This window comes from Anopheles coluzzii, chromosome 3 (genome assembly GCF_943734685.1).
Source record: "Anopheles coluzzii chromosome 3, AcolN3, whole genome shotgun sequence".
Classification (NCBI taxonomy): Eukaryota; Metazoa; Arthropoda; class Insecta; order Diptera; family Culicidae; genus Anopheles; species Anopheles coluzzii.
Window position 1 is genome coordinate 23709734 of NC_064671.1, and position 72089 is coordinate 23781822.

Genomic DNA, 72089 nt, shown 5'->3' on the forward strand with positions numbered 1-72089 from the left:
TGTCTTAGCAAGGTCGGTTTAGTTAGTTCTGTTTGATTGATAAAGCCTGTTTAAGGATGCATACGACCGCGGAGTCTGTTACTCCAAACACAAGAATTCTTTCGAAACGTTTCCTCCAATTACATGACATCGTAGCGTAAATCTTTCTACATTTAACAACAACAACAAAAAAGCTACATGTCACAGTTTGTACAGGTATTTGAATCATTTTAGGTACATTCTCGTAGCGATCCAGCGTGGACAGCGCTACACATTCCTGGCCCGACGAGCTTTTGGCATACATCTTTTTTGTTTGTTTTATGTTCAGTTTTCACCAGATTCGTGGTGCCGCATTTTGGGCCCGTTGTCTTTGAGCGGCTGGTTACGATTTACCCTTGCCTGCTGCTGCTTATCGCATGACCGGTTGTCGCAATCGAACAGTTGCTCACCCACCACTCGCCATGCACATACACCCGCAGGGTGAGGAATTTGGCCCGTCGATTTGCCTTTCAAGAAACGAGTGCACGAAGACAAGGGAAGGAAGAAAAAAAGAACGCCAGGAACATACCGACCCGCTCGCATGACGTCCCTGGAGGGGAAAAGAATTTCCTTTCTTTCATCGCACCTTGATGCACCCCTTTTTTGGTGCAGCAGCAGCAGACGAACGAGGGCGTATGTAACCGTATTCAACCGACACGCTAGTGGACGCTCTAGTGGTGTGGATGCACCGAGCATCCGCGTTTGTGTATATATGTGGACACGGATTGTCTGTCTGTCGTATATGCCTGGGATCTCGTGTGTGTGTGTGTATCGGTTGTGTATCGTGTAGTGAAATTTCCTTTGCCTATCCATTTCCACCTCCAGCTCCAGAGAGCAGAAAACGGAACGCTTGACTTGCAACATGAGAGGCACCGTACGCCTGAATGTCGATCGATCGAAACATATGTTAGGAAAAGTTACCCATTCCAACTCGGGGGGGGTTCTCCCATTGCTGCCTTTGTAGTAGTGCTCCCAGCACAAAGTGCCAGCACAACGGGGGCTACTGGGGGCTACACCTTTTGCAACACCTGCGAAAAAATGTGTTCCGAGCCCGGGTTCGAGGCCCCGGAGGCTATGGCTAGTGCCATGGCATGCATGTGTTGGGCCGAACAAGGGGGGGGGGGGGGGGTGGAGGTTCTCTTGCAAGCTTTTCCGTAGCCGTAGGTGATTTGTGGTCACGTCGACCTGGTCCTCATCGACCTCATCGGCCGTGGCGAGCAACATTTCTTGAAGGGAGCGTTGAGGTGCAATTTCGTTCCGTGCCATTGTTGATGATCGTTCGCTCCGCTGGGGACCGGTGCGAGCGGAGGGACAGTTTACGAGTGTGACAGGTGTTTGCTGTTTCAGCGATTGAGGAGTAGATTCGTTTGATTTGTGGTTTGAATCACATTTTTGCTTGCATTTGCAGTTACCCCCTTTGCGGGGTACGTCATTGTTGAAAGGGGTTGAAAATAATAATAAAAGGATTTCGGTTGGAAGTTGATTCACGGGGCTGGATGTTAGGCCCTATACTGCTCGAGATAGAAGCGGTTTAAAAGTGCTCAATTATTTTAAAAAATATGTTGAAACGCCTGTACAAATTCAACCAAAGCAAACAATAGAGCGAAATATCACGAAAATGCATTAGCAAACTGATACGATACACATAAAGCGATTTCACGTGGTTTCTTTTCCAACAGCAGCTACCGCACTTCGAACTCATAGATAACGCTTATTTGCCTATCGGCTGATACCTCGTGATCGAGCGAAAGCTACGCGGACCCTATTTGTGTGAAGAGGGCTAATCTGGTGGATGTGGTGCAAAAATAGAACCCAATTATCCACACCGCAGGTGGAGATTGTGATACATCGAGCCTGGGCAACCAAGCCAACAATCATCCATATACAGGTTTGCTGTATTTGTACTATCAGACAACCCCGTTCGAACCTCACCGTTCCTCACCGGCGAACGGCACATTTAAGTCACTTTCGATGTGCGCTAGCAATGAAAAATGTCAAAACTGCCGCAGATTTATCTTCGAAGCGCAGCGAGCGCCCGGCGGACATGAGCAATAGCCCGCGGCTATCGAGCGCAAGCGTAATCATGGGCAGGTTTTGGATAGTGACTGACCGCGCGTGTGGAGGCGAAGCAGTGGTAGTAGTAGTAGTAGTAGTAGTGAACAGGTTTAAAATGGGAGCAGTCAATAAAAGGGAGTTCTTATGTGTGATTTTTTGCCCCCTCCTACTCCTCCATCTTTACCGAACAGTGTCAGCTAGCCGAACAGAGTGAGCTTAAGTCGTGCAATAGGCCTGAACACTGAGCCCATGAACACGGCGATGTGCAGCATGACGATCAGCCCGGCAACATGGCCGCGCGCAGTGGGACTGGTAATTGATAGCCGGAAAGGTTGAAACCGCGGGCGGACGTGTCAGTTTGCAAGAGACTTCGTCGAAGTCTCTTTAAATGTCGTCGTCGTCGTCGGCAGCACCGGATAAGAGTGCTTGACGGCTGATCGGACACGATCAATTTGATCGAACCGCTCGGCGCACTCAGCTCGCAGACGTCCCGGGGGTCGATGCGCAACCGACACTCGTCGATAGTGTCCGCCCGTGTTGAAATGCAATTTAAGATGCGACGAAGCGATCCGGTTTTGCGCTTCCCCGCTTTTGCGCGAAGCGATGAAGGAATGCGAATAAATTATTGTTTTGCTGCTGATGATAAATTTTCCGGCTCACGATCGCTCGCCCATCGAACCCATTAGCCTTCGCCCGTTTGTTTGCTGTTACGGTGGCAGAACAGCGCGGTCGCCAAATATCGCCCAATATCTGAAGCGCTCGATCTGCAGTCGCGCAAATAATGGTATGCAATCGGTTCAGGCCTCGTTCGGTGATCGATTTCGGTGTGGTGAAATGAGTTAATTTAACCCGGTTGCTGTACCAGCCCGAGACAGACAGACAGACAGCGAGATCGGTGGTGGTGATGGTGCAAAGTTGACCACTGTCAGGCTGAATATTCATTTGAGCGAAACGTGGGGATTGATTAACACCCCAACAGTGGGCTGCACAAACGAGAAACGACACACGCAGCTCAACGACTGTTTTTTTGGGACTTATCAGATGTGGTTTTTCGAAATGTTGCTGCCACCGGTGTTTCGGTCCGGACGTTTCCTGGGAGGATGTTGTTATTTCGCTTGATTCGCTTGAGTCGATGCTTGTTTCGTTTTATTGACAGGCGATTTTGAAAACATAAATCTTTGGAACGACAACTGGTTGTTGGGTGAATGGTTTGATTTTGTAAATGTTTTAAGCATCGTATTAGGTATTGTGGTGAAGTCCAACAAACTACAGCATGCTTTAAAACAAACCTGATCGAATAAACGCATTTTTCAACTAGCTCTGTTTCTTATTTGGAGCAAAACATATAGACGAAGTTGTATTATCTGTGACTAGTAGATTCACACGGATCAGAATAGTTGTTCCTGCGTTCCACTGGCCCAATATAGACCCAATATAGTTCCAATATAGACCCAGGTATAGGGCATGATGTCCTTTAAAATGCAAACAACCGGACGCCAGTTTTGATTTACAGTCGTTGCCGCTAAGTTTTAACTCAATCTCACCTAACTTTTCAACACGTTTACGTAACAAATGGACAAGAATTGTCGATTTTTATGATGTTATCTTAACCCACACTAACGCCTAATTGCATTTCCAATAACAGAATTCCATGAGTCATGCGACAAAATCTGATACTTCTATTAGTCGAACTATAACCGTGATGGCCAAAAAACTAAAGCAACTTCTTGAAGAAGCGTGTCGTATAAGCCTGTTCCGGCATCTATAGCATCTTGGTACAGTTAGGCAACAATCAGAGCATCGAAAGAATGTCCGGTTTCAAACAGCCGACGATTCAGAGCGACTTGTGATTCCAAAGAAAGCTGAAGATGATTTCCGAGAAGATTTCCGAAAATGATTTCCGACACTTGGCTACATTCCTGACTCTCTGATATCCTGCTATATGTAATCTGCTATATGTAATCAGTCATTAAAAGCCAAGCGCACTTAATGATAAAGATAGGCCTTGACCGACAACGGTTGTTGTGCCAAAGAAGAAGAAGAAGAAGAAGAAGAAGAAGAAGAATATGATGAAAAACTCTAATCCAACAATTTTTGACTCGAAAACTGTGGACGAATTGAAAAAAATCGAGGTAGGTCTTAAAAACATGTCTGCACGCATGTCTTCGTCCGTCATGGCAAAAATTCCGGATAACTGACGAAAGGCAGCTTGCAAGATCGTAGATTTATTTTTGCGAACTTAATTTTTTACCTTTCAAAGGATATATCTATATATATGATATAAATAAGCATATATCTATATATATATAAATCTCGTGTCACGATGTTTGTTGCGAGCAAACTCCGAAACGGCTGGATCATTTTCAACGAAACTTTGCACACACCTTATGGTGGTATGAGAATAGGTTTTAAGACTTAAAAATCGTTCAGATGTTACACTAAACTTAATTTAATAATGATTTTCTAACTCCCATACAAAGAGCAGGATTGTTGTTGTTACAGCACTTTGACACTTGGTGTATGGTGCCTGGCGGTTTACACTCGATGATCGGATCCTGAGGGGATACGGGCACGATATAAATATCCCAAGTAAAAAAGCAATAATGGAATATTTTAGTTTTTTTCGTAATAACTCAGTTTCTCGGGCCAGCTAGTAAGGATATAAGAAAATATCTCTCTTAGGTTGTTTTCTTATGGTCAGCCGAAAAAATCCATTGTTTACAGTCAAATTTCACTGTTTTTGGAGTGTTTTTGTAAAGTAAAATTACATTTGTCATAAATTTTCTCAAATATCTTATAAATATATCATGATTCCTTCAAAAGTCATGAATTGATGACCTACAGACAAAATAGACACGATAGAGTTGAAAATTGATGCACACTGTTAAAACTTCATGCCTTAGAGCCTGTCATCGTATCCGGAGTTAATTACTACATGTAAAGATAAGGAATTCATAATATTAAGGGTTAAAAATGCATTTTAGGAAATATAATATGATTTAAATATTTCCAAAATATTGAGTAATCCTTCTTTGAATGTTAAAGCGCACAAAAGTACATGGAATATCCTCGGAAATAATTGCTTCCTTCCCGTTACAGTCATCATACAGTCATACAGTCTATCATCAGTCATCTATCATACATAATTGTGTAAAAAGAAATAAGAAATCCTTTACCAAAGCGTCGAATGTATGTACGCATTAAACTAATAAAAAAATATTGCGTATTTATTGTACTGCTTCATGTCCATGAGTACAATGCCATGCACACGGAACTGCTCGGTGCGCAAAGGATGGCGAGGATCTGATTAAATCGCTCCTTTGTCAACGTCACCACCGATGGATTCCATTTTCTCGCACCCTACTCGTTTCCTCCCCTGCTAGAATCATGGCAGATTTCTGAGACTTATGCTTGATAAATTGCTGTTACATTCCATACCCCCAACCAACCAATACGCACTGCATCATTTGCAGTCGAACGCGATTTAAGACGCGAAGCCTGAACCCGCGCAAAGGCTGTGCGAGTTCAACGGCACCGCGGGCCGAGTGACGTATCTGCACGCAACGCGATTGCGTCGTTCGCGGTTTCGCGGCAACCTTACATGGCGATATCACACGCACAAAGTTCATCACCGCTTCGTTTCCGCAATTAGACGCTGGCAGAGTGTTTCTCGATCGACTGTCGAAGCTGAACCGCGGCACTCGCACGAAAGTAACACAGCGCTTGACAGCGCAGCGCAAATACATGGGGGGCGCGGTGGCTTAAAATGGGAACGGTTTTTTTTGCTCGCTCCACGTGAACGATACTTCTGTACGAATGGGTGTTGCCGATAAAACATTAAAAACACAGCGAGCAAAAGAAGCGAAAAAATCCCAAACACGGGGTTTCTTTGGGCCGATGAGGAATGAGTCTAAAATGTAATCAATTCCTCTCCGACCAATCAACCACTTTTTTTTGCTACAGTGGTCACCCTCCCATCCTGCTCGTGCATTTGAAATATGTCAGATCCTTGATTGTAGCTCCTTTGTGTTGCACGCTGTACAGCCATCGTGGCTGTAGAGCGGTGTGAATCTGTGCGTCTGGCGGGATGGATGTCTGGGCAGATAATTTAAGCGAAGCGCAAAGCAAATGGCGAACACTCGATTCCTCTGCCCATAATAGGTAATTAATCAAACCCCAAGCCCGGACGACGGGCAGAGAGGCAAACGGAAACCAGAGGAGGGTCGAACAGTCGTACAGCAATGGATGATAAATAATTGCCGGTTTTTTTGTTTAGTTCGTTGCTTTCGCTCCGTTGCCGTACCATGGCTGTTCGATGCGTAAAAGCGCGAGAATATACGATTGGCGGTGCAAAACAAAATGCTGCAATGATTTGAATTTGGCGAGGGAGGGTGGTTTTGCACGAGAAAACCAGAGATTATTGCTAACTGGGCTGTTCTTCTCAAAGAGAACGGCACACAGAAGTGTGAATAATAGAAACAGTTTTAAATAATAAAAAATAATTGAATCCTAATTCTTACAACGAAAAATAAAACGTAATATTATCGTTCTATTAGCACAACAGTTGCCGCCAGCTTGCCATGAGTCACTCGTCGTTGTGGCAGTTTGTCGAGCCATAAAAAACAATTGAATCAACCCCATTGCATGGCGCGCAGTACGCCGCTGACGTTGATAAATTGACATTGAGGAACGAGCCGTATGTAAAGCATAAAAATTGATTGGTTTCCTTAGCGTGGCCCAATCAGAAGAGAAGATGCCCTAATGTTTCCCTCCGTTTTCTACCGAGTTATCTTCCTCTCTCTCTTCCTCGCTGGTCGCTTTCATCAACTGTTCCGATGGGTCAATTCGATGCCTTCTGCTTGATTTGTATATAATGTGCTTGCCTGCTTTCTGCTGGCTGGTTGAACCGGGTTTGAAAGGATGTGGAACGAGCGAGTGGAACGGGAACGGCAAGAGAAAAAACCAACCCGTGTACTCACTCAACTGCTAGACCCATCTTTCATCGAGCATGGTTTGACGTTGCGAACGACTGCCGTCCCCGCTAGACCAAGACCAACGGCAAAAGGGCAATGGAAACGCCGGGGCTGGACAAAACCCGGTTATCCCTTTCCCCGTTTAGCGGGACAGCACAATCATCCACCGTGTCCACGGGTGCGAGCGAAAGAACGAATTTGGCCAGGGAAACAGTCTCCTAATACGACGAATCCGGTGTACCGCCTGAACCGGTCCACGAGCTGAAGCGACGCTGCGCAGAGAGGCGCACCCCGAACAAACTCTATTTGTAATGAGAGATGACAATGATTGATTACCAGCGGCGTTCAGCTTCGGTTTGATTATTCACTCCCTGCTTTCCCGGGGTTTTGTGGCTGTGTGTGTGTGTTGGGCCCGAGCTTTGCTGGTGTTTGTAAATGGTTCTTGTGCCAGTCGACTGGGCGTAATTGTGCGATGTTTCTGGGGAGGGCGGTGGTAGGGATGGTTTGGTCGGCCATCGTGATGTGACCATCAGCAGCGCCATTATCGATGGCTGAGCAGTAGTAGCGGGCGAAGACGCTTGTGATGGCTTTCAGGAATGATACTTTCGGTGAGCTAGCGCTTATCCTTTTGGATGGGGGCGGATTTTTGTTACGGGCGCCATTGCTTGAACAAAGGAAGAGTAATGCAGCATTGAATTGGGAATGTTTAAAGTATTTAAAACAATTTTGCATTAACTTTGATGTGGAATGATGCAGCAGTTAATTGAAAGAGCGTTCTTTCCCCTCACAACGCGACTTTCGCATTTTTAAATTAAATCATTTTTTACAATCCATTGCACGCTTCACGGCAGCATAGGCCCGTCAATTAAGCATGTTTATCGTGAAACATCATGGATTAATCCCCTTTGAACCTTCCAGGCTTCTGCTTGCAACTGATCGATCAAATCACGATCTCGGCTGACGCTCAAACGGATAGCGATTAATGCGCTCGCTGTACAATGTTTACCCCTTTCACCTTGAAATTCTTCAAAAACAGCCAATTTTTTGTTGTTGCTTGTTTTGTTGTGCTAAAATATAGTCGATTTAACACGCCGCGGGTAGAAGGGGGGAAAACACGTACACGTGCCTCAGCCCCGCGTGGTTTGGTTGCGTGGAAAAACATCAAAGAAGTCATCATGATGCACCGAAATTTCGTCGTTCACTGTATGCAGGGGGGGGTTTCGAGCGAGCAACCGTGCGGGGAGGGGGGCTTGTATTTCATTCAATTATCTTTATTTCAATAATTATAACATTAATCAATTATTGATGCGTGAAAATGAATTGAAATTCTACAGTAATTTTAACTCGCCCATCCGCCGTTGCCGCCGATGATGATGAGGCCGCACTGCTTTCGGTGCAAATTACTCACCTTTTTGGGTGGGTAGTTTTCCGCGAGAAGGTTCGCGATTTTCCGCTTCCGAAGTGAAATGAAAGCAACGCCGGAGCAGCGAGGAGTACGCTGGTTTGATGCTTTTGTTTATTAAACTGTCCGTATTAATATATTCCTTTATGTATGGCGATTTTTTTGCGGATGATATTGAGCAGTTTGCAAGTAGTGTATTCATCTCGTCTACCGGAATGGACGAAAAAATAATTATGTTTTTGAAAATTAAACTTCTACTTGAGCAATGACGGGTTTGAAAGGTTAAATTCATTAATGCTAGTTATTTAATAATTACTGCATAATCATTTTCAGAGGATTTATTGCGCCTTTCTAAGATAGTTGACTGTTTTCTTACTATTTTGTAGGGATAATTGGTTTGTAAAAACTGTCAATAAGTTATCGAACAAGTTAAATATGTGTTCAGCAAAACCTTGTGTTGTATTAAAAATCTAAAAAAACATTAACAAATATAAAAAATAAAATACTATGAAGCATACTTTAAAACAATACTTAAACACTGCTTAAACAAACCATAAGTTGTGTTAAAGCAGAAAAAATCAATCCCTGCGTTGCTCTCCAAACAAGACAAGGCCGCATAAAATATTCACCAACCAGTAGCTTACCAATTTTCTGCCTCAGTTCACTGCTACGGAAAAAGGGAGCCTGATTTTTTGGGAGGTTGGTTACTCAGTAAAACACCCGCTGACGCAGCGCTGGGCAAGAGTGGCAAAAAAGTAGCTTAAATAATTAATATAAAAAAAACTGGCAAAAAATGATACCAAAAAAACCAACAAAAAACCTTCGAATTGTTGCACATTTTGAGCTACTGAATATGAAAGTGTTGCTGGTGTTGTTGTTGCTCCATTTCCTCTTGCGCTCCCTTGTGTGTGCACACACCGCCGCCCCCGGCAATGATTTCCTCAATTAGCAAACGGAGTAGGCTGGCTCGGGGGTGCCCGCGTGGCTTTGCGCGACAAGGCAAACGCGCAAAACAAGCAAAGCAAAGGAGCAATGTACGCAACAAAAGCATGGGGAAGGAACTGTACCGTGGCGCTGCTGGTGGTTAAAATTGACTATCAGAGAAGCAGCATAGTTTACACTCACGCAGAAAGTGGGAAGGCAAAAAAAACCAACCCCCTCCACCCGCCATCCCGCCCTGCATTGTTGTGGTTGGTTTTGTTTTATTGTATTGAGCTCTATTTTTTTTCTTTCGTTATTTTGGTTTGTCGGTGCGAATCCCCGTTTTTTACTTCCATCAGCAACAGTGTGGCGCTAGTTTTCGCGACTCAAGTGTTTGTCAGCGTATGTATGTGTGTGTGTGCCTCTGTATGTGGGACAGATTGATATCGTTTAGGGTGTTGTGTGTGTGTGGTTGTGGGCGATGCGCCGGGTGTATCTCGTGTATGTGTTATATTAAATTGAAATCGGCAATTTGACAAAATCGTTTCATGCTGCCGTTGCCTGCTTGCAGCAAAAGGGGCATTTTTTGTCGTTCGGCAAAGCTTCCGCTTTGTGCTCTATGCTTCCCATTTATCTAGCAAAGGTTGCACTCATTTTTGTTTTGCCTCTTTTTTGTTTGTTTGTTTGTTTGTTTGGTGTTGTTCCGTTTGAAGCGAAAGTGCGAACCACTTCCGAGGGTTGACAGCAATAACAAAATCAAAAAGGGCTCTCTCACACGTACATATTGTGTTGCCAACCCCCCATAAGAGCGGGGGGAGGGGGGTGTGATGGCATGAGAGTGTATGTGTGTGTGTGGTTAGCAGCGGTTAAAACGGAAGCCTCTTCAAATCCTTTTTTATCCGCTCATCGAAAAGCGGCCGGCATAAAGCACAACAGCACTAAACGTTTGCCATCCTCATGGGAGGCTCGGCGGCCGTTCCTGACCCTCCCCTTCCGTGATGTGCCGCATGGACTGCAGCGTATGTTGTTTTTCCAGCCCGCAAATCGTTAACGGCAACGTGTGAACGGGAATTGTGTTTTTGTTTTGTTTTTCCGGGGTGGGTGTGCACACTGCTTTTTTGGTACAGTCGAAGCGTTTTTTGGAGTTTTTTGTGTGCGGTGAGCCGGCATCCATCAGCTGACACCTGTTGTGTTGTGGGAAAGGATAAATGAATGTATTCTAACATCTACATCGATCAAATGTAGCGCTCCAGCGATGGTTGGAGCATGTGTTTATTAAAGTAATACTTTTTTGAGAGAAAAAATGACGATTAAATTATTTAATTAATGATTTTAAAGGGTATTTAAAGAAAGAAAAACCCTAATGACCTGCAATCTAGCAATACCAATAAGCTACGCGTCTAACGTCAACATAAATCTTCTTCGGTGTGCCAGTTCGATGCCAATCCTCTCCGGCAAGCAAAAAGAATCCTATTTGCTTCCCGTTTGGGGGCAGGTCGGGTGGATGTCGTTAATTTTAAAACTGGTAGCCTGTTAATTTATGCTTCGGCTTTGCCATTTTCTGCATCCGTCCCCCCCCCCCCCCCCCGGGGCGATGCCTTGCCCGCACGAACGAAGGGATCATGCGACAGTGTTCCTGCGGGACAGCGGGAAACAGGTTCCCTCTTCCTTCCCCACTTGGAGCAGGGCTGCGTGGCTGGGTCCGGTTTCCATGCCGGGATGGAAACGACGAGATTTGCCTAACGCCCCGCAAAGCGTGCAACAGCGACTACAATACGGTGGTGTAGAGATGAAGCTGATGATGTCCGTTGATTGGTGGCGCGCGGGCGCTCACTGTTTACTCGCCGTGTGTGCGCGCTAGATCCACGCCATGCACGCCCAAAGTACAGCTGCCCGATCTGAGGCGTCGCAGTGCAGTGCCGAGATGATGATGGTGGCAGCTGCTTGATTGTTATTAATTGTTTTGCAGGATGCATCTCTCTCGCCCGAATGCCTTGTGCCTTTTGACACACGGAGCGTTTTCGAGCGTGGATTCGCTCGTCACCTCGCGGGGCTGGTGCATTCCATCGTGGCGTTCCCTTTTCGCGGGGACAGTGTGCAGATGGATGGCGTTCGTGCATCGCGTGCTGTGGCGAGCGAGCAGCGCTGACGATTGGCCGAGATTAAAACAGGATTTTGGCGAACCACAGGGGAGTGTTGGGCGAGCGTGTGTGTGTGTGAAGCGACTGCTTCGGACTGCTGCCGGCTACCGGTCCGGTGATGGGGTGCCGTTGGGGAGAGCGGTGCGCTTCATCACGCAAAGGGCAAATCCCAAAAACGGGAGCACAGCGAGACAGGGGTAGTTTGCTCACGTTTGCTGCAGTGTTGGCAGTGTCTTTTTGCCACCGAACACTAGATGGCGCTGCAGGTATCAATTGAAGAATTTGTTTTCGTTTATTAACGGTTGAATATTGAATGAGGGACTGATGAATGAATGGAAAGATGAGAACAGTTGTGTCTTTTAACGAATAATTGTTTAATATCTTAGTATACCTAAAGGGATCTTCATGTTGGGTTGAGAAGAAAGAAACGCTCAGAAATAAGTAAAAATTCGTCTCGAATGTGAATACAAAAGGAAACGGATACTGTGGCTTCTTGTGAAGAATCAAACCACTCAGTTAATTATGCCGATAACGCAAGTCAATAAAAAGCACCACTTCAGGAAATGTAAAACCCCCCTGCCCGTTCATATCAATAAATCAATGAACAAAATATCGACGAAATAAAGAATATTTCAACAGGAAAACACATAAAAATGCTCTCCACTCTCGGGGCCAGTCCGCTGGAAAGACAGGAAAGGGCAAAAAATAATAAAAAACACATAAATCTTTGCTTGCGTAGCTCCCCGCGGCAAAACGCATCCCTCATCCTCCCTCTCTCGGTCGCAAACATCTCGATTGCTTTAAATGGGCCAGTTTCGCGCCGGCCGCTTGTCCATCAGTGGACGATCAGAGGCGCTCAAAAAAGGCCTTCCTCCCTTTTCGCTGTGGTAAGCAACCGGTAACGATCAGCAACCGGTGTCAACGCGTGCGTGTACAGCGATCAAGTTGAATGTAGGAAGGAGCGGAATAAACCACCGTCACAAGAAAGCGGACGCATACAGCGGACCTGTCGCGATGTTAATCAACGCTCCATCATACCATGAGCGACACGAGCGGTGCCCCCCCCCCCCACCCCCGGCGGGGAGTGACGGTACGGTAGATGGTAGAAGATACATGCATATAATTTAATGTGCGCACATAAAACTCAAAAACAAGACAATAAATCAATAATAAACGCGTTTGACGTGTTAATTTATTTTATTTACATTCCTTCAATCGCTTCGTACGAGTCCCGGTGGAACCGGGTGGAAATGAATGTACTGCTTGCGCTTGGGGTGATCGTACAGTCACTGATTGAGGTTAGCGGAGTGTGGGAAGGATTATGGAAGAGGTTTTTTCCACCCCTCCCTCCAAAAGATTGTTAGCATGCCCGCAAAAGGAACCGAGACAATTAGACAACCTCGCCCTCGCGATAATATACATTTCAAAAGCAGCGCGTTTATTGGTTTTTCGTCTCGAAGACGAAGGTAGTCGATCATCGGACTAAGCGAGTCTCTCCCAATATATGAAATGTTTTCCGTGCATGAAATGACATCATTCAGAGTAGTAAAAACGGAGCAAACCAGCAATCGGCACACCAGTTTCTTCGATCGCGTCAGGTTCACTCTCAAGCGATGCAGTTCCCCCCCGACAAGCCGACTTGCTTCGTGCAAGGGGCGGAAGGGGGGAGTGGGGGGGGGGGGAGGGAACTCATGTTATGATTTTTTCTCTTATTTATTGCCTGCAAGAAAAATTTATGACCGTGCGCTGATGCGACGGCCGCAATACACGCCATACACACTTCTTCAAGCAATCGCCATCAAAAGGAATGGGCGCGGGATGCAGGCAACCACCGCGAATGTCAGTCATTGGAAAATTCTCGAAACGATGGCACTGATGTACGAGAGCGTCACAGCACCTTCAGCCGACGCGTTTTGGGGGAAAAGATGCTTTGCTAATAATGATATTTGCAGCGATTCACTCGTTTACAGCTTTCCGAAGAGTGTCTGGGTGCTCAAGATCTTGAGTGGAGCAGTGGAGCAGGGCGCCCGGAGGTGGTGATAAACGAAAATGGACAAGACAAGAAGAGACATTCATTTCGGCCCACACTCAACGGCATACTGCCTCTCTCTCTTTCTCGCTTACTAGCCGACTGGTGGTTGTGTTAAGAATCAGGTCGTGCTGGATGTGGATTTCACCCAATCTCCGAGACACTGTCGCACTGTCAGTGTCCCATCAGCAACGAACCACTCTCACAAACACACACACGCAGTCAGTCACATTCCCAGGGCAAAAACGGCCCTGGACTGGCCGGCCGGGTGCATTCCCGCAGCGGACCCCGAGGTGACATTAACGTTCTGATATAAGATTGAATGATTTACAGCTGTCAGGCACCGAATGGGGGATATGTGGCTTGGCTCCTCCGGCTCGGGTTCATGTGCGTTGTGGCGCTTGTGTATCTTTTTTCCCTCTCCCCGTGTCTCTCTCTCTCTCTTGGCTCTTGGGGCTCGCTCGGATGTCTCTGTTAGAGAGCGAAGTGGAGCGGACAGTGGGCAGGACAAGGCGGTTGAAGATGCGAATTGTATTTATGTGTTTATGTAATTTGCCTATAAAGCATGGTGCGAGATGAATGACATACGATGTCTCGACGCGCGCGTCGCCCTATCCCGTCCACTCGATCACTCGATCACATGTGTCTCTGTGTCTGGTTGTGTGTGTGGGACTGGCATGCAAAACCCTCCAGAGGGTCCCCTTCAGGGTTCGAGCTCGTGATTTGTTCACAGTGGCGCGTTCGGCGTTCGCCCTTCACTTGACGACTGGTGATGAAGTGAACGCTGCTGCTGCTGCTGCTCTGCTGCAGCATGTGAGACGTCGTAAATTAAAGACCACGTCATTTTCGTGATGCCCAACCTCGTCAGGCACAATTGTGTGAACACGGGGCACAGAGAGAGGGGTCATGGTGACACGGTTGGGGGAGAGGCAGGAGGAAATCGAATGGAAGGGAAGAAGGGTGCAATCGGTGCCGGACCTTTCCGCAACGGTCTTATTGCCAATGTAGAGTAGGCGACGCTGGGAAATGGGGCTTTTGTTTGGATCAAACCCCACGCCGAGCGAAAGGAGGGTAATGTTTTGAGGATCACTTTATAAACAATTTGTCAACATTGTAACGGTTGGTGGATTGGTTGACTGTAAGTTTGCGCTCGTTAGGCAATGTGTGCGATGTGCGTTTTAGTGCAACTAAAGTGAACATTTTATGTGCCTTCAAACGAGTTTCTGGTTTCATTGGCCACTTTAGTACCTGCAGGAGACACTTTTCCACATCTCTCTGGGTCACACGGTGCATTCCGTTGTGGTGTCCCAGGGACTTAAAACTATCACTTTTATCCTCCTCAACCATAACAACAACAAAAAAACCCTTCCATGCAGCTAAATCAATCTCCGGATGCCCGTGCTCCGGGTCCCAAAAGAATGGAACCTTTTCTCGCGCCACAGCACTAGCAGAAATAGTTTTAATATTCATCTGCTTCGTCCTTCGCCGTAAGCTGTCGCTGTTACGGGCCGACACCGAACTCCACGGCCAGAAACCATAACTTTCCGCGTCCTTGCCTCCCCGTGGCCCCCCCGCTCTCCCTCCAAAACAAAAGGCCTTAGTTTGGCGCGCATCGTTTGCCAGATCCGGCATACCCGCCATAAATCATCGCACGCTTCTGGATACTTTTTTGAGCAGTGATCATTCGTCACGGTGAAATATGGATCCGCAGGCAAACAACCGCAAAAATATAGCTTCCCGAGGTTCGGCTTTCGGCCGACCACCAGGAACGAGAAGCAGGCCAAAACTAACGATCCTTCATCTCATCTGTGTTCGTGCAGTGTGTGGACCAGTTGGGAGGGGTGGCGAGCTGCGGGAAGGTGTGTATGTCTTTTTTGCGTTGCGTCGGGAGCATGCCATCGAGAGCATGTCTTCGATGTACCGAGTGACCGAGAGTAACAGAGAAGCAAAGAATTGGCCTCTCACGGTCAAAAAAGAAATGAAAAATGAAACAAAAACACTCCACAAATGGCCAGTTACATCCATCCATCCTCGTGCGAAATGGCTAGTTTGGCGGTTGGCTTGCAGGCGAACGCGCCAAATTCGGTCATTCATAACCCTCAGCTCGGGCACACCGTGCTGGATGGATGGCGGAAAAGAGCGAACCAACAAGAGGGACATACTCACACAAAAAAACACAATTGCATCGCGTCCTACCGGCACTGGCCATCTTTCGATCGCTCCCGCCGTTCGGGACCACCGCGAGATGACTGCGGGCATGCGGGAAGTGAACCGACCGGCGCAAAAAAAGAAGCGTACCCAACCTTGACATGATAATTGTAAATTATTTATTACTCACGTGGCAATTCAAATATCCTGAGCAGCATTTTGCATCGTGGTACCGTTGGGCTAGGCCGCGCGGATGCACCATTTCGCGATGGATTGGTTTGATTCATGCGCGCGCGCGCGCCCTTACTCCTGTGCCCGAACCTGTGACCACAGACGAGTGTTCGAGCGAGAGTATGAAGCGTAACCCAAATAAAATAAAACAGGATGGAACTTTTCGGCAGGCAAACCTGGGCGGGGGTTGCAAAAAATAGAAAACAGAGAAGTGAAGTCGAATGATTTGTGTGATATGAACACATACTTCAAATGTAAACGAGTACCGAGATGGGGCCCCACATTGTGAAATTGCATACCACCGTGCGGAGAGGGGAGGCTGGCGGTACCCGGCTTGCCCACGCGTTGCATTCGATTTATTGATGCACCGGAAAGACAACCATTCCCCCGGTAGAGGAGCAGCAGCAGCAGCAGTAGTGGAGAGTGACAATTGGCATAGAAAATTGTTCCCAGCAGCAGCTCTGGCCGACGGTGTGCCTTGCGGCCTCGATGCAGGCCCACTTCGATCCAGACATCCGGTCGCGCGTGCACGGAGATGAAATGCGCACGTCCAGCCTCGCCATCGAACGACATCCAGATGACAATGCATCGAAGATATGATATATGGCGACAGTGAATGCATTTTTATGCGCTTTCATAGTATTGTTTTAACAATTATTTTTACGACTCGCGCTTAAATCATGCCCTGGCTCGTCGTTTTTAATGGGACACGCGTTCCAGTTGTGCTGTGTGCAGAGGGGGGGTCATGTCATACAGAAACGTTTCCACGTGTGACAAGTGCGTAAGCCCGGTCGGTCGCATCGCCGAATCGATGGCAGTTTGGTGTTGTTTTGCTTGTTGTTGTTTGCAGTTCTTGGCAGTGAGGTGGGGATGAGTCTCACGATAGGATGTTTGTTGCGAATGCAGTTCGCTAGCAGTGGACTGCATCGTTAAAAGGGGGAAAAAATGATAGGATTTATGACGATAACGTGAAAATTGTAAGCGTTTTCAGTCGTTTGTCAATCACTTTACTCAATCAATATTTATTATGCAATTTTCATTTAAATATAGTTTTTTTTAGTTTTGTTAATTTATCATATCAAATGAGTGAAACATGTATTTTGCATTTATTATTCGTAAGTATGACATATCTTTTATAATTTCTTGAAATAGTAAAAAATAAAATTTCCATAAAACAGTGTGCAACGGTTCACATTTAAACATTGCAACGACGAGACGTCTAGCCGGGTCTGGCCTTTAAAATTATACCATTCCATAAAATATTGCCTCCAGAAGATCGGTTATTTATGTACTTTAATGGCACCTCACTGTCTCGCAGTGGAACAGAACAGAATCGGGCCGATGCACACAGAACGCTCAGACAGAGTGGGTTTAGCCGGCATGTTGTTTTTTTTTCCTTTCATTTCTACCGACACTGCAGAACGGAGCATCCGAAACGCTGATTGAAGAGAGAATAGAAATAATGTGCAAAAAGTGACACACCGATCATAAAGAACCGATCGGAAACGTTTGGAGAAAGCCGGCACAGCCGCGTCTGCCCTTCTCTTGCTTGTCGGTGCTGCACCCGGCACGATGGCAGGAAGATGGAATGCATTCTGCATTGCACCGGCACCGGAAACCAGGACGAGATGACACATCCTCCGTGAGAAGCATGACCGAACAGGCGAGCCATCAGACCGGCCGTCTGGAATGTGTATGTGTGTGTGTGCTGCTGTTGGGCCACTTCCGACAAAAGGAGCGTTCGTGCGCCTCGTGATTCAGATTCGTAGCCGGGTCTCTCTCTCTCTCTCTCGCTCGTCAACGATTGCTTTTTTGGAAAGTGGCCGGGAAAATCCGACAGAAATCTTAATTTATAGCCTCTATTTCGATGCAAAATTTGTGGGATTCGGTTAGTTTTATTATTATTATTATTTCTTTTTTTTTTTAGTTTACCCAAACTTAGGATGACTTGCTCACGGTTGTGTTTGATTGTGTGTGTGTGTGTGTTTTTTTGTTGATGTTATGAAACCCCCATTTTATTTCTTCCCAAGAGTGTCTCTACACCCATTGATCGATTGCGGTGGTCGTTGTGTGTGCACATCCCGGCCAGCTGTAGTTCGCTCTATTTCATTTTTCCCGAGATGATGGATTTATGCTGCGCTGGGATTCGTTTCAGAAAGTATGTGTATGCGCTATGGGATGTTGTCGTATATTTTTATGTTGCGTTCGATTATCCTATTTCATTCCCCGGCTTCCAACTATGCTCCGGTTCGGGACCTTGCCCGTGTCCTTGTGTGTGTGTGTGTGCTGCTGGACCATGGGTTTATGATTTATATTAGAAGAAACATTGCAACCGGAACGGCTGTGTGACACAATGATATTTGGAACGAATTTTATGCTCTGGCGTCCATAATTCCTACTACGGGACGGTTATGATTTGTGGCAAACGAAGAAAGCAATATTTGTTTACGAGTGCAGCGGATGTGTGTGTGTGTCTTGTTTCGTGTCGTGAGCGAATGCCAAGGAATAATCCGGTAAGCCGGTATCAAGCTGTCGGAAGCGTGATAGAGCTGTGGTGAAGATGAGGAGTAATAAAAATGGCAGATGTAGCTGATTTTTTTTGTATTCGTATAATATTCTTGGGAAAGTAAGCTGTCCATTGCATATGGCGGCCAAAGTTAATGTTTTTTTTTCATTTAAATTCAAAACATTGAATCAATGTATATATTAATAATGATACTCATGCTTTTCGCTTAGAAAGTTATCCTTATTCCTTTGTTTTGTATCTCTATCTTAAGCAAATCACAAAATAGAAGAGAAGTTGAGCACCAATTCCTAGAATTTTGACACTTGAGATTACATTTGACTACTAAGGAAGATAGTCTGGTGCATGCGTATCATCAAAGATAGTTCTAGAAAAAGAAAAAAAGTGAGGATTGTATACTAAGGGAAAAACTGATCTCACTGGTTCTTCAAATTGATTATTCAAGTTCATAAAAAGGAGCCACTCAAGCATAAGCTCCAAAAATATCAAATTAATCCAATGGTAAACTGAGGCCTACCATTAGCTGATACAAGAAGCACTCAAAGAAGAAAAAAAAAGAAATTTATTCTAAATTAACATGGTCTGAGTAACGTGGACAAAATTGGGTTTTGAATGTTTAAAGGTGAAACAGTTTTTTAAATACAATATTGGATAATCCATCAGGAGGATTGTTATACACGGAGTGTCGTAATACACGCTTAAGTTTCACGTATTTAAATACGGTACTTTCAGTTCATCAACAATTGTAAATATTTTTCATTATTTCCATCATTTCAATGTTTTTAAATTAATGAAAATGTGTTCTTTATTTTTGAGGTGTAGACTGTAGATGCTTGCACATGTTAAATTGTATATCTAATTTTAAAATAACTAAAATATACTAGAAAACTGTATGATTTTGACCTGACAACAATAAATATAATTTATTGCCATCATAATCACCAGCTAGAACTTATAAACAATGTACATTAGAGCACAATGAGTATAGAAGAACTTCAGCCTCATACAATGACCCTCTATTGACAATGTTTAGACAAATCAATCCTCTTTTTGAATCATTGGACATTCATGTGACTACCCAGAGCTTCAAAACTAGGATTTTAGATTCATACGCACTCAAAAATAGGCAAGATTAGTTTTAACCCATAGAATTTAGTGGCAAGGGTAATACCATAGTCTAAATAATACAAGTCCCTTAAATTCCCAAAAATGAATAAAAAAATAAATAATTGAATAAATAAATTTTAATATTGAAGGATATGATACTTCTAGCTTAAACGAGATGATATTTCAAGTTAAGTAAAAACGAGAACTCTGGAAAAGTTCAGATAATAAATAAATAACAAAGAATAGGTAACTGTAAAGATCTATAATTAACAATCTACAGTGAAAACACACACAACCAGGATAAGAAAAACGATCAAATTAGAGTATGTAACAGAAGAATATTAAATAGAACTAAAGATACATAACATGTCAACGAAATTATTTGTTAAATGTAAAGAAGTAAACGAAAAAATAAACACATAAAACTAAGAAGAAAAAATAAAACAATTAAAGGAGGAATCAATTTTGGTTGTTTACCTTTTTCGTACAATTCGAGCACGCCAAACGGCAATCCCGTTAACAGCTGTCCAGGAATTATCACATATTCTCCTTAAGCCAAACGAAAACAAAACAAAAAACGGCAAAACCTGCGCCCTAAATTGAATGTAAATAAAGTACTGCGTGAACAGAAGCCACCATTGTTTGTCATTTGCCTGCACTGACGCCAGGCCCGCATCCATCAAGACGGGTCCGTCCGGTCCGGATCGTCGGTTTGATGAACTAATGCGTCGGCTGGTTTATGGTTTACGCTTACAGGAAAGATTTACAGTCCACACTTTATGTGGTGGGGAAAAAAGGCACAAAAAGCACCCCCAAAAAAGAATCGCCAACGGATTCCAGCAGTTGTTTACAATCCATTTAGAAAGATGAATTGCTTAGACATTTTCGGATGTCCTGTTCCTGTTATGCCGGTGCGCGTTCGCCTCGCCAATGATCAACCGACACCGGGCAGCATTCAAAATGTGGTTGCAGTTTTGTTTCACCTTTTCTTTCCCCCCGTCGGTTACAATGGTACACGGGGATCCCACGAGGATCCCAGTTCCGAGTGAAGGGTGCTGTTTCCTCACATTTCGTCAACGTTGTCATGTGGAGCAACGCCTGTTCTTTTTTGCCTGCCGCTGCACTTGATGGCGTTTAGCAGCATGGCAAGTGGTTGGTTTTGTTTTTTTTGTTTTTTTTTGGTCATCACTGGGCACGCGTCTCCCGTCGAAGAAACAAGTGCACGAGGAATGAGTAGAAATGTAAAGCGCGCTTCGGACCTTTTTTGCGCCGCTTTTGCGGTGCAGGTTGGAAGGGATGATTGTGTTTTTTTGTCGCTTCTTCATACATTCCGATACAGTCATGCCTTTTAGGTGGACAAGCATGGTAGGCGCTGCCATCAGTTAAGCGCACATTTCGCTAGCAGCGCAACGTATTGGCACAGATCGGAGGCTTCCGGCCACTGCACGGAAGCCGCAGGAAGTGGCGTTTTTGATATGGCGAGCAGCGTGGTGGGCAAAGGAACAGGAACAGAGCAAAAGGTGATAGCAGGGAAGCACGGGAAAACACAAAGACCCAACACACTCTAGTTACAATGTCCCAGGCTGAAGGAGGGCCCCGTCGTACGGTACAGGGCGGCGTGTCGCGTTGAGTTGTGACATGGACAACCTGCCAAGCGACAGTTATAGGCCCCGTCAAGGATCTATGTGTGTCATTCGACCGTGTGTGTGTGCGTGTGTGTGGCGTTCACAGCAGTTCACTTGTGCTTTCCTCACACTGCCGCGACACAATTTTTACAATGCAGCCTCAGGTTCGGTGGCGGGGTGACGTTAGGGGTGGCGATACGGGTTCCCTTTTCCCTTGCACGTTCTCGACTGCACGTAATGTTTCACACCGTGTCAGCTGTTAGTTTCATTTGCTCGATTCCCAGGCCCCCATTCCGCCCTACCGAATCGAGTAAATAATGAAAGCCGCGCGCGGTTGAGCGCTTTTTTTTCGTCGTCGTCGTCGTCGTCGTCGTCTCTGTGTTCTGTGTGTTTTTCATTTTTGATTACGCTTCGCGTCTACGCCTCCGAGTGACACGTTGGTGTCGTTTGTTGAGCCCTCGCGGGCCTCCTGAACGATCTGTTTGTTTATGGCGTCAGACAGCGGCGACTACGGCATTATTGGGGTTGGAAGTAATGGGGCTGCCGGTGGCTCGCTGCGGTCATAAACAGGACGCTTTTTGCGCGCGGTTCGTGGCTTATGCTGTGACAGGTAGCTTACCTTCCTATTAACCTCCCCGGTGCTTTACCTTTGCCGGCGCGATCGGTGGGAACCACGCGTTCACCTACGTCCACGTGGTTGCTGTTTACGATTTATGTCTATGCTGCTGCTGCTGTTGTTGTGAGGCATGGCAATAGGCATCGTTGCACATGATTTACATCTTGACCGGATGACATTAGCGCAGTGCAAAATGGCACGCTGTTAAAAAGTATTGGTAAGATCGGAGTTGTAAGTTACGCGGTTCGTAGCGGTATCTAAATCAACAGTTGTCCAGTTTTGATTTAATTTATTTTTTTGTAAGCGACTATTGAAGGTTCTTTTTAATCACAAAAATAAAATAAAGCCAATTTACAAAATTATCGCAGCATTTAGTTGAAAGAGAAGCCTGTAATGTCGTTTAAAAATCATTATGTCTTCCTCAAAACCATGTGAAAGCATCTTTTCCCCAAGTGGACAACTGAATACATTTTGATTTACAATCCTTTTCCCATGCACACCTTCCTGTCGATTTTATGCATGGAAAAAGAGATGGAGGGAAAACGTTATCGAATAAAAACAAGCTTATCGTGTCGAGTGTCCATAAAACGCAGTCCAGTCGCAGCCGCGCGGCAATACAGGCCGTTACGAGCCGTGCCACTCTATAAATCTTTCACCCGTTAATGCCCATTTCGCTTTTTGAAGCGCAGTCAAAATAGAATGAAAAAATCGCACCATCAAATAGCACCAAAGCCTCGGCTCGGATCGAACCGGCAGGAGATGAACACATTCGAATAGGCCAATTCGTCATTCGCAAGATCGGACGGAGAGCAAAAAAAAGGGGAAAAAGACACAAAATGCGCCTCCTTCCAACGGCTAAAAACGGATCATTTTATGATCCGATTTTTTTATGTGCCTTCGATTCCTCTTGACATACATTCCATCGTTTCCCCCCTTCAGGTTTCGCTATCATGCACTTTCCCCCACGCTTATGCCGTGGATAGGTCAAACAGCTATCACTTTCCTTGAGCACTGCTTGCTAAAATGGTTCTGGAATGCATCGATTGCGCCATGCGCCTTCGTCTTCGTCGTCCTTCCCAAGGAACGGGTTTGCCGGGTAGAGTGTCCCGCAGGGTGGAATGCAGGAGGGCAATGATTTACGGCACCGGCACAGATGCGCGCACTATTCGTTATCGATCAAATTCTACGCGCGTGTCACCCCGCGTGTGTGTGTGCGGGGCGAAGTTTTATTATCACATAATTAGTTTGTTTAGTGTGAGGGAAATGATTTGCCGTAGCAAGCCGGCGGTACCGAAATGCGCCCTGTGATCATTCCGTGACAGCTCAGGCGCAAGGTAACGGGCCGGTTGCAGGGGTGGTGCGAAAGATTGACTTGATTTTCGTAGATATTGAAGCGAGAGTGAGCTCATCGAGAGGGGGGAGGGGGGGGGGAAAGAAGGGATATATCGGACAGATTTATGGCGCTCGATCATAAATCAGCGGGGCCGGCTAATATTAAACTCCGTCAAGTAGATTGCCCTTGGCATTTTCCAGCGAGTTCGACAGCCCGCTCCCCTTTTGTGCCGCCGTTCCCGAACGTGTGTGTGTCAGGTTGGTGCTGGTGAGTGGGAAGGCGGCCGAGCTGACGAAGACCGAATCGATTACGACGAATAAAGAGTGATTTGTGTCTTCTTTACCGCACCCCGCCGCATTACGCAGTAGATTGGGGCGACATTTGCGGATATACGGACAGCACTTGGACAGTTGTTTTTGTCCGGTGGTGCTTGTGTGTGTGTGTGCGTCCTACGCATTTTTTCGGACGTTTGCTGGTGGCATAAATTAGGCAACAGACATGTCCGCAACACTGGATTTGCTCCCGCCGAGGCGGCATAGGGACCGAGTCTGGGATTGGGAAGAAACGCGCGTTTGTTGACGCTCTGTGTCATCAATAAAAGAAACTGTTTGAAAAAAAAAACCGTTCCGATTTCTGTGGAGTTGTAAATCATTTGCTAATGCTTTGAAATTTGACCTTGCGAAGGTGATGATTTATCCTACAAATTATTGGTTTAATAATAAAACGCCATAAAGAAATGAGCTGTCATTCGTACGATCAAGCGCAAACGACAAGACACGATCAATACAGCAGTGACACTTCCTTATTAGGTCAGCTTTGCCAAAACAAATAAAAAAACAACCGGATATAAGAATGCATTTCATCCTAAATGTCGTACGTGATATGCAAACGACCGTACGGTCACTGCGCCCGATGCCTAATGGGCACCAATTAGTACCCTATTAGGTGATGATATCGAGCATTATTGAGCTTCGGGCACTGGCTGCAAGATACGCCTGCTACGGCTGCTCTTAATTATCACCGGAGCGTAATCACCGGAGCAGCAGAGACAACTTGCCTTTTCGCTTGCCAAACGGTGTCCGCGCGCGTAACGCTGACCTTCCGGTGTCCGGGGGAGCGCTTGGGAAAGCGATATATTATTGGGTCACACTCGTGGCCGGTCTCGCAATGGTTTCGATGGCGCTGGTGCGCTGGCGTCCTACTCGCGCGTGTTGCCAAACGAGTTCTGCCACTTCTGGCGGCCGCACAGATTCGCTCACTGCGCGCCCGCTTTTGCATGTTCCTGCGCCGAGTGCCGGGTTCGAATCGTCATATTTTACCGTTTGTTTTCACCCACTTCTGGGTGCGCTTCCACACCGTGCGCTAGATTTTTGTGGCGCTCGTCGAGATCCAGGATCACCACGCGACCACGCGCAGATGGGCAAGCTGCTTAAGTACCGTAAGTACGCGTCAGTCTATCAATCATTTTAATTGACAATTTTATAAGATCCGTTCGGCTGCTGCTGGGCCATCTTGTCCGCCACGTGACTCATTGCAGTTCCGGTTTCCTGGGGCGCAACGGCCGGCACGGTTTGACCATCCCGTCGAAAATGCGATGGGTACGGAGTACGGCAATCCCCGGCGAGTGGGCTCGTAAATTAAAAGCCACCCCTATCCTATCCCCGCACCCGTGTGCCCGCGCTGCGAGGGTTGCAAAACATAAACGTCACAGCCACAAACTAATTACTGACAATCGATGATTTATACTGACCGTAAATTTAACCCTTCTAATCACTCCCGGGCTCTCCCGGGGTGCCCGGGCCCAATGGGAAGGCAAGGTGCAGCGCCTTTTCACGCTCGCCAGAGCCGGCGCCGGCACAAAGAAAGCAAAGAAAGTGACCCCCGACGCATAGGGAAAGCTCCCGCGAGCGCGCTGCGCTAGAACGACGCCTTGCAGGACAGGTTTCAAAGTATTGGCGATTAAAAATTTACTTGCCACCGTATGGCCAGCTCGTGGCAGTGTGTATGTGTGAACTATTCTTATTACGCGATTGCACCCCCTCGGTTCGCTTAAATGGCTGACCACCCGGGTGCACTAATGGTGCCTCAATGGGGAAGAGGGGTGCTTTACGCCTGATGCTACTACACCGAACGCCCGGGCTTCATAGTTTTTGTGCAAGCGAATGTGAATTATTCTATCCATCGGCACAATAAATAACGCGGTTGCAGCACACAAACACACACACACACACACATTGTATGAGGTGAACGCACCAAAGTCAAGCAAACGCTCACGGCCTTTGCCTTCTACGGAAGTGACAAGCTTTTAGCACCCTGCTAGTGTCGATAAATCAACGGGGCCACGGGGTGTGATTCATTCGCAGTGGACCTGGTGTGGCCACCGCGTTACAAGGATGCAACCGTGGGGCCCTTCTGTAGCGAGCGATGCGAGGCCGTTAGGGCCCCTGGTTGCTGCTTGGCCATGATTGATGGCATGCACCGATGGAGGGCAGCTTTTGAGCCACCGAGGTGCGTGGTGCGAAGGATTATTTTTAATCCATCAAGGACGAAATGGTTATGAAGGATTTATGTGGGCGATTAAAAGTAGCTTGATTGGCGATGTTGCCTGGAGTTGTGATTTATGGAACAGGGGTAGGTAATTATAGGGAAAAAGAGTTGGAAAACTGTGGTAGGTTAATCATAATTTCTCTCGAGAATATGGATAAAGTGTAGTTATTTCTATGGAAAAACTAGATCACACCACGCCATCTTAAATTCCGGGTTGTAATATTGACTGAACACTAAGCAGAGCAAACGCAAACAAAACAAACACGATACTCTTTCCACGGCACAACAAAGACCATTCCATTAGGCTAATATTTATGATGATGGGTTACTGTCCACTGGCCCCTTTCTCGGACCTTCCATTCTGCCTCAAATGGGTTCAATTAGTGCAATGCTAGTATGGCACACCGATTCGACAAAGGGAACACAGGCAGTATCGTTACCATCGTTACGAGCCATCCCCGGCTAATGGTAGCTTCGGCAAACGATTTTCCAAAACTGCAAACCACCCATCGCCAGAAGAGCTTCTGCCACACTCCGGTACCCATAACGATCCCCACAAGGAGCCTGACCGAGGCCGAAAAGCACGCGCGGGCACCCACAAGCACGCCGACTCGAACAAATTGCCGTGAGCGGTGTACATTATCACGGCACATGCATGACTATATTATAAGCATCCAAAGGCAAAGGCATCCAGTAAATTATTATGATGCATGTGTGCACCGCTACGTACACACACGGCACTGCTGCTGCTGCTATGGCTTCTTGCAACGATGCCGTGAACGCATTCTTCAAACCTTCTGCCGCAGAAATGTTGCACCACATTGTACCAAGGGAGACGGGGGACGGCCGCCATACGCTTCGGAAAAGGCGTTACTTTCCGAATGATTTTCGCATCAGAAAGCACTCACAGGGTGTTAGGGAGCGGGAGGGGGGGAGGGACTTCCGCAGCTTGGTTTGGGCTTTCTCATTTCGAGAAAATCTTTCCCGTCCAGTGCTTGACGGTGCGACGGTGTAAGAAAACGGTTGTGGTATAAATCGTTTGGCTTGTGATGTATCAATGGTCATAAATTTCAATGCCATCAAATGACCCTCTTTTCGATCCGGTGACTTGAGTGAAGGGCAAGAGAGGGTTGGGTAGTTGTAGTGCATTCCCTAAGCAATGTGTTACGAACCTGAGCAATGAAAGATTGCTGCAGTTCGATGCAGTTCGATGCAAGGCGTTTGGCCGCTGTGCAGTGTTGGCTGACTGCGTTGGTGCAAATTTGACACAAATTGATCGTTTCGATGAAAGGTATTATTTAGCCTTTTCCACCAGGCTGCTCGTGCTGCTGCTGCTGCTGGTCCACCCGGGGTATGTCCATCGTAGGGAGAACAACCACCCATCTCCGCTTGGTGAGGTGTGGTATGGTTTTGCATTTGCGTGCACCGTGTACGGCCCCGAGCGGGGCTATTAATAATAGAATGATTGTTGAACGGTGCCATTTACAGTGCCTGGAAGGGGTGGTGGGAGAGGTGCTCAAACGTCGATAAAACGAACAAATAATAAATCTCCATGTTTGAAAAGGAAGTTGTGTCGGTGTTAATGATTTTTTGTTTGATATATAAGGGTGGCGGAAAGGTTTTCGAGCTGATTGTTGCCTAATGAGCTCGGCCTAATGCTGACACAATGGAGCTCATATTTTAATGTCGGTCTGTTCTTTTAGCTAAAATATGAATAACAGTTTTTGGAATTTGTCATGACACCTTAAATACTGAAATTTATTTATCCTTAATTTATTAAAGTGTAGAAAATTTAAGTTGAATTTCCTTAACCTATGTGAAAACATTCTGAAACCATTGAGATCAACTCAATACTTTGTAATTGTTTCCAGAACTGTTGTGAGTCAAAGAAAGCTTCTGAAACAGATTTCAGGATCAGTTACATTACCAATTGATCTGCAATAAATCTCAGGACTAGTATGAGATTGTAACTTGTAAGGGTTAAGAATCATTTCATATGGCCAGCGACGGATCTAACGGTAGGCGAATTAGGCGGTCGCTTGGGACCTCGTCGATTTAGGGGCCCCGTAGGTCGATAGTCGATAGTATGCGGCGTGTATAAAAGTTGACAGAGTAGTAGATACAAGGATTTCTATCCCATTTTGAGGACAGATATGGGTTCAGCATTGGTTCCAGAATCTGTATTGATTTGCGATTAGTTGAAGGATCGGTACGGGCTTAGGATCTGTTCCATTTTTTTTAAATGTTAAGAATAAGTTCCAGCATTGGCATAAGTTCGAGATCTATTGAGATCGGAATGGATTCAGAATCAGATCTAAGTCCTGTCTGTATCAAAATTCAATTCCTCGATAGTTAAGGAGACTGGTTTTTTTCATATGGGTATAATTCAATATTCATAATTCAAGTTGCATATGGGTTCAGGATCAATTCCTCCAGATAGGATCAAAAGATCGGTTTAGGTTCCAGACTTGGTGTAGATGTCAGACACAAATTGCAATACCAGAGGATCAGGATCAGGATCAAATTCAGAATCGGTATCCCTTCAGCTTCTGCTTCCGAATCAGTTTAGATGTCGGTACAATTCTAGATCCAGAAAGTGGTTCATGATCAATTCCATGAGTTGCATGAGTTAATGAGAAGTTTCATGATCGGTATGGGCTCGGGACTGCATGCAATATCGTTATGGAATCAGTGACAATTCCTGGATTGGTGTAACTTGATGTTCTGTTCCAGAATTGGTATGACTGCAGTATCAGCTCCAAGACCGGTGTAGGTTCAGGATCAGTTCGAAGTCTGATGTGGGCTTAAGATCAGTATCAAGTGTTCCTGGATTTGTATGGGTTCGGACTCAATTCCTGGACCGAAATAGTCATAGGAATTTTTCCAGGATCACCATGGGTTTGAGTGCTCTTTTTGTAATGATTCTCTGCCTTTATATGTGCATAGGAACTGTTTTGCTTAGTCCAGTAATCCAGCTAATTGTAAAAATTATCGTCAGAATCATTAAAATCTAAACAACAATGTAACTCCCATAAACGCATTGGTCACTGGAAAATCAATATAAAAAAATGCTTTGCCCTACTAATTTCCCCCCAAATATCGCCCAACTCCACACGAAAAACTGCCCCACCGGCCGTTAGTTTAGACCCCGGTGGTAAATACCGGCACATTGCTGCGCTGCAAACGAAAACTTATTACTATTACACTACAATAAAGAATACATTTGCACCCCATAATCACCTGCAATTAGATTCGTCCATTAGGTTTTTGCTTGCGTCCGCATGTGTTTTGCATAAATAATTTACGGCTTCCGATAGCTTGTCCGTTGCTGAAGCGACCGATCCACCAACCCGATTCCATTTCGAGTGGTTGGGAGGGGGGGGGGGGGCAAGTCGTGGGAACCGGTGGGCCGGAAACCGGAGACCGCGGCTACGTGTCAATCGAATGCAAATGCAAGCGAATGAACATCAACAACACCACCCACCACGGTACACGTGCACGCCTTCGAATGCAGGTTCCTATTTGCGACGAAATGAAATGCATCATATCCTTCCGACGGCTTGTTCGACCGTTTCGTGGGGCTTGCCCGTGTGTGGCACGAGTACACCAACAAGCCAGCCGGGGCCAGCAGCCCGAGAGAGCCTTTTTCCAGGCTCTCGTCCACCGCGATTGTGTGCCGCATGTTTCACATCCTTTCCGAGCAAGTGCGGGCGTACTCATGTGTGTGTGTGGGTGTGTCTGTGTGGATGAGAGATGTTTACCCGTAACCGATGCTACCGCAGCACAAAAACCACCCGCCTGCTTGGCCCTCTTGGTCGTAGTAGAGCCAAAGTCCGGCATGCTCACAACTCCGGAGAACCCGATAAGTTTTATTTATATGCGTTTATATGTGACAATGACAGTTAATTATTATTAAAACGACATCTATATGGACATGACATACAATCAGGACGCGATTCAATCGTGGTAGGAGCAGGGGCACGGAGGGGTGTAGAGGCTACGCGCAGGAGATATGGGGACCGGATGGGTCAGTTTGGGTCACGGAAAAACGGCTATCCTTTTCAGCGAGACAGTGGGAATAAAATTAGATACGCCTAGATTTTCACACCCCGTACAGCGGGGGTTTCGGAACATATCCCACAGTTCTTTACCGTCCCTCACATCCTGCTCCTCCTCCTCTTCCTGCACTAACTAGGTGCGGGTGGGTAGGAAATCCACCGAATAATACCCGAAAAAGGGATAATTCGCGTCCCGCTAAAACCCTGCAACCCAGCCCGGCGCTACCCTCCGGGGCCGAGATACATTTCCTCCTGGCTGGATGCCGGCCATCCTGCTGCCATCTTTCATCGCTACCGAAACAGCTATCTGTTTATGCTGATTTGGCAAACACACGTACACAAGTACACTAACACATCGCGATTGCAGTGTGGTAAAGGAGGCTAGTTGTATCCGCTTGGGCATCACAATCCGGGGTGAGGTCGTTGTGAGGGGAGGCGAGTTGTGTGGGGCTAAATGTTCACGTTTCGGAAGCCACCCGGGTCAGCTAAACAGGCGCCTAGGGGATCAAGGGCGCCTGACCGGTGGCCGGAGCGGGGTGATATGCTATTATAATGTTTTTCGGTCGACCAACCGCGGTGTTATTTTATAATGGACGACCGAATGAATGAATGAATGAATCAATGGTTGTGGGTGTGTGATGTCCCGGGGGGCGCGTGCAGCAAGGGGTAAGGGAGACAGGACATTATAAAATTGCTCGTTGGCAGCATTATTTTGATGGTGGTGCAGCCCACGGATACAACGGCTTTCGCTGCTGCTGCTGCTGCTGCTCGAGAGCGCCGCATTATATTTCATATCAAAAGCTGCTTCAGCTGTCCGAATTGTGATTTAAAAGATCAGTTGTGGTGTGTGCGAGTGTGTGTGTGAGTGAGTTTGCTACCCATTCCGTGGTGGCACGTGTGGAGACTGCGTTCAAGCTGGACACGGTTACGCGCGAGCGAGGAGTTGGTCCGTATGTCACTGGCATAACCATGATGATGAGTGGGATTGCATTCTGCATGTCCGTGTTTAGGAGGAGAAGAAGGAGGAGGATGGGGTCGGGGATGCGTTGAAGTGGCGCTTATATTTTTGGCACAATTCGGCCCTTCCTAGAGCGTTCCCCCGGCGGGGCAAATGAGCTTTCGGGCTGTCACCATCAACTGTTAAATAAATGAATGTACGAGCCTTGCGCGGGACTGACACGTCGTTGTTTTTGGCGGGATATCTTGACACTTTCGCGTGGCGGTGGACAGCTATTGCATGGAGTGCAAGTACGGCTATGCAGCTGTGCATTGGACAAACCTCTTGCCAGTTGTTCCATCTGGTATCTGATGGAGATCTGATGGGGGAAAGAATAGGAAATAGTTACGTAGTATTGCTATTAAATTAACGAACAATGGTTTTGAAGAAACATAAGTGTTCTAGACACAATTTACAGTTTTTGCGAACATTGGTTATTGAACAATTTAATTCTTATCTGAGCAATACAGTTTTTGTTCATTTAGCCATCATCTTCTCTCTTGTAAGCTCTTATTTACTTGTCAACTTATTTTATTCACTTCCCAATAAAGGCAACCAATGATACAAAGCATTAAATAATTTAGTACTCTGCAGTCATCAATCTGCACTCTGCTCATTAGTGTTAATTTTCTGACGTCGTTGTCAGGCCGTCTTAGTCTTCCTCACCTACCGGTTCTTTTCTTCAAAATCTTTCCCGCACCGAATGTAAAAAAAACACCATCGCAACTCGGTATTATTTGGTCGAGGAAGGCAGGCAGACAATGAAATATTTGATGTGCTCGCACCAAAACAACAATAATATTTTACAATAAATTAGACGCCATATCGGAAATGGCGACCGGTTGATCTACAGCGAGAGCAGCGTGGCAGCGAAGCCAAAGCGGTTTCAGCCAACTTCCAGACATTGGCCGATGTCAATTAGCAGTGCGGAATGAAACGGGCATCGAAAAATTGTCCCGTGGTTTGACAAATAACCCATAATTCACCCATTACGATCCCACTGGTGATGATTTAGTGATGGACCTGTTTTTGGGGGAGGGATCCGTGAGCCGGAGTGTGTGTCCGTGTGGCACAATTAAGAGAGTGAATGTGAATGATAGCAAATTGGGGATGTTTTGGGTTGATTCATCTCCTACAGAGAGATAATTTTAGTAAATTATTTCATTAATTTACAGGTAAAATAGTTAAGAATATTTAATTGAAGATTTAATTTAATACTTTGAATACAAAACGGGTATGATCAGTAATCAAGATTAAAAAATAAAACATTAATCTACAAATAATGACATAGTGAAGGGAAAATTGTGTCTAAGGCTTGCAATTATTAATAAAAATGCATAACTAAATGCACAAACAAATAAATAACACTATCAACTTTCAGTAAACATCAGTAATATTAAAATCATCGGCCAGCTCGATCATGTTGGTTATTATTTCAGCTCAAACATTGTAAACTTCCCCGCAACTTGGGTCAACCAGCTTAATGCAGAGGTTGCATTAGCTAAATGGCCAACAAAGTTCACTGGACACAGCCACAAACGCGAGCGCACGCGCGTACGAAGTCCGATTGATGGTTGCACCATAAAGCCTTCAAGCTTGATTGAGCATAAATATAAAGCTTTTCATGTATGCAACGGCTGCCGGTTGGAGCTGGAGTCGCCAAGCTCTTCCTACGGTGCCGGTGCTTAGATCATTTTCGATTAACACACATAAAGGTATTGATTTATAGCAACAGGCCGATTGCGGTGTGGCTTTAATCACGGTCAGGCGCAAGGTGTCGCACCGCACACACCGCACCACCACCGGCACTCTGTCAAGGCTGGCCGCCGATGCGAGTGAGCTTTAGCCGTAGCGAGCCTTAAGAAACGTTGCTCGGCACCAAGCACACCGGCACTCGTCCCACAAGTTCAAAGACCTCACAATTGGCACAAGCTGGAACAAGGCGGGGGGTTATGGGACGATCAAAACACGCGGCTTTTCACGCGGCACAAACTATCGGTTTGTCACTTTGTCCCCGCCAATGCAATTCGGTCGCCAAAACGGGATGGGATGCGGATACCATTGGATCGCATCGACGTCGAAAGTTGAAGACTTGACGGCTTTGCTTTTATCGAATCGTGCGGGTCGTAAAGTACGACAAATGATGACCGCTTTCAGGTTCTGGAGATGCACCCTTTGGGTGCTGTTCCGCGATCTGGTCGCATTGGGTTTCGCACTCGCTTAGGCGGCGGTTATTAAGAAGTTATCCCGGGATGCATTCTGCGTCTTTGAAGAAATGGATTTTTTTTTTCAAATCAAAAGTAGTTCGATGACATTCAAGGGGTATTTTAGCTAATGAAGTAATTATCTAGACTCATGGTAAAATTTACAATTTTATCTGTTAATATTGTGCGTGTTGATAAATGGCTATGTTTAGTGCAAAAGTGGTGCGAATGATAAGATGTGGAATTACAAAAACTGCCAATGATTGCTCACTCTTTCCTTGTGTTCCTGTGTATCTCGTGCCCAGTTGTTACTTACTGCTTTGATACAACAAACAAAAAAACACAAGTTTAATCTGAAATTTAATTTCAAGAATTTGATTTCAATGATGAAAAATCATAATCACCTTTCATCATATAAATTCTTAATTATGTCCCAGAATCGGAACCAGAATTCTGTGCATTAAGGGAGAACTACTTTCCAAAAACAGGCACACCATTCAGCACAGTGCTATGGTATTCCAGGACCTGTATAAAATAAAACCATAACAACCACTGTGCTGCAATCAGCTTTTGGCGGTGTCAAAATTAAGACAAAGTCGGGCACTCTCACTCAAGTCCAACGCCCGAAATGCAGCTGTATGTATATCTTTATGCTGTTTTTTTTTCTTGCCGTATTGTATCTGGCCGTATTTTGTGGACGTTTATTGGTGCATTCGCGTTTTGCGTCCGACCAGGGCACGCCGGGTGTCATAAAATTAGCTGAAAAATTGCATCAATAACTTTAATCAATGTGTCAACGGGGATCCTTTTTGCATACGGGCTGAAAGGCTTTATTTCAAACAAGAGACGACCCCCGAAAAGCTGGTCCATCGCAGAGGTTGCGACGCAGTGATCGTTTCTGGTGCACGCATTCCATTCCAGGCCCCACGGACCGTGGGCTGGCGACCGTGCGTGAATCAAAGGTAAATGAGTTGAAAAATAACTCTGACAGATAATGGGCTGCCATCGTGTACTGTTATTCTATGGCTGCGGTAATGCCGCAAATAGGAATATTATTATGAGCAAAACACAGTGCCACAGTCTTTATCGTTGGAGATGTAGTCCTTGCGCACTTGGAAATATGACACTTGGGTTCACAATTTTTGCTGCTGATTTAAATTGTACAAAAACCACAGCGCTGCGCTATTTAACACCTCACCAAACACAAGGTTGCAGCAATTGTCTTCACACGGCAAATAAAGCAATGGCCGCATCCAGATCCTGCCGAGGTCGCGTATGTGTCAACACAGCTAAGTGGGGAAAAGGGCTTTTGGGGAGGAAAGTGAGGCCTTGGCGCTTGGCGCAACTGGACATAAATTATTTCTCGACTAATCGCAAGACTACCCCCGAGCTCTCGGGTTGCAATTGCGAATGCAACGAACCGTGACGATTTCAGAACCGACCCAGCAGCAGCAGCACCGCTTTCGATGTTACAATAGAAAACTGTCCACATAAATGATGATTAAAATCGTACATTCAATAATTTATCAATATTATAATAATATTATTTAGTTTGCAATAAATACCGAAATTGCGTGAATAGAAATGAAATTTTGATGATTTATGGTGTGCTTCGCGATTTCGACCGGCTAGTGCCGGTGTCCGTGATTTTCCGTGGCCCGTCCGCGGTTCGGTTGGGTGGCAGGTGGGTGGGAAAGGTGGGCCACATTTGTACTGCAACATTTGAAATACGATGCACGCGGGCACTGCACTAATCATTCCCGTGTGCTAATGCCGCATGCGACACGAAGGGAAGGTGGAATGCAGAGCCGGAGCAGATAGCGCTGTCGATGTGCATTTGGAAGTAAATCCTCCATCGATGTCCGGCGACACGGAGGACACGATTTTTAACCCCCACTGTTGGGGAGGGTTTGGGTTGGGTTTGGGTTTTTGTGTGACTAAACCGCTGCCGCTCATAAATATCAATAGCGGTGAAAACGGATGTGTTCGAGAGGTTGTTGTGCTGCGGGAAAACAGCGGTTGTGGCGCGGAACCTGGGAGGGATTGCGTAAAAGTGCAATCAATTCCAAAACTAGCGCTGGTTGGCATCGCAAGCACAAGCAAAAAAAAAAAAAAAACACACACACACACACAGAGTATTGAAATTTTAGTGCCGGTGTGGGTCAGTGCCAGGCGAAGGGCGCAGGTGCTTACGATTTGCAATTTTCCAACGATTGTAACTCAACCGTAACCAGAACAATCGTCATCGAAATGTTTTGATAATTCGTTTAGTTTTTGATTTCAGCTCGAACAGTTTCGCAGGTATCCGCGCACACACAGTCATGGGTCTACACATACACACCTGTATAGCGGATATGATGATATGCGTTTGTTTTGGGGGGCCAATGCGATCAGGATAGGTTTCAGGATTTTTATGTTCGGCGAGTTTGTGCTAATAAAATTTCCCCATCCGCCGCGCTATACACCGTCCTGCACCTGAAAGTAGTTCAGGAAAAGCGATTATAATCTCCTGAGGGAGTTGATTTACATCAGTGCCGGGGCGATGTAACTAACTGCGCCGAACTGCAAGCGCTATTAATATATTATTACGGCGTCAAGTGTGCTTCCGCCGACTGTAGCCTGTCGGTGCGAATTGGGGGGTTGGGATTGTTGTTGTGGCCGCGTTGTGTTGTGGAACTGCCGTAGTTTATATGTCATGCGAATGTCACGTTTTATTGTTTAGTAATTTAGGACTGAAGCGAGACAAAACTAGTCACCGAAGTTGGTTTTATTTTGGATCGCTTGTGCATTACGTTTGAATTCGTTTATTGATTGTTGATTGTCTAATCGTAGATCGTGTGCATCATTGCTCTGAGGCTGTACAGTGTAAATCTGAATTTAGGATCTAAAACGCTGAAAATCCCCTTATTGTCCCTAGTTTGAATTTAATGCGCCGATTTTGATGAATGATGCTCCATCAGAGTTGACACATTTTATACAAACTCAGCATATAATGTGTTATGTGATCTTTCGTTATGCTGAACCGTAGGCGAAGAGTGCTACGGCATTCTATAGGGCACAGTTATTGTCAAAGGAAATGATCGACTGGTTGACTTCCTCTGGTTAAACACGATATGCAAGATTTGCGTGTGTCGTAAGTAGGAAGTTGAATATGCGTGTCAACTTTATGTTTCATCCATGACATCCAAACAAGTATAAATAAGAAATTTAAGTGCTGCAGTCGTCAACTTGTACGACTTAACAACACGCCCATCTTGGGTTGAATCCTCGAATATACCGTGTCCCCATACTCAGGGCTGACTATCCTGCTATGGGTAATCTATAAGCCACTGAAAGCCTAGTTCACTAGTGGTATAGGTAGGTTTTGACCGACAACGATTGTTGTGCCAAAGAAGAAGAAGAGGAAGAAGAAGAAGAAGAAGAAGAAAAAGAAGAAAAAGAAGAAGAAAGAAAATAAAAAGAAGAAGAAGCAGAAGAAGAAGAAGAAGAAGAAGAAGAAGAAGAAGAAGAAGAAGAAGAAGAAAAAGAAGAAGAGGAAGAAAAAGAAGAAGAATAAGAAGAAGAAGAAGAAGAAGAAGAAGAAGAAGAAGTTTAAAACGTCAATCAATTTTGCAGGATAATTGTTGACAAATATTTAAAAGAAAAAAGAATACGAAATGGGAGAAAGGACTGCTATGAGCAATTTGTTAAGAGAGATATGGAAAGCATATCACTTATCAAAAATGTGTAATGTCGACGACTAGCTTAAGCTTGATCAGTCCTAACAATATCATTTGTATGGCTAGGGATTCTTGAAAAGGCATAATCATGTTCTAAATTCAGTATCATGTTCTAATCATGCGTCAAGGTCACAGTACGCGCCTATAGTTCCTGACAAAACACTGATCTATCTTATTATGGTTAAAGAACACATAATGAGATAAAACAAGGCATTTTGGTAAAGCAAAGTCTTTATTGTAAATTCTGAAGCTACGGAAAATGCACCCATATCTGAAAGAAATGATCTGGAAGGGTACACTAGATTCATGTGGAAGCAGTTTAGACTCCATACCTCTTAATTTCAATTCACGTAGTAATTTAATAGAAACTAGAAAAATAAACTTCGATAGCAAAATTGGTGGACCTTTAAACATATATTCACGTGGTCTACACTATTACCCTAAGGACTTACCATGTCTTTAGAAATGGAGTACATAAGTGTATCTCTATGTCTCTCCAGCAAAAAGGATTTTAAAGTCGTTCTACTGCAGTGGTTTGATTCCATGCAAGTATGAGCAATGCTTAGATGTGTTGTTTATTTGAAGATTGTACATTGAAGGATATATGGAGCACCTACTCGCATGAATCGATTTCAATGCCTGATAAGTAAGTAAACTATACTGTTTAATGTTGTCTTTCAAATGACATGTTGTTTTCTGCAAAGTGTATTTCATTAGCCAACTTTAAACCAAAAGAACTCGAATGAATTGTTTCAATTTCCAAAACTATTAAAGAGGTACAGATTACGACATGATGCAATGTATGAATTCTTCGAATTTTGCACTCTCATCGTAAAATTCCAACGGGTGGGTCAATCATAAATAATCCCGTAAAACAAAATTGTTTTCTTTCTTTCTTCAGAATCAAACACCGACAGAAAGGCATCATGGCAAACAAATGATTCACCGTTGCAGTAAACAACTACAAAAAAAAACTCTTCCGCATGAGAATGTCTTTCGCTATCTCCGGCGTGACACAGCTGACCCATTCGCGATGTGACAACGTTCAATCATTCGGCATTTTCGCGATCCGTCCGATTGCAAGCGGGCGAGCGCTAACACCGTTCACAATGATTTATACTGTCCATCATAAATCAATCAAAACCGCACCCCAGCCAACCGAACCCCGGGCCGTGTACTGTGCCTGCACCGTGTGCCATCCGAATGCAGTTTCTGTTTACTTTCTCGAGCCTCGAACCCGTTGGCTCGAACACACCGTTCTGCATCACCGGCGAAATGTTTGCCTCATTATTTGATAAAAAAATAAAATTACATTAATTTATCATGAATCTTAATGCAGCAATAAATCGCATCACTAGCAACGGTTGACACATTCGCTCGCCTGTCCGGTTCGCCTTCCATCTGGGTGATGGTGGTGAATGATTGAAAGGATTGTACGGATAGCGTGAACAAAGAAACAGGAAACTGTGCGACAAACAAACCGTGGCTGCGGAAGGAAGCAAGAAATGCTGGCGAATGTTGGTTTTGACATATTTTTTCTTTTTCTTCCTTCTTTAACCCCCCCGTTTCGGTGACGGTAATTCATCAATCAGCGTTCGCACCTTTCGCGCTGCAAATGCATCGGGGAGAACACTGGCGGAGAACGATAAACCCGCAGCGGACACGCACAGGGCCAGGGAAAAATAGTGCCACAGATAATGACTGCGGTTGTACCAGCCCGTCAATCACTTCGATCGCACCACCGGATCAGGGGGGGGACAACAACCGTGCCAAAGTGTCCATCCACAATTGCTGACACGTTGCACATCTTCTTCGATGCAGTTTTCACTGCGCTGACACAAAGGCGTGTGCTGACTGTGACGTCCAGCAGATCCACCCCGACCGTGTGCTGTGGTCGTTGCCTTTGATGGGGTCTCAATTTGTTTTGCGCTCCATTTCAATGTCCTCAAAACTGCAGCAATCCAGTGAGCGGGGTTTGCTTTTTTTCCTGTCGCTAGTTCCCGAGCGTTCCGGTACAACTCACAGGCCGTTTTTTGTTGCACTGTTGTACGGATGAGATCAATTGTTTTTTGGTTAGCTTTGCATCGTTTCTGTCTCGTCCGTTCGAATCGATGAGGTTGATATGATGTTTAACTGCTCGTCGTCGTCGTCGTCGTCGTTGTGTGTAGCGCTGGACAGCGCTGGACGATTTGGGTCGTTAAACGACGTGTGCCGAATGTCCTGCAGGAAGAGTTATTTTGTTCCACTTTGACGGTGACGCAAGTGAGCAGCATAATGATTCAATCACTCGCTGGCAGGCTGGCTGCTTTTTGCTTATCGATGGTCAACGATTCAACGATTGGTTTTGAGTTGACAGAATGCAATTTGTCGGCATTTGTTGAAACTGAGGTTAAGCGAGTCTTGAAGTCATGAATAAATGCCTGTGATGTGACATTTTTCTTGACATTATTGCAATCGACCGTTGCTATTGTATGATGAAATGTTGTGCCGATGCAATCCGCATATGGTTATCTAAGCAAAACTCCCAAAATTTGACCTTTATTTTCGCCCCTATTTCCTGCTGCGAAAAGAATGCAAATGAGTTGATAGATTTGCCATAAACCTGATTTGGGTTCATTGGCAGGCTTTTTTTGCCTGTCGTTGTTTGTTACTTTTGTTGCTCGACATTCACAGCACAGACCCACCATAAAACAGTCCCCTAACATCACTCAACATGGTGGCACCTTTACAACTTTCTCTTTCAATTTCCTTTACGCTTCTCAGGATCACCCAATCACTTTCTGCACACATCGCTTTCCGACCTGCTCATAAATCAATGTGCAAAACTAGTCCAATCCATACCCACCGCGGCGGGATGATTCACTTCAGTGGCAGGCTGTGTGCCGTGAGGAGCAGTAAATCGTGCACAAACGGCAGAACTGACAGGTCTAAGACAACATACGTTGACAAAACTTTCTACCGTGATCGCTTTGACTGATGCCCAAAAACGGCACGACAGGCTGCCTCTTGCGTGCGAGTGTGTGTTTCGTGCTCGGCGGGACATTCCGTTTTCGGTAGTGTAGGCATTGCCAAATGAAAAAAAAGGACAGTCAAATGAGCTTGTTTTGCTTTGGGTAAATAATCACAAATGGCAAAACATGGATTCGATATGCATTTCGTTTCGGGGACAACGGTGTGACGTGCTGCTATCCGGTGGCAACTACGCACCGCAGCCAAAGTATTAACTCCGTTTTTGCACAACCCTTGTAGCAGTGTCGGTTTGGTGGGCCAGGAAAAGAATTTAAATTTATGGTGCACCCGTTTTGTTACCACACTTTGGCTCGGTGTGGTCCCGGGGACGATTCAGGGAACCCGGCAGAGCAGTATCTTCGGTATCGGTGTCCCGTGTGTCCAGAAGGCTAACCAGTGGTTTTGGGGTGCTGAATGCGATGCGTAGGAATTGATACAATTCAAGTAAAGTCAGCTCGAGGAGTTAAAATTGTAACAACACACACATGTTGATTTTTTTTTTGCGCTTCATTCCATTCTTTACCACCCTTGTCTGGGGGAGTTCGAAAACGTATCGACAAACCTTCACTCGAATCAATTTAAACCATTGGGTAAGTGTGTGTCTGTGTTGTCTGCCGTCGAGTTACGTTGCATTTGGGCTTCGCTTCTGTTTTTTCTTTCTTCTAGTGAAATCCATTCGGTTCTAATACTCTCAAATCAAGAAAGCATGTACGCATTGCATGTACATTACCTCGGTGGGTCCTTGCCAAACGGCACCAGCAAGCGACGAACCGGGCGTGCGTTCGAAGAGCGACCGAGCGGTTGTTGCGGTGTTGTTGCGGCGTGCCAGTTTTCGGTGCGGTAGTCCCCGGGAGTGGTATCGGAAAAGCGTTTGTGGTTACACAGACACACACTCACACACATACACAAACGATTCCCCAGTCGGGTGGGTGATACTACAAATTGATAGCGTTTAACAAGATTTGTGTTTAACATATTTAATTAATTTAAAAGTACACGATTGTCTTCCGCCCGGGACAACGTACACGAACCCACGGCCCCATGTTTCGCACGGTGGCCGGTGGAAAGGTGCAATATATGGTGCAACGCATTGGACACAAGGAAGTGAAAAGCAAAACAAAGAAACAAAACAAAAAAAAAATAAAAGGGAGCAATGGTACCTTTGTACTCACGTTTCACATTGCTTCATTCCGTGAAGGTTTTGCCGGGAATGAAGGGAAAATTGGGTTCGGGTAACAACAACCGATTCGACGGGCGGTGGGAGTTGCGATTTGGCGCGGGAAATAAAAATAATCAGACCACGAGGAATTTGCACTTGTGGATTCGGAGTGTGCAGAAAAAAATGTACATGGTTGTATGTTGAAGTTGTCACAAAAGGGGGGGGAAGTGTTTAATTAGTACCTCTTCGGACCAAAATGCTTATCAAAACGTAAAAAGTCTTAAAAAAGTTTTTTTTATGACGTGAAAGAAATACTTGAGATTTATTATCTATGTTTATTATCATATATTGTTCAGTGCTCTGTTTTTGATGTGTTGCTCGAGAAATTTACAGCATTTCGATATTAAAAATCCGATTAAATTTTGATTTTTTTTCAGTCCTCATTTTTCTGTCAAATTACTAATATAAGTTAAATAAATGATATGAATAATACAAATAGTGAGGCCTTTCACGATACTTGCCAGCTCTTTTGTATATGGAGTTTGACGGTTGGCGGCTGAAATCATGTCAACATTCCATACAAATTAAACACAAAACTAACCTACGATTTTCAGCCTAGATTATTTGAGCATCAATGATAGAATTAGATTCGAGTACTTGCTCGAAAACACGTCCAAACAAGGTCGTGTTTTCATTCCTCCTAAGATGCATTAAAGAGATTTGGTGATGGAATCCAGCATCAAAGTGTCAAAGCCTTTTTTTATAACCAAATTTGAACGTCACTTTTTGACAAGACGGACGAGAACTTTTGCTCAAATAAGCTTTCTGGCGACTTGTCGAAAACACAAGACACTCTTAAAAACGTCATTCGGAAGCAATTTGCTTCGATAAAAATCAACCTTCTAAACACGTACACCATGGGATCTTCATCTTCTATTTGGCGTAACGTCTTACGCGGACATGCCGGCCTTTACATGTTTTAATTCATTACCACGCATCCGGAGAGTCAACCCTTGCTACGGGGGACGGTCCATTCTAGGCTTGAACCCATTAATCCATGACGGGTATGTTATTGAGTCGTTCGAGTTGACGACTGTACAATGGGACCGCCCCGTGGGATAAACCCACCTGTATATTATACCCATTTAGATAGCTGCTCGAAAACGATTATTAAAAGCAAGCAGCTGATACGATTTTAAAAGGGACAAGGACCCAGCACCAGTTTTTTAGTTTACAATAGTGTACAAAGCACACAACCATCTCCTTACATGTCTCTTTTACTTTAAAATTACGGTAAACATTACCAACGATCCCGATTAACCTTATCGCACTCATGATTTACTTTGTTCTACACACAACAGCAACAACAGGAAAAAAACCCAGATACTTAAAACAATTATGTTCGTCCAATAAATCACCGTAAATTATTACCAGCTCTATCAAATGGCATCATAAATATTGATCCCTTTAACTATTTAGTGCCATTAGTGCCCGGTGTCCACTCTTTGCCCGACACTTGAGCATGCAGACATGCAGACGCATCATCATCATCATCGTCGTCGTCGTCGTGCGTTCTCCAACCGAGAGCCGGCATGATGCGTTCGTTTCACATTCACAGCATGCCAAACGTAAAACGCACGTCTCTCCACCTCATGTGCTAGGGCATGGAGCCTCTGGGTGGAGGGGGCTTTGGAGTCATAAAATCTTACCTTACCAACACGTCTCCAACAGTCCAGACCGGTAAGCAACGCCGGTACCTAATCTGCCCTAAAATTCATCAGTCTTGTTTAGTGGCTCGTCCGTCTCCGGCCATTCCCGGCACGGGTTCGGTTTCGTCCGTCTCCATCCCCCGAACCTAAAACAATTCAATCTTTCGGACCTTAAAACCACAATGATTATTTCATTGTTTCTGTTTCAGTATGATTGTTTTACGATTGGCTTGCAGTGCGAAGGCGGCCTCGGACACTCTTGATATGGTTGCCACCGTTAGGATACGGTCGGTTCCTCTATGCGTGCGTTTTTTTTTCGGCTGCTGCTGCTACTACCGTTCCTATCCTTCTTCTTTCGATCTTGTTCCTGCTGTTTCGGAAACACATTTCCGAATCATGTCGTACATTGCGTTTGCGTTTGCTGCAGTTGTGCTGCATTCCAAGTGGTCCCCAATCGTTGTCATGTATGCGATCCATCTAACCAGCAGGTTAGTGCGGTATCAAAACAAGCACTGAGCTAGGCAAAAGGAAGGCATTCAAATGTACGAGTTGACATCTTCGTCGTATACCGGGGACCACCCTTTCCTCCCATTCGGAATGAAGACAAACCCTTGGAGAAAAGCAAAGCGTTCGGACCGTTCAGGCTCAACCGTTTCCCAGGCCCAGGATGCCTTACTCCCTACTGGCACGGGGTTTGGCATCCATCGAGACACGATGGATGGCATTTAAACTGCATCAACGGGAAATATGTATTTGCATAAACGCACAATACGCCCTGTCCTGTCTGCTTTGCTTTGCTGCGCGTGCACACAGGGGAACAACACAGTCATTCAATTTGAAGCGTGTACGACCAGATGCATCGCGGTACGCCGGACCGGCCGTTGTCGGTGCGGTCATCTATCTTTAGCCAGCCAACGTGTGGTCAACGTATCCTTCACGATGCACCCGAAAGAACTCCTAGTACGCGGCTACAGCCGTACAGTGTTGCTCGCTAGCGCTCCCTTTTTCGGTGGAGTGTCTCTCGCTGTCGTACGCCTTGCGGAACGATAACGATGATGCTAAAGATTTACCCGCCTAACGGTGAGGACGTAGTTTCGCAGGATGCAATAATGCTTTCCGAGGCCAGCTGTCAGTCAGTAGTTTTGGTTTGTCGCGCGTGCCCCATGCCTCATGTAGAGCATGCGGGAAGGCAAACGTTTGGCTGCAAATTGGCAGAGATTTGAAGTCATTGAGCGCCTGAAAGAATGAGCCGTCAAGTGACGGAGTGCACTCGGACACTACCGAAAATTGAGAACACGTGGGTGGGAGAAAGATGCAGCCGGCGGCTTCACTTTTGTCGGAACAAAACCCCTCCGGGTGGGATTTTACCCATCCAGTGGGGACGGTTGTTGGGAAATAAATCGCAAGAATGATTCGTTTCTCACCGTTCGTAGTGCAGGATGCATTAGGACGTGTTGGGACCGAATGCCTGACCATCGTCACTGGATGTTGATGCAATTGAGCGTTTGAACGCAGTTGCCCGGTGTGCGTGGATCAAACTGTAATAGATTCATGGGCATACTGGGGCCCCGAAATGAATCGCTTCCGAAACGATGTACCAAAGGGACAACGGACGGTCGTCTGCATGTGGTTTTTTGTTGTTTAACAGACGAATTGGACACAGACGAGCGCCTCCGCCGGAGGGGGGCCGAGATGTACTACAGTTTGTTTAGCATGCAGCAGTCGAATCGGTTGCGCAACGGGAACAAGAGGATGGTATAAAATAATAAACCTTAATAGGACGTCTATTACTGGCCGGCCTGTTATTGGTTTCTATTATTGAAAGTGAAGTCGTTTATTCTCCCGAGCATGCAGAGTGTGTGTGTGTGTGTGCTGGAGTGTTGGATGCAGTTCTTGCAGTTCTGATGCCCTTTTGTGATGGTGAACGTGTGACAGGAAGTAGAAGACTAGTACTGAAGGAAGCATCAGGAAAAGCCGTAGGAGACACCAGAGCAGGATGTTTACTTGTTTTGCCACAAATGTGATGACTCTCTGGACCGATGCACTTCGGCAGGAGCGTTTTTTTGGTGGATGGTGTTGAAGAAGAGCCTCTTGTCCCAGCCCTTTGGAAGGTTAGTTGCGCTTGCAGTTTTTTATGTGACTTTGGGATATAAAAAAAGAAGACAAACAAACCAAACCCCAGCCAGTCGAGCCAGTTGGGTTGGGACTACATGTGAACAAGCTACATCGGCACATCGGTTTGGGGAGGTGGGGGCGGTTTGGATTTAACGTTGAAAGGGAAAAATTGTACCGTATGCCGTTTGGGAAAGGAAGGCATTTAAAATGAAAGACACTTGTTGCGCGTGTACCGAGTTTCCCTTCCGAAACCCCCCTCCCCCGATGCGATCGGTACAATTCATTGCATTCGTTTTCTATTTCTACAATATCTCTCTCTGTCTCTCATGGCTTCGTTCCCCGGGAAGCAAAAACCTCACAGTGCAACCTCACTGTTGGAGGTTTGGCCATGTTTATCGTAAATGAATGTTGCATGGTGTTTTACATTCCATGGAGCCTGCATGGCCAAACGGTAGCATTTTTGGGAAGGAAAAAGCTGCAACATTGAACAAGGGGAGGCCAGAGCAAGCTTTCAAGCAGTCCATTAAACGGGTGGACTGGTATTTATAACGTTGTTAGTGTATGTTTATTAAATTAAACAGTATGTTTTGCTTGAAGTACAAGCGGGAACATCAATTGCTTGCTTGTAAAGCGGTCATCTTGGGTAGAAATTAGTAACTGTTACAATGTGATCTCAGATCCTTCAAATCTCTTAAGGAACTATGTTTTTGTTTAGCATTCAAATGGCTTTGAATTCAATGTTATTGCACAAAAGTTCTGGAAAACATTAAAGAAAAGGGATGTTTTGTTTAAATACTTGTTTGTTTACATTTTGTTTGTTAAATAAAGATTGAAATGAATTTAAGAACCAATACAATTCACCCCCGAAAATACTTCAAATACTAAAAAAAACGATCCAAACTAACCGACCGATTGAAAGTTTCACACGCGTGACGTCAGAAATTCTTGATGCTATCGCGGGTCCACGAATTCGGCAAGATTTATGCGCTGCCTTTATTGTTTTAAACCGGTGGTGCATTTTCGATCGTCCTTCTGCCGTCCCTTAGCCGTGTTTGCCGATTACCGAGGCAGTCGGGTGTCGGGGGCAGGCGAAATCCAGCCTGATTGGATTCTCGGTCCGGGCTCACGGCTCACCCGATTGCATGTGACTTTTCTCACAGGCACACATACCCACACTCCGAGAAGACCCGTGGTGCCCGTTTTTCGGCATTCCTTGGCATTTCGGGCAAAAACGTCCAAGCAAATTCAGTTCGTGACGGTATCGGTAAATAGTATTAATCGCGAACGGTTGGCACAACGCTGCCAACGCTCACGATAAACAAAACTCGTCCAGCAGCAGCAGGAGCAGCAGCAGAAACAAAAGGATGAAGGCGATCCCGCGAGCGCGCGCGCGATCTACCGGGATGCATGATCTGCTTAAAGCGAAGGCCGAAGCCGGGGCAGGATTTATGGTGAAGAGCCACGACAGGTGAGCTTGCGCGACAAGCAGCCGTATGCAAGAACGATGCCGGTGGACACGCCAGCAGCAGCAGCAGCATTTCTTCAGCATCAAACGAATCGAAGGCATAATGGGAGAAGGCGGCAATGCACCGTGCACACGAAGCCGGCGGCGGCGGGCGGTGAACGTCTTTCTCAGCATTTTGGGACATAGATTTACCATTATGTGCGATCAGGAGTGGCTCCGGCCCGGACTGGAACAATCGATAATTTATTGAAAATGAAACAATACCGAAAAAAGCCAAGTATCGGTAAAGTTAAAAAGGGCTTCGGGAGGGTTTGCTTTTCTTGTTACTGCAAAATACGGATGAATCGCGAATGCTTATCAGCCGGTGGTGCATTGTGCGATCGAGTGATGGGTTCGCCTCCGTACGGGTGAGGATGTATCGTATTTTTCCCGCCCTCCCCTATCCCGGGTAGTTTAAGTCACTTTGAAAGAATTAAATCTTGCCAAACTGCTTTTGCCGGCACGAAAAAAGGGAGGCTTCAAATTCTGCGAAAAACGATGCACGATGCACTCGATATGGGATGAACAAGATGCACTTCAATGCCGGCTTCGGTGGTTCAGGCATTGTGCGCTCAACTTTGTAGTTTCTTTAAACCGGTTGACTGTGTAAACATTCATCCTGTACAGTGCGCTTGAAGTTTAGTTTTATTAACTCGAATAACTCATCGCTTGTAAGTCACTTGCAGTCTGCAAACGGCATCGCCATCATCCCTCCCGGTCGAGTTAAATGATGACGTTTTTCGGATTGCGTGCCCATAAACACTTCATCTTGGTGGCACAAGCTCGCCACATCGGTAGTGACTCATGTGTCCGGGGCTCTAGTTGCAGCAAACGCGCGCGCATACACTTTCACACATTTCCGCCGAGCATGGTTTTGCATGCTGCATCCCGTGACGGTCCCGTGCAGTTGCACTGGGCCAAACGATGCATTTAATAAAGAAATTAATTTTCGATCGCGATTGATTTACGAGGGCGCGTACAGGGATCGTTAGCGCGCTTCGCTCCGATCCGACGCTTCGCAGACACGATAATTGCTGCTTGTTTTTTAGAACAAAGTGCGAGAACCTAGCGTGGGAGATGTACAGACACACACAGGTTCACACGCATACACCACCGGGAAGGCAAATGCAAGACAGATTTAGCCCACTGACAGGTGCCGGTTTCATTATTTCTTTTTTTTCTGTACGGAAATGAATTGCTTTCACTGTTTCACGGAACGGAATGAAAAAAAAAAAGCAATGACACAAAACGACGATGGTTTTTCGACGCATTTTTTTTAAAGCTTTAGCGATTGGAATACGCTCAAGCCGTATGCATGAGCGGGATTTGTTGAAAAATATTGATCGTTAGTTTTAATTATTATTGTCCGCCTAATGATGGGCAGCGCGATGGACGGCAGCATAGCTTCCCGTTTGGCTTCATGCGATGCTGCTGCTGTTGCTAATCAAACGATCAACCCGTTTCTTTGACGATCATTCCGAGTGCTGGTGCTGCAAGCCTGACAAATGGACAAACGGCGAACGACGATCGACGAAATGTGAATGATAAATTTAATCTCATGATATACGCTGATGAGAACAGATTCTTCGAGGTTGGTGAGGTGAAGATAATTTCGGTATTAAGATGGTCCACTCTGGCCCCAAAGGAAATGAGCCGAAATGCTGAGCAACATTGGGGTGGCATGATCGGAGGGAAAGATGTTAATGATTGTTAATAGGTTATGATGAGGTATGTCATCGCTTCGAACGGAATGTGATGGGAGAAATATACGGAGGAATTAAAATGTGTGGTAGAGTTATGATAGTTTCACTGTATTATGTGAACTCTATCAAAAAGCTAATGCTGCAATGGTTTTTTACTTATTTATAACCTTACTACATCTGTTGTACGTATAGTTTTATTGCTTTGACTACGTTTTAATTGAGTTTCTTTTTTTACCATTTCTCACAACTTAAATTACAGCTGGTTTCCTCTCCTCCCGAGAGCCGGCCTGGCAAGCCGCACCAACAACACAGCCCCCGAAAGCAAACGAAACATCAAAAACAATGGCCAAACATGCAATACATCTCGGCACAAAGTTGGCTACTGCATTAATGATCATTAAGATGCAAACTTGGCGTTGGTGAAAATTTACAGCTCCCCCAAAGTTTATCGCTATATTTTAATCTACAGGCAACATTTTCCGATTGTTACTTCCGCTCGATAAATTCCGAACAATACCGGCAGTGTTTGTGGGACAGAGAGAGAAAGAGAGTTTGAGTGTGCATCGTTGTGTTGTTTTTTTGCTTTACTTTTTCTCACCCATTCACACGACATGGTACGACCCATTACCATTCCTGTGCCCAACACACACTCTCCCGAGCAATGTCAGACATCCTTCCGAGGGCGAGGAGCGTTCGAGGATAATTGCAAGTGTGTATTGCATAAATTTATGCAATCCATGTCCTGGTACTGTGTGCTGCCTTAGCATAAGGTCACAATTACCAGACGACCCCGGTGCAGCCATGGAGGGGCTCTGCAACTGCTAGCAGCAATCTGCATTTGCAATCACATACACACACACACACATGTACTGTAACACGTCAAATACAAAACTTCCTAGCAGCTCGTTTCTCTCCCAGTACAGCACGGACTGAATCATCAGTACTTTTGGTGGATTTGGTGGATGAAAACAAAACCCATTCGACGCGCTCCGATCCACCGCCAACGTCCGCAGTCGGCCATAAAGCTTCAAATATTTTAATTAAAAAATTCTACAGAAAATTAACCACTTAATGCAACTGATGATTTCTTCCCCCCTCCCCCTTGAATGAAGTAATCTGCATGTCAACCCGTTGCAAACAGCGAGAGCGAAGAGCTTCGGACCACAAACGAACCGTACGATCGTACAGGGAGAAGAGAGCAAACAGGGACGCTCTTGTTACGCTTTTTTGCTCCCCCTCCGGTACCACGGTTTCATTCCATTACGCTGAATGCCATCACGTCACAACCGCTGTCACTCAATCCATCACGTGTTGGGGTAGGATTATCCTTTAGTTTTTGCATGTTTTCTGTAGCCTGCCACCAGAACGGAAAGAACAAAACATGCTGCGAAAGAAAGGAACGCAAGAAAAAAACAAGATCATGTTTGACGATCACGTTGCATCGTTCGGCGCAAAGTGATGTAAGTCAGATTTGATTTTGATATGATGGCAAAACAGTCAAGCTAATCCAGTTATGCGCTGCTTCTTCCATTGGAACATATTTCTCTGCAGCTATTTTTAAGTCCAAGCAAAAGAGGAAGAATTACATTGACTCACCTCGGTCACTTCTCTTCAGAGCAATAAGTGGTCCAAGAAAAGGGAAGCTGATAAGATGCACCCTCCAAGGGATACCTTCCCCCGGTGAGCAGCCCGGGAACGGCAAACCACCCCGATGGCACCGTGAACTAGTTATCCAGTTTTTATGTTTCGTTTTCATTTACTACGTCCACAGAGGCGCAGAGGCGTGTACGGTGTGCGTGTGTGTGTGTGTGGATCAGATTCTTTTATTTTATTTTTGTATTCCTGCGCTGGGTCTTGGGACGGATGTTCGGGTGTACGGTTTCTAGCAACGTGTTCTATTTCACACACTGCGAAACAGGAAACATAACTTGACCGTAGCCGTGTGTGAGGAGCAAGGGTTTTTGCATTGAAACATAACCGCCCATAAAGTGTTGTTGCGCGATGCGGGCCTCATGGGCAGGCATCATCAACCCATCACCCGTCACGACGAAGGGTTCGAGCCTGTCCAGTTTCGTGTGATTTTGCACAACAATTCTAATGTGCAGCAGAAGTAACAAAAAAACATAGGAACAGGAAGGAATGTTTTGGTTGAAAAAATACAGCGCAGTAGAAAAGAAAAGCAATAATGAACGCAACTGTACGGGCGCGCATCAGGCAGGGTGCAAGAAAACATATCAAACGAGCGCCCGATTTCTTAATAAATATTTTCAAACAGCTTTAACTCTTGTCACTCACCCGTCCTGAAGGCGCACAGTTTTCAGTTCCGTCAAAAACTGAAACAGAAACCGGCTTATTGCCTTGGCCCTCTTGTGCATCTTGGGTGCTGTTGCAGAGCGAAGATGAGCTGAATGTGTGCTGGAAAGGCGAGCGGTTTGATAGACAAGTTAAGCTGGCCGCGCTGGCACTGCCAAAGGGACTCCAATCCAGCCGTGCGGTAATCGGAGAGCGGGTACGAGGGAGAACTGCAATCCCGTCCCGTTGACGGTTTTAAAAGTGATCCGTGACGTGGATGTGATTTGCAAGCGTTGAACACGCACACACACACACACACACATTCCCTTTCGGATGAAGAAACATCAGGTTTTTTTTTAAATGTTTTGCCACCGCAAACGGTTCCATCAACGATTCTGCAAACGGACAGATATTTGCTGACCTTGTTTCATGTGGCGCGCGTTTCCGCCCCTATTCCCACCCGGTTTGCGTCCGGCGGTGTGGAAGGAATCTAATTAAAAATGCATGCACTGGAAGCATGTGTGGGGGCGGCGGGGGTAGCGGATGCAAATTTGCATGTGTTTTTCCGCCTCAGCGTACCCCGTTGATGTCGAAAGACGACGGTTTGACGGTGGGTTTTATAGCTGCCCTCAACTGCAATCACTCAATCAAAGCGGGGCGGGTTTTGATGAGCAGGCGGGCTGGCGGCGGGTTGCATGAAGCTGATCGATCTTTGGGAGAAACGTAAGGAAACAAGCTGTGTGTCAGGATGCACCGGTGATGCAGATATTTGTTTCTTATTTTTAGTTTTTATGAGCGTTTACTAAGCATCCACTTTATTGGACATTTGCTTGAATAAACGAAGGCTGTTTCCCGAAAACACTTTCTTCACACCATCTTGTAAAATTATCCCTCAAAAAACAAGCTCAATTAAACGAACAATTTACCTCAAAAGCGAACCATAAATTGACGAATAAATTACTTACACTAATTAGTCGTCGGGGTGTGTGTGAGTGTGTATACATCGCGCATTACTCGCTGGCCCTGGCTGGCGTAAGTATGGCGCCTCAGTTCCGGTTGTCTAGCGGGAGCAAATTTGGCTTTGAAGATTTATATCTTCATTCCAATGGTCGACTGGAGACCTTGGAAAAAGTTCACCTCACCTTCCATTCACCCGAGCGCCACACATTCCATCTGTCCGAGATTCTTTTGGCGAGAGAAAAAAAGGGCTGTCACATACCAGCGTAGAACGCATCTCGTGCACCACCGTTTGCCGTTTGGCATTTTAAACTAATCACTGTAAAGGGGCTAATTTTATAGACCTACCCTTCCCTTCCCCCACTTTTCCAGCCTCTAGTCGTCGCACCATCCGGTTGGAAAGGCGGAAAGAAGTATAAAATCTTAAAGTATGTGTTTTTTTTTCGTTTGTTCGCTGTTCTTTACCATATTTTATGTTTTCTTCCCTATTCCGCGGGGGATACTTAATTCGCAACGATTACAAACGCAGCGAACAGGTGAGTATGGTGAGTAGCGTATGGGAAATGGGGGCTGAGGAGGTGCTGGGATGCATAAATAAACTTTCCGACACGATTCGGGGAATGGGTGTGCATGCCCATAATGCTTGCGGAAGCAATTGGTTCTAGCAATTGAACAATGTAATCAGCGCATCGTAGTGGTAAGTTATTTTGGACGATTCAATCGTAGAAGAATGAAAGCATTTAAAACAAATGCATTTTTTTTACAAAATTAAATATTTGTAAGGCTTGATATGTATAAAAAATTGAAAAAAAAAATAATTAAACTCTCATTACAATCAATTTTTAACATATTAATAAAAATAGATAAAGTTTAATCGTGTGAACTTGTTATGCATTTTTAAACATAATTACGGCGGAAGAGGAAAAAAAACTTTTTTTTAATTCAATTATTTAATTCGATATTGATGCAGCGTCATACAATTACAATTAATAATATTTTTTTAAATAGTTGTACGTTTCTAAAGATTTCTAAAGGAATGGAATTGTTTAAAATAAATGTACCAATGTCTAAAGTGAATAAAACAAAATCATCCATCCAAGAAAAGAAATCACTTTCTGAAATACAATTTCGCAAAGTTGGGTGGAGTCACGAACACACTCAAACACCATCCTGTCCATCCATCCCGGCCGGCAGATTGTATTGATGATCGTTTTTCTTTCCGCCAACGACTGGAAATGCTCAGCAAGGCTTGAGAAAATGTACATCAAACGCGAGGCTGCTCCACACCGGGGAGCACGAAACGCGGGAGGGGGTTTCGTGCATTTCCTTTCTCCCTCCCTGACACACAAACGACTGGTAGCAAACTGGTAGAAACGTGTACAATTTCAGCAAAACTATCTCATACCGTCCCACTTCCCCGCACCGGACGCCCGGTGGCCAATGCAGATGCAACGCGAAACCAAATAATAAAAAAAAACCCCTGGAACCAACGAACAGCGCACACCGTAGTGAGCAGAGCAGGATCGACGGGTCAGGACATTTTCCGGACATGCTGGGAAAGGAAAATTCTTATATACACAATATATTTGGATTTTCTGACAGTTACTGGTATCACTCGTAGCGAAGAAGTGTGCCTGTGTGTGTGTGTGTGTGTGTGTGTGTGTGTGTGTGTGTGTGTGTGTGTGTGTGTGTGTGTGTGTGTGTGTGTGTGTGTGTGTGTAAGTGTTGGTAACAAAACAAAACCCAGCCGAATGGGAGCTGTGAATAGAAAATTTACCCAGCCGCGAAACACACAGCACATTGGACGGGCCCGGAGAGAAAGACAATGATTAAAACTAGAAAGAGAAGGATTGGATGCGGCGGTCCACGATTTATTGACATTGCTGAAAGTGGTGTGGTGCATTTTTTGTTGTGTGTGTGTGAGTGTGTGCTGTCTGTCGCCGCTCGCCACTCTATGACATTGGTCCCGCTCCTCAGTTTCGAGCTGCTGTTAGTCAGCGCAATTGTAGCAAATGGATTTTACGGGCGAAATAGTGTTGGTGTGGACTTTCTTCTTTTCGGATGGAAGCTCGGAATAGGGCGGAAGAACGCCACCATTGCAGCAAGCAACACGGGTCAGAGGAGCTGCTGCTTCTTGCACGGGAGTGCAGGAATGATGCGCTTGAAGGATGGCCTTGGCAATTGGTCGTTGAAGAATGCCATTCCGCAAACTGGGAGGGGATGTTGTTTATTTAAGAAAAAGCATGATCAGCTTTTGCCTGGTGTGTCACAATGGTCACACCAGTTTTCCTAGCCAGCGTGCCCGGTGGCAATATTTCTGTTCTCTTCGCTTGCCACCGCTTGTCCTCCGAGCCACCGTGAGCAACGGGTGACGGTGCTTTTGGGCGAATGGATTTGTGTTTGTGTGGTGGTAATATATTTATGCATACAGCTTACTATTTAGTGGCCATCTGGTAACATCAATCATTAGGGATGGAAAACAATAGACGGGAAGAGTAAAAGCATTAAGAAATGTTGCTAGTTCACGACAAAAAGGTTGGGTGGAAGTTGTGAGCTTGCTTATCAATTATGTGATGAAGAATATTTATAGATACATTGAAGTCTTTCTTGTCTGCATTATCCTGAAGAAAAAGAGTCTAATATGAACATTTTGACAGTTTTATGATTTCGTTTGAATTTTATTTTTTCTTCTTCTTCTTCTTCTTCTTTGGCTCGACAACCGTTGTCGGTCAAGGCTTGCCTTTACCTCTTGTGGGCTTGGCTTTCAGTGACTTTTAGATTACCCCCCATACCAGGATAGTCAGTCCTACGTATGGCAGCACGGTCTATTTGGGTATTGAACCCATGACGGGCATGTTGTTAAGTCGTACGAGTTGACGACTGTACTACGAGACCGGCCTTAATGCTTTAATGAATTTTATTTCTACTTAAGATTAATTCCTCTTGTTAGTTTCACTAAGTGGGAGGTTCATCCTCGAAAGATTTCAATGTAAAATCATTTCATTTTTGAATATGATAACACAAAAATATGTGCTTGAATTTGTCTGTTGTTATTAGGGCAACCAAAGAGCAATGTTTTAGTATCTTGAAATAGATTTATATTTTTTCCAAGCTACTTTTACCGCCGAGAATGTCAATATGCAAGCTATACAATGTCAAACACATTCGCTTCTTTTATCTTTCTGCCTAATTAGTTTATCTCGCACGTGTACTGTGTTGCGTCTGTCGTACGCAACCTCAAGTTCCACCTATCCCGGTGCTGTAACATCAAACGCTGGAGCGCTGGAAAGATTTTTCTCCACAAAACAATCGCTGCTGCGGCTGACGGTACCACAAGCTGGAAAGAAGTTATGATTTCATTGGAATGTTTCACATTTTCTCACTGCGTCATCGCACTTACAGTTAAAAGTTGGTTTTTCGTTGTACGACTCCAGGTGAGCTGGAATGTTTCTGATCAAACGCAAAATGGAAACCATTTTGGGCCAAACCAAAAACTTTCCCGCCAGCGCCTTTCAAGACGTTCAGCGCTTCTGTCTGCGAAATAACCTTTTAAGATCACACGGACGGTATCTCTGTGCAGATTGTGAGGTGGGAGGGACAAACAGTGACAGAATAAAAACCCCCAAAAAGAAAACATCAGTCGTCGGTGTGTGTGTGTGGCTTTGGCCTTCATGTTTGATGCGAGGGAATGCGAGTGTACCTGCCACTGTGGTAGAGAGCAGGTATGATTGCTGTAGGATTTTTACGACGAGGATAAGAACGCTGCAGGGCAATGTTCTGTCAAAATCCTCTTAATACACTTGCTAGCAATGGACATTGCCGGTGGCTGTCAGTGTTTAAGAAGATTTCCATTTGATTGTCGCTACAAGAGGGTGGAGGAATTGTCATTCGTCTATTCGGGGTTGTTTTTATCCAAAACATTAATTTTACCGCAGGAAAACTTATTTGTTTTTATGTTGTTGAAATATTGTTGAAATTCATGTTAAATTAATATCTGCGTTACTTAACGTACATTTGTCTCTAAAACTGTCTAATAACTGTAAGAGACCATTCCATTGCTGCTGCTTTTTTAGATTTCACAGAACCTATATCTTATACCAAAAACCAAGTTTGGCGTTTTGTTCAGTACAGCCAACATGTTTTACGATGGGCTGTGTCGTCAAGATGGATTGTCGTCAACGGGTGGCATTGAGACTTTCAATCGCTGCGCTGCAACCAGTACTCAGTTAAATCAATGCTTAATCTTGCCCCACCGATTGCACTTGATTAATAATCGTACACGCATTAGTTTGATTGATTTATTGGAATTCATTCTGTTCTTCCAAGATTGGATAACGATGCGGATGTCGCACCCAAGCCACAGTGCATTCTATAGTCGCATTGGCAACCGATGCATTCTGCTGACGACCAACTGGCAGCGCTCATTCATCTTGGCACGGTGTGCGCTGGTCGACACTGTGACACCATTCCCCTATGTGCTCGTGGCGTATCACACAGGGAACCGTTTTACCCTTCAACGCTACGCCGCAGTGCCAGCACAATGTGGGACGCTGTAATGTGCCGGTAATGTCCCGTCGTAGGTCGGACGCCTGTTTGTCATCTTTATCGTGCATTAATAACTTTAATGATTAAGAATATGCACGTTGAGTGAGACTAATTCAATCAATTTATTACGCCCGCAGTCGTAAATCGGGTGACGGGTTGCATATTGTGAATTCCTTCACAATCGATTGGGGCGGTTGTTCCAGTACGCACGCACGGTTCCGAAATGGGGTAGTTCCGGGCTGGTTCGACCCGAGCGATGAATTACGGGTAGCCGTTATTCGCCAGCACAAAACAGGCTCCTTCAGAAGTCCCAAACAGTTCGAACAAGGGGCTAACAATTAGAGGGCTGAAGACGTCACTGAAGCTCGAAACGCCGGACCGTGTGGCCGCACGGAATTAGATGTTTATGCATAAAATTCAAATTAGACGCTACGAACGAGGTGGCGCCGGTAGAGCTGGGGCTGAGCCGGGTACGCGTGCTGGTACATGGTTGGGCCGTTGAAAGGTGATTTCCGGTGGAAGCTGGACAGTGAAAAATGACCGAGAGAGAGCGAGTGGAGGCACGCACGTAGGTTCAACAATCGGCGGTTTGTCAAGATGGATGTCCCGGTGGATACCCCTGGGTGGACGATGTATCAACCCGGTACCACCCGGTGAACGGTTGATGAATTTGTGTTGTGTTGGAGCGTTGTTTTTTCGTTCGCTTGCCATTTAAACTGTTGTTTAGACGTTTGGCTGTACGGTTTAAGAACTAGTTTATCTTTCGACCCGTCGAATTCCATTCGGTTGGTATGGTTTTGCTCGAAGGTAATTAATTGACTTCAATTACAAGCTGTACAACTGATCATACAATGTTTTGGGAATAGATGAGTACTTTTTTGCGTTGAATTAAGCACTTCTTTCTTTCTTTAGGATCAATATTGTGTACATTGACGATTCAACTAAAGATTATGATGGACATAGCAGCTTATTTGTGACTATCCGTGGTATGAAGATCATCCCCAAACCATCAACAGAGAACGCCAGAGGAAGCATCAACAACTTCACCAAAAAGCAGATGGCGAATGGCAATTGATTAAAATATTATTTACACGTTCCTGGCTGTGTTCAAATGTCGGCAACCTAGTACGAAAAACTTGTGCCAATTTCTTGCCCCAAAACCGAAGTTCACGCCGTGAAGCTGCTGCCCATAGTCACGCTGGTGCTCACCTGCATTTGCCCCGTGTCCCCCAAGCCTGAAGCCTGACGAACGCAATGAACGCTGCGCACGCCGCCCTGTCCATGTGTGAACGATACGCCGTCAAAGTTTATGAAAAGGCATCGCGTCGAGCGGGAGAAACGGCGAGTGCCGGCATGTGTTAATGAGTGCAATTCACAAAGTGTGTTTAATCAAGCAAGAGTGGTAGAACATTTCTATTTCACCCGTGCAGGGATGATGATGACGCTGGCCGAAAGGTGCCAAGTGAAGAGAACCACCCCGATGGTGCCTTGCGCTAATCTCAATCCATGTTGGTGGGTGGTGGTGGCAATGTGTGTGTGTGTGTGTGAACAGTGAATGCTGTGTGAGAATGAGTTTGATTTATGGGTTAGAAATAAGTATCATTCCGAGGTGTCTTAATCGGCTGCAGAACGATCTTTATGTATACATACACCGCCCCACGGTTTGGCACAGTGGTCGACTCCCGGCGTCCCGGCGCATCTCCGTACACAGGTCAGACGCATACAAACCGTCCGTGGCGATGGCGTCGGCTATGCAGCACGCCCGTCCGCTCGCACGAGTGAAAATTGAATTAGTTGATGGGTTAAATATTTATACATCGATTCGACAGTGGGCAAACAAACGCAAACTTGTACACAGGGGGAGTGCGGGGCAACCCCTTGCATCGATGCAGTGCTGGGCCGGTACGCCGTTCGGTACAATGCGCGTGTTATTTTTACTATTTTGACAGTCGTGGCAATCGCGGAGGGTGTAAATTTCACGCGCGGGCCAATTTCGCTGCGGAGACGGATGTAAACGGTTTCAAGGTAGGGCAGGTGAAATTGTGCACCTTTGAGAATGGATGGTGTATATATATGTGTGTGTGTCTGAGTGTAGGGTTGCATGAGTCCAGAATCAGTTTCTGCGGAAGAGATAAATTGTGAATGGAATGGATTTGTTTTCGTTAAGAATCAATGTAGAGAACGAGCTAGCCAGGAGACTTTGTTGTGCAAGATAGAACATTGAGTTTCTCTCTCAGTCATTGGTATTTATTGATTGTGGTGGGAAATTGGGGATGGACTGTAGAACATTTTGTATTCAAAGACGTTGAAGTCGATTGTCATTACTCAACTGATTACAATTTGACAAATACAATCGTTCAATCAATAACAATTCACACCAAAAATGTATAAAATGCGCAGTTTAATCGATGCTATACGCTAATTTAAATGCTTTTTTAAACAAAAATTGAACTGAAATAGAAACAACATTTAATCATTTCTGTTATTTTATTTTGAAGGGTATTTTTTGAAGATATATGTAGATCAAATGAACGATCGATTGGAAATCATAACAAGATTGCGTAAAAAATGATTTTGGCGTCTTTTTGCGTTTTTCTTATTTAATTATAACGTTACCAATTGATGCCATTCGCTGAATTTTCTCATTCGGAATCGTTACATTTTGATCGCTCAAAATTGCTACGAAAGCAAGGGGAAAGCAACAGTGGACTAAAGCGAAGTGCAATAATTTTTAATAATTTCGAAACGACTAGTCTGCTCATCTATTAACACCCTGGCACCTCCGATGATGTTAACGTTGCGGACGAAAAAAAAAAACAAAAACAAACGCCACAACCTTACACTTTCTGGGTGTGTCTCTTTTAGCCGAAATCTGCCCAAAATGTATGGATCCGTCCCGAACGTCCAATTTTCCCCGACCGGCAATGTTGCAACCGGCAGCCGTCACAGCGCTGATGTCTGCGCTCATCCAGCGGCCATCCGTTTGTTTTGTGTGACGATTTTATGGAAGTTTCTGGACCTCCTTACTGCCTACCTTAAGGCGATGATTAAGGGCGCTAAGGTGTGCCGCAAACGCGCGGCACGGTAGCAAAATTCTCGACGACTCGATGAGTGGTGCGAAAATGGGCGCAACTTTGTTAAACGAATGAAATCTGCACCGCGCGCGGCGCTCAATCGTCAAACCGGTGGCCAGAGCATGGCAAGTCTGCGGTCTGAGATGGATTGGTAGCTTGAAAACAAAAAAACCCGGAAGGTCGAAAAACGCGAGCTAGGAAGCATAGAAACGGCTAATGGCTCCAAATTGCTCATAAAAATAACAACATAATTGGTTGGAACGGAATTGCTGAAAATTTCCCGGTGCCGTCAGTGTTGTTTGTTTTCGCTTTCGTTGTTCTTCCGTTTGTTTGTCTGCATGCTACAGTTTCTTAACGTATTTTCTTTACGGTTTCCCATATTTGAATGTGTTGAATACATCTTAAACGATACGAAATAGTTACATATACAATCAACATAACGAATTTCCTTTGCGTTGTTGCGTACCAAATTTGAATTACGTGATCGGTGTTTCTTGGTTGTAAGTTGCTTTAAAAGTTTAAAATAAATTAGATTACTAATAATCTCGCTTTTGCGTTAATGATTTGCTTTCAGTGATGCATGAAATATAGACATTCAGGTGTAAATCGACTTTTTTCTCCGTAAAGCTGCAACCAACATCTTGCATACATCCATGTTTTGCTGGGCGTAGTGAAAAAAGGTTATCATAATCATCTTCACCCATCAGAGTTGTAGCTTAATTAACCGATTCTTATAAGACAAATGCTTTGTGATAATGTAGCTGTTAGTTTGCTCCATCTCATCCGCTCATTTATTATCGCTTTCGGGTGGGTTTTACCTGCCGGGGCTGACTGGTGCATACAGACCGGTCGGAATATAAATGGAGTGAAGTGTACCGCAGCGAAGACACCTAATTGTTGACTGTTTTTGGATGGATTAATGTAGCGTGTGTACGATAAAATAAGAAGTAGCGTGGCAAAGCATACGCATAAGGCAGGTAGGAGGCATCTTTTTGGTATGACTAATGTTCAATGGAGGTGGAGGATGGAATGTAGATGCATGTATCTAGCAACGCCCATTGAATAAGACAGCTAAGACATGTGTTGGGCATGTAAGCAAGCGAAGGAACGTTGTTTGATAAACAAGTTGTAATATTGGGTTGGCTTGATAAAGAGTTTGGAATTAAATATGGATTTTTTATTAAATAATAATTTAAGATATTTCATTTCAACTTTTGTTTCATACTTTTTCATTATAGTTTTTGTATCCTTCAGGAAATACCAACATTATTAAATAGAAAATATCATTTCTGTATTCCAATGAGTATGAGCATGCTTAGCATTCAAGGAAATTCTTTTAGGAATAATTAAAATCTATCTAATCTAATCAGAACTTTATCTAAAAATATAAAATTCATTATTTTCACAATTTTCTTTCACACCGCAATCCAAATTTGAAAACAACCTCCTTCATATCTATATGCAACGTGATGAAACAAAATGCCGTCGGCAAAACGAGACTGCTGTGTTTGCTTCTATCGCTCACTTTTAAGCCTTCAAGTCACTGTTTGTTGAGTGTTTCCATTGTAATAGAACATTTTTACATAAATTAAACAATTTTGTTGATGTTAATAATGTTTAAAACAACATTTTTGTTCAAATGCTTGACCAATGCGTCCGTTTGATGCTTTTATTCTAGGGTTTTTTCATTCTTGATTGAAGACAAGCCTTGTGAAACGTGTCTGCTTTTCCCCACACAAAAATATTGTAAAATTCGTACCACTAGACGCTTTACGTCTTAACAGGGGAGAGAAAGGGCACGCACAAACCGGAAGCGTCACCAGGTACGGGGCTGGAGCAGCACCATAATTCATTCATTTTTACAACCGTCACTTAGAGCGCACGCTCCACTTTTTTACCGAACGCTTACTAGCCCAACGACAACAACAGCAACAACACCCACGGGCTAGTTGTTTGGGTGATGAGCAAAAGCAGTCCTACCAATACCACATTCACTGCCCTTTTGTACACAACCGAAGCAGCAGCAGCAGCACCAGCGAACGCTAGTGTGTGCATAAATACATAATATAAACGCTAGAAAGAGCAGCGCGCGCTTGCCGTCGGTGTTTAGGCACACGCCGATGGGGTCTCTGGGCGAGTCACACATTCGGCGTCATTCGGCGTTCGAGCGCCGTTTTGACGTACGCTTTCGGGGTGTCACGTTTCACTACCATGACAAGAGCACTCATCCTGCGTGCTGCGTGTGCGATGTTCGCCTGAGGTCTCTGTGGTAAAATGGCTTGTTTTGAGTAGTCACATATCAATTCACAAAAAGAGACGAAAGAGAGGAAGTAGCGCTGTATTCCGGTAGCTTTATGGTGCTTCGTGTTCGACTGGTAGTGTAGTTTTTGGGCACGTCACAACGCTGACGACCTTTACGGTTCGGTGGGGGATTTTTTTCCGGAGGCGGTGGTGGAAACGAGATGCCAGCAGTATGTTGAACTTCTCCTCGAATGCCTGCCCTGGCCTGTGTAGGTGGTGTGTTGGTGTAGCTTACGGTGTTGGTTTGTGGCATGTGTTTTTGGACACGTTTTTCCCCTTCACGTGATGGAGGAGAAAAGTGGCTTTTATATGTATAGGTAGGGTTTTAAGGGTATGTATTTGTGTGTCAGGTGAATAACACGAACTTCCCCTAACACGATGCACGAATCGTTCGTATCGCAGGGGAAACGCCATGCTGCTAGTGTTAGTGCGATGCATTCGGCAAAATAGGGGTGAGCTACCCTTCAGTAACTCATCGGCACCAAACACCCTGCTGCTACTCCATGTACCTTCCTCGCAGGCAACTCAAGCGCGGAGGAAGGAGACATACTTCACACGCTTCCACACGGACTTTCTTTGCCAACGACCCGAAAATTCCGTCCATACTGCCAATCCGATTAAACTGACCATCTTGAAGATGTGGTTGGTTTGCACTGCCAAAGGGGAGAGAGAGTGCGGAAGGGTGGTCACCCTGCATCCCAAGCGCAACAGAAGAAAGCTGTTCCGTGCGCGATACACCGGCTAATGAAGCAGCAGGTCGGGATGCGGGATGCGGGGATTACAAACGTTGCACGCCGTTTGGGGATGGTTGGAGTCATAAAACGAAACACATGATTTATGTCGTATCATACGTCTGATCAAGCACGACGACCATCGACCATCGAGGGTGGAAATGGAGTTGATGATTGTGTTGCTCATGTGTGTTGCCTGCCCGTATGTGTGTGCGCGTGTGTTTGTGTGTAAACGTTACTGGGGGTCTGTTTTCATCGATCCGTCTCGAAGCGTAGTAAAATGAAAAGGATCCATCACGACATTACGGGTTTTTTTTTTGCAGCCGCAGCAGCACGAAGTTTTGATGGATATCCGATAGAAAGTTCGATAGTCCATCAAACCACACGACGCATTGTGTGTGTGTGGTTTTATTTGGGAATCGTTAATAGCTATTTTATCGGTTCACTTCATCATTCCCCACAAAACACTCAAGTGCGAACAGAAAGTAATGAAAGAGGAGAGTAAAGCGAGTGTGGGTACATTGTAAGCTACACATTGCTCGATGAATGATTTAATCAGTTTTCAAACCATCCAAAAAAGGTCACCAGAACAGCAGAAAAATAGCACGCGACCAACATCACGTTTTGCCGGCTTTGGCTGACGCACTTTGCCGGCTCACTTCTTTTTTTTTTTTTTGCATGCTGAAATGAACCCATAAAATCACATGTTCCCGCCATCCCTTAGCCTTCGATGTTGCCACTTTATTGTCCCAGGCAAAAACCCCTTCCCGCTGCGTCCATATGGTGTGCGCAAAGAATCATGCAACAATGTGCTTGTGGGTGTGTGTGGGGTTGGAATATAGAAAACAAAAATAGAAGGAGAGAGAGAGAGAGAGAGAGAGAAAGAGAGAGTAGCAAAAGGCACAAAACGTAACAACTTTATGACGGTTCGCTTTTACTGCTAGCTTTTGTCATGAGTTTACTCTTCTATGTTCAATTGGTTTTATAATTGTTTTGAAACGTTTTGTTGAGCAAAAGTAAATTGTAAAAGAACCTTGAAAAAAAAACACGTAATAATAGGAAATAAAAACATAAAACGCTCTAATTCAAATCCAACAGCCAACAAGTGCAACAATGTTTAGAAAGAGAGAAACCCGAGAGAGAGAAAGAGAGTGAATTTCGAGCCGGTAAAATGCTACAAAAAAGTGGATTAGATACAAGGGACATGAAGGGTGAAGAGCGGACAGGGGTCGTTGCAGTTCAGCTCGTCCCCACCTCTACGCCGTTCAACGTAGCTGGTGTGCGTAAACCGGCCAACAACCTCCACTCACTCCCACTCTACTTTGTGATGGGGATTATTGGCGAGAGAGTGCGTAGCGTAAAACTCCATTCCTTCGTCCTTCCACCGCGGGCCTGCCCTGCTCGAAGGAAAACCCACCCCACCTCGGGAAAACGAGCGGAAAACGAACGCGCGTAAATTTATGTTTACGTCGTTTTTCCTCATCTTTGCGAAACCGTACCACAGGTTTCGGTGTAGCTGAACGGTTTTTCGAGGTCGTTCGTCCGTGTGTGAGTGTGTGTGTGTGTCGTTCAGTATGGGTTTCCCGCCGTACCGTGTATTTTTATCGTCCACAATCCTAGCCTGTTTCCCCCACGTGGTATGAGTGTGTCGATTGTTCAATGAATAGGAAAAAGGGAAAAAATACTTTTCCATTTTATGTTTTATTTTGTGTTGTTTTAATTGTGCTAACACTCCATTGCAGAATGGGAAGCAACAAACGCAGGTGGTGGTAAAAACGGAAAACCACTGTTTGCGTAAATGCTTCGTCGCCTCAGCGCCAGATGGCAGCACGTGCGCTAGCTAGAGACAAACGCTTTGACGAATGAGCAATGTTGGCAGTTAGAAAATATGTAAAATTCTTTCCACCATTCCATTTGAATATAGCACAAAAGTCAAGTGTTGAAATTCTTTCCTTCTATGTGTCTTCGTGACCCCCGAAAATGAGGCTCAAAGGCACGAAAGAAAGGTGCTCGGAACGGGTAACACAATTCATCGGTCCATCGGTCAAACGTGCCATTCGCTCCCGAAAAGTTCTTTATTGACGAGTCACATTACTTGATGTTACTTTACGACCGTTGAGCCACAACCAAATAACTTAAGCTGGGGTGCAGGGTGCAGGGTGGTGATGGTGGTGGTGTTGCTAGTTTATGTCTTGCCTTCCGCAAAGCCATATTTAGCGTACCGTTGATTTAACGAATTTATCCGTGCCTCATTTCCATCAGGTTTGTAGCAGCGTTTCGTCAGTCCGGGTTATGAATTTTTGAATATTTCTTGCGGTCAAACTTGACGACATGATGATGCGGAAGAGGGGAGGAGAAGCTTTCGTGGCTCCGGGCGACCTATGGGCAGAATGTTCTGGCGCAACCGCTACCAGAAAACCGCAGCCCCGCGCGTGTTAAAAGGGCAATCGTGAAAGTGTTGGGAAGGCGCCAACCGTGTGTGTGTGCACAGGACTCGTAAAGCAGCGCTCGTGAGTAGTCGCTTGTAAGTCGGTGGAATGCATAAATTCCTCCTTGAACAACGACTTACACACACACACATACTTGACGAACAGCGAAACGGCAGCAAACGAGGCGAGAATGGAAATGAAATCAAGCTGTACCAGCTGGAGAGCGCAGATTAACGGAAAGGGGAAGTTATTACACCGATTTTCCAAATTTATGTCCCGTTTGCATCTCGGTCCTTTGAGGATGTGGAAGTTCCTGCTGTATGCACGTGGGGTGTAGGAATTATGCTTTTCCATTTGTGTCGCCCGTGCTGCCGTGTGAGTGACTGGCGGGCGAGTTTATGGTTTGTGTGGATCGACCTGTGACCAGGGTGGCCTTCATAGATCGTTAGTAAATTAGCTCTAATACTGTTTCTTTCCCGCTTTTTTGTTGCTGTTTTATTTGGGTAAGAAGTCGTCAAATTATTATTATTTTTCTGTTGAGGATTATGTTGCCAAACTCAAGAAATAATGGAGCGGACATTCTGGTAGATGTAAGTGAATGTATTGAAATAAAAAAGGTGTAATATTCAACAGCAACAAACAGGTATTTACATTGTGTTGATGCGTATTTCAATGAAAACGTTGTATTATAATTCAATAAAATGAAGCCAGCAACTTGTTATTTGTTTATTTTTCTGCCTATAAAAGGATACCCCTCCGTATAAGCTACATTCCGTGAATCTTTACAGTTGCCTCGGTCGGCCATCGAGCCCGTAATTATATCCCGCTGTCCTTTGCTCCCTCCCCACTTTCACAGCCCCCCCCCCGCACGTCACATGCTTCCTGATAGTCTGATAGTCCGAACGAAAGAAACAAAATTAATTTATCAACACACTTTATGCGCACCGATCACGAACATTTCCCATTTTCGGGGGTTTCTGCACAACCTACCTAGCCTGGGGGGGGGGGGGGGGGGGGAGGCCAGTAAGCGATTGTTGGTTTTTTCACTCCCATATTTACCATGAAGGACTGTAAAGTGTTGAAAAATATGACCACCAGAATATTCTGATGAGGACAGATAGAAGAGCTCCTCGCAAATAAATGTCCGGCCGTGAGTTTGTTCAGCCTTATGTGTGTGTGTGTGTGTGTGTGTGTGTGTGTGTGTGTGTGTCGCACGTGTTACGAGGGACAGGGAATGTAGCGCTGTTTCTGCCCCTTGCTACTGTACCCCCGTTACTTCTTCTACGCGCAACTGGGCTGTTTGGTGTCCTCCACATCTCATTTCATATTCACACTCTTTACCGGTAATGCAACCAGGTTAACTACCGCGACCCGGACGGCGGGGGGCGAGGGGGCAGGCAGTAATTATGATGGCTGCATAATGAAGTAAAAGTGTCTGAGTTAATCAGTTCGCAGGAATTATTTCAAGAGGTTATCCGTCCCCAGCAGACGTGTCGGAGTGTCGCGGAGTCGGAACGCGGGTGCGGGTGACAGTGGAACCAAGGGCCCGGGTTTTTGTGCATGTGGATTGATTATGTGCAGCCGAACAAGTGGCCACTGGTTTCAATTCTTGCGGGACCAATTTTGAGTCTGGATCAGATTGTTGTAATTGTAATTGCATTACGCAGCGTTGGCAACTGGGATTCATATAAAGCGTTTGCAAAGGTTGTGTGACTCCAGCACAGTTTTACCTACTTTTTAATTGAACACGCAAAAATGAATACAATTTTGTAATTATTTCAACTTCCTTACCAAAACTGCTACAATTTGAGCCACAATGTTTAATAAGGTTTATTGGGCTTTAAACCAAAAAAACCTATTTTCAATATTCTAGGGCACAATTTTTTAATGGTTTTTCGGCATAAAGCAAATTTCATTATTATTCACCGCCCATAGTGTATTATTTAATTGAGCTGTACAATTAAAATGTATTTCAGATAATTTGATTCCTACTTATGCATTCATGTGATGTTGAGCCTGGGACAATATACACTCTCTGCCATATACATTTTAATTTATGCGAATTCTGGCCAGAGAGAATCATACAGCAATTTCTTTTGCTTTATGCCCTACATACGCGATTGCCCGATAAAAGAGCGAGCGTGTTTAAAGTGCGTTTGATTTTAAAGATAGGTTTGAAGCTGATGTACCATCGGAATAATTCCATCGAACGAAAGCTACGAAAGCTACGAATGTATTGAAACGAAATTTATGATAAATTATTTACCTTTTTTTGAGTTTTTTAAACTTTTTTGTGAGACAAGGTTACATATCGAATTAGAAACTTTGAGTGTTCGGTTTTGGGATCTGAATAGCTAAGTATGCGTCTATTTATGGTCGAAATGATATGTGATGTTATATGTTTTAGTTTCATTTTATTGTTAGGAAATTTTCTGTATTCTTGAGAGAATGACTCTTTGATCTTGAAATTACATTTTTTGCCTATATTTCCAGAACAACATTACCTTTTGTCACTGGAAAAGGGCAATTTGGGTCCAACAACGCACTCATAGATTTAGATTTAACGCACTCATACAAACAAGAGTTACACAGAGCACCTTGTGAAACATCTTGTTCATCTGTTGTTAATAGTCCGTGGATGTCACATAGCAAGGATACTCTCCTGGAACAAAATCAATGATCTAAAGGTGCAGTATCGCATTGGAAGGAGAATCTATCGATTTGTTGCTCGAAATTTGCGTTTTATAGAAATATGCGGAATAGTAACGGAATAATGAACATGAGCCTTTAAGACGATTGTTTTCATGGTGCAACAGGTTGATTTTCACGCTTTCCCTAATTTTCCCGTCTAATCCGTGCCAGCGAAGCCGTCCATAGATGTATCGAGTTTCCAATCGATGGGAGAAAGCACTGGAATGGAGTGTGTTTCGGTGTCTAGCTAGCTGATAAAGCTGTTACTATATTTAGAATGAATTCAATATTTATTGATGGACATCGTGTAATGGACTAATTTTGACGACAGAAGTAAAGAAGAATGAGAAAGTACATAAAATACTTAATTCTAGCTAAATCCAGATCTACGTAAAGATCACTTTACATATGCCTTACGTCACTCTAGTGGATAGTGCACTCATCTAACTAAATTGTACACACCAGTAATTTTAGATAGTCTCCATTCAACTTTCACCAACGACGCATTAAGACGAATAATAGCCCCCTTTTTCGACATGAACCTCCACCCAACAACATTAGAGCGTTCATCACGGTCGAGAAACCGTGCTCATCTGCTAATAAATATAGCTCATCACGATGCAATAGTTTGATGCACCTGTGCGGGTGTAAAGAGTAAACGGAAAAAACAAACAAGCACAGTCAATAACGAGAATCCTTTTGTGTGGCTGCCTTGCTGATGCTGCTGCTGCTGCAGTTGACACACGTGTCAACCCGTTTCATACGTGTACAGGATCAATACACGGTCGCTTCCCAATGCGAGCTAATTGGTATGAAATTTGATGGCTAATGAAGCGAGCGGGCGATCAGCGGGCATTTTCTAGTGATTCTGCAAGAGATAATGAACCGGTGTGTCAAAGGCTATTTGTGGACGATGCGAGAGCGAGCTGCATTCGTAGGTCAATAAAATCGATCAACGCGTTGGCTAAAGAGGGGATGCCGGAGGGAGCCTTTTGCTGTAAATTTATATAATGTACAATTAATCTCAACGTGACATAATGCAACCTGACAATGAATCTCCTTCTGACCCGATTCCACTTGTTTTCGTCGTGCAGCGGTCACATCAGAACACACAAACACATACAAACATACACACATCAGCTTGCCGTAGCGCTGGCAGCTCTCGCTGGGGATAAAAATTGATGTTGACATTGACAAGCACCTTAATCATGATTGACATCTTGTTTTGCCAAGTGTGTGCAGCCCATGTGTTTGTGTCGTCCTTTCGTCGAACGTTTCCGGCTGGCTGCACCCTGGGCTGGCTGGCTGGCTGGCCCATCGGTTTTGGTACGCTTGCATCCGATGCAGTTAACTATTGCAGTCTTCTTGCCAAACGGCCCCCTTTGCAACCGTCCCACCGTACACATTCCCTGCTCAGTCCAATGATCTTTGTTGCCTGCTTGCTGCAAAAGCTCCAACGTTTCATAGCGGTGTTCCGGTCTGGAGGCAAGAAAACTGGAACGCGTCTCGGCTGTGCGTCTCGCTATCGATCTCAATCATATTCCGTGACGGGCTTGCTTTGGACTGACGCGTCAATCACGCTGACATCCAATCACCAGGGAGGGAGGATTATAGCCTCAAAAAGCGGAACGGAAATGGGACATCGACGGCACATCCCGCCCTCTCTGTGTCCTCTGCCGTTCTGCTCTTGCCCCATTCCGTTTGAAGTACAAGTTGATGCAAGAAGATTCGATTTGACTCGACGGTTGGTACGCAATATCCGATTAGTATTTTTTCTCTTTAAACTTCAACCTCCTCTGTCTCCCAGTGTGTTTCTGTGCAAATCCAAGTAGAAAAAAGGGTCGTGTTGCTCGTGTTGCTTGTGTTGTGTTTGGTTGGTTGGTTGTGTTTGATGCTTTCTTCCGCGCTAACACCTACCAAAATCGGTGGTAGGTAAGCTGTTGCCGGGGAATAAATCACTTAGCGCCGGATCATTTGTCAAGTGGGAATGTTTTCACTTTCGATAAGTATCAAAAATTGCCTCTTTTTTTCTTCTCCCCCGCTAACCAGAACCGAGTGGTTCACCCCGCGCGAGGGTGATTTGTGCGTCAAGTTGTTGTGGGGGTTGTGTGGGGCAGGCTTGGAAGAATTGTGTTGAAGGGGTGCAAGAGTAATACTTTTGTCATCACGGCATGTTGGCATGGTGGAAGAACGATGTTATCGATGAATGTGATTTGTTTAGCCCTGCTGAGCTTTAAAATATGATTTGATTATGCAGCTTAGGTTGTTGGGTTTTTCCCCTTTCAAGGTGCATTCTGAGAGAGTTAAAGTTTTTTAGCAATGTGAAATCGTTACTTCAGTATTTTTAAAACAATTTTGCAATGCATGCAGTTTCCACGTAATTTTTGGACCTTTAATGTTATATTTTTATAAACTGTTGTAATTCTTATTGCATCTTATCTATCGAAACTATTTACGATATCGTCTAAAATGTACCACAGAAGTTCTAAGAACCCAATGGAAGCAGCGTACAATTAGATGGCCTCGTTTGCATTGGCATGCGTCACACAAGCTGTCGGTTTCGATCAATCAGTGTGGAGTGTGCGGTGGTCAGTAGGTAGGTATGTCAGGCAGGAAACGCGATCCACTCTCATCAACTTAAACGCTAAACCACACTTGACAGCTGATTCGTCGTCGTTGATCTTTGCTTGATTTAGTTTTTGCTCTCTCGCTTTTCCCTCGCTGTTGCCCTTCAGCCTGTTGCATGCGCTTGACTTGATCGCTGTCACACCGATTCGCGATACTTAAGGTACACAGCACATTCATTAGCACAGTGTGTACTGTCGTGCTGTGCTGCGGTAAGTTGGAATGAGTTTGCATAGTACCAACTAGAGAAGCTCATTGAATATGGAACATCAGATGGATTGAACTATTCATTGCATAATGTTAAAATAGCTGTACGGATAGAGAGGATATCGTTGCGATTAAAGATACAAAACGTTGAAATCAGTTTTAACAGCAATATTGGAAATAAATGTGAAATTAGAGAGCCCAGCGATACAAACTGAAACACTCTTTCCACTTCGTAGGCTCTACTATAGCAGAATGAGCTGAACCACCAGCTCACTCTAACTCCTGCGCTCATCCTGCAGGTGCATCGGCACAATGATAGTAATTATAATTTATGTCCAGAAATTGTCCGGTCGATGCAGATTTTCCTAATCACTCACATCAGCCGGTGCCAGGACAATCGTAGTCACAGCGCGTGTGTGTGCATGTATCGTTAGCCAGTACACTCGACAGCCACACCGGGTTCACGTGGTAGCCTGGGAAGCAATATTTATTGACAGACGAAAGGATGCATCTAAATGCGTGCGGTAAAGTGTTCTATTGCTGTGCTCCAGTAAAATGGATTGCAGCCAGTAAAGGGTTTGAAGCAGGAGGCTCCATGGGGCTGCGTTGGGCACCGTGATGGTGGTGCTGCATGGTTTTGCATGCGAGTGCAATCAAGCAACGGAACATTATTATATGTACGTATAAATAATAGCAAATCATGGCGATCAGTGTGCTGGGCAGCCGGAGCAGCTTGCAACATCAGTCTGGGGGCGGGTTTTACCACATAATCAAATTACTGCACTTCATTGATTGCATTTTGTCGAAGCGTTTTGTTTACCAACGCCGTAATCGCCGTACTCTATTACTGAGTTTTATTCCCAAAGAGCTAAGCTTTGGAATGAAATCAACGTATTGTGTTGTTGCAATGCTATTTTGTTGCTATGATTTTTTGTAAATAATGAGAATGTAAAATAAAATATTAATAAAGAGTGTTTTTAATAACAAGGCATTGAAGAGATTCATTTTCTATTATTTTTTACGATAATATTGATTAAGCGTAACCAACAACTTGAAGTTGATACCTTTCAAATGTTTTTGTTGTTCATATATCGCACAAATATCACCAGAAAATAGTTCCATCCTAGACAGAAGAATCCAGCAAAGATGCCTTGTCATCATTGGTTATTTCAACATCACACCGGCCAATACCCTGCTAAACGGAGGGAGATTGTGCTATACGAACTGTCTATCTCCATTCATCTGACAAATCAATCTATCGCCGAACGGTTCATCCGGTGCTACAACGGGCAGACAATTTTTCGTTCTCGTTCGTGTTTGTGTTTGCCCAATACACGCGTTTCGGTACGGTCTGTCCATTCGCTCCACAGTATTGATTGATTCGTTTTGTCAAGTTTGATAGTTTCTAGCGTGGCTCATCAAATTTCCTCACAGTCGTGCGAGTGATGTTTGATCTCCGAGCTGCGCTGGACCTACGATTTCAAACGTGACGAAGTGTTCTGCGACCGAAGTGATAAGGATTTGGCACTGCCATCCAGATGATCCGTTTGAAGAGAAAACAATAAGGAGCTCGCTACAAAAGACCGTCCGTTATTCATCGAATGAAAGTTATCTGACTTTGGTAGGCGGTGGGTGAAGAAACTTCCCCAACAAAACATCAAATTGGTTGAATGAAGGGGTTTCAAAGGCGGTTTAATTTTAACCTTAGGCCTTAGACTTCGGCGCGTGTCTGTTGTGCTCCGAGTGGTGGGTGGTATCCATCATCGTTTCAACCACTATCATCATCGCCATCTGTAGCGATGTCGTGAGCAGTAAAAATGCTGTTATTGTTTTCATCAATCGGTAAAGATCAACCGAACTGGACAGCTGTGTGATCGGATTGAGTGATAGAAAATAGATGGAAAAAAACATGACTAAGTCACGTTGGAAATCGGCCACACGTTGGATTTTCAGCGTTTTTTTTTTAAATTGTATTCATCAATGCTAATCTCATTGCTTACTTCAACATCATCCGCTCGGTACCTTTCTTCGTAAGGAAAGTACGACCGTTAGAGAATGGGTTGGCGGATTCGGGTGAAAGGCGAATGTCGGGTAAGACAACTTCATCCGATTTCTGCCAAACTGGCAGACAAAAGAATGAATGTTTTATTAATTGGACTGTCAATACATGAATGATTTATTTATGTTGCTTTGGATGGAGTGTGCATTGTTTGGGAGTAAGCATCGAACGTGAGTTCGTGATTGACAGGTTTGAAGGGTTTGAATTGAGGTTGAGAATTGTTTCACAGTGCATTATGTCTTATAGAGTGTGAATGTGATGATGTTGAAAGATGTTTGTTTGAAAAAAAAGCGGTTGCTTTATGTGTGATGGTATACGAAAAAAAAAACAA